Here is a 72,089-nt window from a genome sequence, read left to right as displayed (position 1 = left end):
TCATTTGGATAATATACTCTCCTCTTATTAAAATGGGGGGAAATTACAAAATATAAGGAAAAAACTGTCTAAATATTTGGTTAAATGTTATCAAAGACTTAGTTCTGCTAAATAGGCATTTCCTACTAGTCGCATGAATTTGATAATAATAGAGGGGTATGTCCACATCTTAAACCACTGGGAAGATTACTATTGGGATGACAGAGTAGACATTTCACAACCTTCTTTTACTGGAACTCCATGAGAATCAGGATTTCAGTCACTGTCAGATTACAGGGATCTAGTGAGAACAATTAATATTCAATAAATTGATGTATCTTACTAATACCAGCTCCACAAAATCTACTTATTTCTACTCATATGGCCACTAGCATCATTTAGGTCATCTTTATCTCTTACATGGATTATTGCAATAGTCTAACTGGTGTCCCTGAACTTAGCCTCTCTCTGATCTAACCCATTCTTGGTATAGATGCCAAAATTAAATTCCTAAAGAACAGGCATATGTCATTCCACTGCTGAATACGTTTGAATGGTTCCCAATTATCACTAGGGTCAAAATCAAACTCCTCTGTTTTCTCTTTAAAGCCCTTCATGTTGGTTTCATTAGCCCTCCTCTTCATGAATTCTATATTCCTGAACTTTCTACTCTTTACCTATTGTCAATAAGGTGGTACCATTCTAGATTTCTTTCATCATATCCCAAAAAGTTTTCATGCTGGAAGATAACTTTACCCATGGATGTCATAGTTCAGAAGTACTCTTTACCCAAAGCCCCTCTCTATGATGGAAGGGTGCAGGTCCTCCTAGAAATTTTATTAGGGAAGTTGCCCAGGCCAGTCATCTCTTAGTTTCCCAACAATCTTTGGTATTCTGAACATCTCCATCATTCCCCCAGCATTTGGGCTTGGGACCCCTCTTCAACCAACTTCTCTCAGATTTATTTCTCTCCCTTCTTTCTCTTTCTATCTGTCTATATATCTCTCTTTTTTTGTTTCTGTCTCTCATTAATTGACTAGGTACAGTCAAATGGTATTTTGCTAAGGTTTTTGTTTGTGGATTTTTGAGAAAAAACTGTGTTCTGAAGAGAGAGATGCAGTATCACTTTGAATGACCAATGCCTGCTACATTTTAGATAGGTGGAGAGTATATAATATTACCATTTGGGTTTGGACTAGATGGGTAGACATTTTTCCTTCCTTTCGTGTAGTGCTTGGCACATTGTAGGTGCTCAATAAATGCAAGTTGACTAACTTTTCTCATGATTCTCTGGGGGTACCTATATAATTGAATAAGAAAAAATCACATTTTGAAAGAATGGTAAAGATAGAGAGAATATTCTTCCTACTGTTCATTTGAAATTATTCTAAGGAAATACTAAAATGCTATTTTTTTTCTTTCCATGATCTGTGGTCTTATTGATGGTGCTACATTCTTCAGTGATTCAATTCACAGTTCACTCATTCTTCAACAGTTGCAACTTTTAGCAATTTGTGGTTGCGCAGTCATTTTTTTAGTCAAATCTGACTCTTTGTGACCCCATTTGGGGTTTTCTTGGTAGAGATTCTGAAGAAGTTTGCCATTTCCTTCTCTAGCTCATTTTACAGATGAGGAAATTGGAGCAAACAAGCCTAAGTGACTTGCCCAAGGTCATACAGCTAGTAAGAGTTTAAGGCCAGATTTGAACTCAGGAATATGAGTCTTCCTGACTTTAGACCCAGCACTATCCACTATTCCACTATTTCACCTAGGTGCTCCAACTTTTGGCATGCCTTACCATAATTTCTCCATAACATTTCAGGCTAAAAGGTGGAATTTCAGTCTTCAATTGTATACCTTTACATAATGGGTACTGCTGAAGGAATTAGGCTGTACATTTCTTTTTTACTACTTTTTGTTATACTTGACTGTCATACTCCCTCATTAATTGTTCATATTTTTGATGCTATCCTAGACACTGCTCCCCCTGAGCTGGTCTTTACTCACCATATGCTATACTCTATGTCCTTAATACCCATGACCTCTATGTTACCAATTCTGAAAATTAATTCCTATAATTAGAACTTGACACATCCCTACATTGTTGGGCCTTATTGGTTGAGAAAACAAGAACCAATTCTGTTTGGAAAAAACTATGCATGCTTTGAGACTCAAGAACCATTCAAGGCATACTTGTTGAAACATATCATACATCTAATTTAATATTAGGATCCCAGAGAGATAATAGCACTTCACATCATTTCCCCCAAAGACACATATTTCAATTTATTTTCCTTGTCTGTCAATGTTCAGAGAATTGGAAGATATTGACATTTTCCTGTGGTTACCCAGGGAGTGGCTAGAGAAGGAAAATAGAAATTAGGAGGAATTGCAAGCCCCATTTCCCTTCTTTTCATTCACTAAAACTCAGAGAATTTCTTTTAAAAAAACCCAATTAACTTAAATTCAACATAGAGCAACTTAAGTATAAGCACAAAGAATCCTTCATGACTATTGTATTGTTATAACCATTTTTTGTCCTTTGATGTTTTCCATTTGTTCTATTCAAGTATATATGTCTAGATATGAGGCTGCTTTCATTCACCATTTTTAGGATAAAATACAGAGATCAATAGAGTGGTAGACAAACAAATAGATGAATGAATATATCTAAGTGTGTGAATAAATAAATGTATACATGTACATGTATACTTATAAGTATACCATATTAAATCATAAGTGATCATATTAGTTAATCCAGTTCTTTTGAATTTACTCTACACAAAGAGATATAGGGTCATAGTGTCATAGATTTCATTTAGAAAGAATTTTAGAGGCCATCCTCTTATTTTACTAATGAGGAAACTGAGACACTCTTTTGCATATGCTTGGCACATATTCAGAGGTTAATAAATGCATATGCACTGATTGATTTAAGTGACTTGCCTTCAGAGTTACATAGCTAATAAGTTTCTGAGAGAGATCTTAATTCAGATTTTGCTGTTTCCAATTCTAATCTCTAGCCACTAGAACCATAATGTCTCTAGAGCTATCTATGGTTCCTTTTTCTTAAGATTGACATAATTTTCCTATTTCTAAGAAATTGGCAAATTTTATCTTTTTGCACTTGGCATTATGTTGTTCAATAACTTAATCAATAAATATTTATTAAGTACTTACTATATTCCAGAGTGTTGGGAATACAAATACAAAAAGAAAGCCTTTTCCTGACCTCAAAGAACTTATAATCTTATAGAGGGAAGACAAAAAGAAGCTAAAAGATGGAGGGTATATATGTAGAGGTGATGAAGGAACCTAAATTGGTATTATAGTCGAGCAGTCAAAAAATCTGAGGTAATATGACCAAGTAAGAAGTGAAATATGTTCATTAAAAAATATGACTTGGGTGAAGGCATAGAATGCATATTTGTCAAGTGTCCAAGTGACACAAAACTATGAAGGATACATATATTCTGATTAACAAAGTCAAGGTCTAAAACAGTCTTGGCAGGCTAAAATGGTTGCCCAAGGCTAGCAAAGTAAATTGTAATAAGAATCAATCTAAAAATCATATGGTTAAATTGAAATAATCATGCTACCAGTATAAAATAGAGAAGGCATGATTAGATAACAATTTGTGGGAAAACATATTGAAATTTTAATGGATAGTAGATTTATTAGTGTTCCATGATTGCCTGTAAAACTAGCATCATCTTATGATTATACATTGAACTATATAAAAAGACATCTAAAATAGCTACCTCATTCTTTATAGATAAAATAACTCAGACTCAGCAAGATTAAGTATCTGGTCCAAGATCTCATAATTACTAAGCAGTTGTTCCAAGTTTCAAACCTAGGTCTTTAATCCAGCAGTCTTTCCATTCTAGCAATACTGAACTATATCATTAAAAGTTATAATTTGAATAATATAGAAAATGAAAGTCCTGACTTTCTCTGCCTCTGTTCTAGTCCTACATTCTACATTTCAGAAAAGATGCTACTGCTCCCAAGCTTCCTATGAAGTCACCTGAATGTAGGACAAAAAGTGTGTTTGAATCATTCTAGACCCATGGTGTTAAACCTATGGCATGTGTGCCAGAAGAGGCACTCAGAACCTGTCTGTGGGGACACCTGTTGTTGCCCCAGAACAGAGTTCACAAGAATTCATTACTAGAAAGCCAGAGGGACACAGGACTGAACTGCTCCTCTCTCCATCTCTGTGTGCCTAAGGACATTACCCACCCCTCTAAAGGCTCGCCATCACTGGCCTAGACCAACAGTGGTCCATGTGTGAGACAGTTGACCAAATCTTTGAAACATTACTCATTAATATCTATCCATAAATGTCAAAAGAGCTTTGATGTTTTCAAGATAAATGTTTGCTTCATATGGTTCTATTTCTGTACCTTTTCAGACATATACGTTTGAGTTATATCATTTAGTGGGTTGAAAACAAGAACATTTTTAAATTTTTAATTGTAATTTTTCACTCATTTTTTAAAATCCTTACCTTATGTCTTAGAATCAACACTGGGTATTGGTTCTGAGGCAGAAGAGTGGTAAGGGCTAAGCAATGGGGGTTAAATGACTTGTCCAGGGTCACATAGCTAGGAAGTGTCTGAGGTCACATTTGAACCCAGGACCTCCCATCTTTGAGCCTGACTCTTAATCCACTGAGCCACCCCGCTGCTCCCCTTTCACTCATTTTAATATGGAATGCTTCATGAATTTGTGTGCTATCATTGCATAGGCAATATCATTCCAATTTTAGTACATGTGCTGCTGAAGCAAACACCAATTTTTTAACAAGATATCAACATGGCTAATATGAAATATTCTTTCCATGATTTCATATGTTTAATGGATATTGTACTTCTTGCAACTTGGATGGCAGGTAGAGAGCTGGCAATGGGTAGGGGAGGGAGTGAAGGGAAGGGAAAATTTTGGAATCGGAAGTAAAACATTTTTTAAAATTCAATAATTTGGTTCAAGACAATATGGCAGAGTAAGAATCACTTAAAGTCCACCAACTATTTTCTAAATGATCATAGAAATAAAAAAATGTCTTAAAATAAATACTAGAGTGGCAGAAATAAACAGAAAAAGTGATGAAACAGTGTCCTGGTCCAGAACAATAGGGAGAGAAAGCAAGGAGATATCTCACTGAGGTAAGAGGAAGAAGTACTGAATAAGCCTCAGTGGAATGCAGGTAGGATATAGTACAAGCAGCAGGGGGGAAAGCATAGCCAGCTCAGTCTACACTTGGCAGAATAGTAGTGAAACCCAACATAATACAGAATAAGCAAGAGTGGGAGGAAGGTGGCCCTTCATAACATAGCCCAGCTGAAACTGAAGATGGATGTTACCCAGTGTTGGCAGCAGTGAAAAGAGCTTAGCCCAATAAGGTCCAGCTTCAATGGGATTAGACAGAACCTAACTAGAATCAGCTGAATTAAATATCTACAAATTTTACACATAGTAGGCCAATCAGGCTGCCTCTGCAGAGTGCTCAATCTGAGACCAAGATAGCTGAGTCAATTCCAGCCACAGTAGAAGAATGGAATAGTACTCCTTCCTTACCAAGAACAGAGCCGTTCCAGCATAGAGACAAAATAAAGGGGGAAAAATAATCTCAAAATGAACAAAAGACAAAGAAAATGCCTGATACTAGAAAAAACGTTTCAAGAAGAGAGATGACCAAAATGCAGCTTAGACAAGGACAGCAATACAAAAATGGAAACATGAAGTTTCAATGAAAAAAGTGGAAGGATATCAAGCCCAAAATGAACTCCTGGATGATCTCCAAAAAGGGATAGAAAAATAAATAACAAAATATTTGAAGAAAATCTAGAAGAGAAAAACAATAGAAGAAATCAACAACTTAGAACATAAAATTGCTGAAGAAAATGGTTCACTAAAAAAGGAAATACAATGCCTCATATAGGAAAATAATTCCTTACGAAAGGAAGTACAAAGCCTCAAAGAATAAAATGGCTCCTTAAAAATTTGAATTGGACAAATGGAAACCAATAACTTCATGAGACACCTGGAAACAATTAAATAAATTCAAAAGAATTTTTAAAATAGATAAAGATTTGAATTCTCTCATTGGAAAAAAAAAACAACTGCCCTGGAAAATAGATCCAAGAGTCATAATCTAACAATCATTGCATAAAAACCACAATCATCAAAAGAACTTGGATTTCATATTGAAAGGAATTCTCATGGAACATTATCCTAATATTCTTGAATGAGAGGGGAAAATAGAAATTGAAAGACTACTGGTCATCAACTAAGAGAAATTTCAAGGACTGTTATAACCAAATTTCAGAATTCTTAAACCTAGGAGAAAATACTACAAGCAGCCAGAAAAAAATATAATTCAAATATTACAGAACTACAATCAAGGTTACATAGGGCTCTACACTGTAGCATCAGAAGGCATGAAATAATATTCTGCAAGGCAAAGGTTCTAGGCCTACAACTAAAAATCCCTGAGAATTACTTGATTTAATTTATCAATAATGCAAGAGTCCAGGACAACTTCAAGAGACTCGTGACAAAAAAAAAAAGAATGTGTATATTGACAATATCTCAAGGCAAATTAAAACATACCATTCTTTATTTCCTCCATGAATTTTTCTCTTGAGTAAGCAATATGTATCTTCTTTCACAACATGACAAACATGGAAATATAGATTATATGATAATATGTGTATAATCTATATCATCCCTCCCTCTTGGTGGTGGCCAAATTACTAATTGCAGGCACTTCCCTTCTGGCTCCCTCCTCTTCCCTACCCTGAGCCATTGTCACTCTGGATGAGTTAATGTTATCTGCTTGACAGCCAGTGGTAGATAAGCAGTATTGAAACCATATACCTCCAGACCTTGCGTTCTTAGAAGGTTCTGTACCAAAGGAAAATCTCAAAAAGGAACATGATTACATTTTAAGGCACAGGCTTGCCTAGAAAGGCCATGTGCTCACAACTTGTGAAAACAATAGGAATGGTGAATCCAGGCTTATACACCTCGGAGAGTTACCTTCACATTTGAAAGTGGAGAGAAAAGAGCAGTAGGTTTCACTTCTATTATGTTCTGGTTCAGCAAATAAAGTGGGGGGGGGGATACACATCACAGAGAGGAGTCTTACACAGGTAAAAGTAGACAAAGGATATATGGACATTCTCTTTTCCACAAAGATCCTGAGGAGAGATTGAGAATGTCTATATGTGTTCCAAGATGCCAGTAGGGAGAGTGGGGAGAGGGAAGAACCCGGGAAAAGGGCCTATTACATATGTGAGACATTATGATGCATATATGCTTCTGAGAATCACAAAAAGACAATACACTGTATAATTAGTACATGTTGTGAGATACTGTATGCTTAGTATATGGAGAGAAGAAAATGTTAATGGTCATGAAAACTATTTTCAAATATTTAAAGTGTTGTCATATAGAACCAGGATTAGGTGTTTTCTTCTTGCACCTTAAAAGCAGAAATAGGTGGGACAGATAAATGGCTCAGTGGATTGAGAGACAGGCCCAGAGACTGTTAGTCTTGGGTTCAAATCTGATCTCAAACACCTTCTAACCATGTGACACTGGGCAAGTAACTTAAACCTCAGTGCAATAGCCCTACTGATCTTCTTTCTTAGAACCAATTCACAGTATTGATTCTAAGATGGAAGGTAAGGGTTTTTAAAAAGAGCAGAATAAAAGAGAGAATTTTCAGAGGAAAATTCAGGCTTTAGGTTAAGAGATAGATATTAATAATTAAAGTGGTGCAGGAGTAGCCTGATCTACTAGAGTCTAAGTTGAGTTACTGTGTGCCAGGATTTCATAGTAGAAATCCCTGTTTTGGCTTAGATTTGGACTAAATGAGCTTTGAGGTCTTTTCCTGTCCATAGATTCTTTGATTCTAATGCCTCTAAAGGGACTGGAAATATTCTAGTCTATTTTTTTTGGATTAATATAATTTAATGACTAATTAGTACCTTATCTTGGATAGGTAGCTTATCTTTATGTATCACCCTGCTCCTTTAAGTAACATTATATTGATATTCTTCAAATTGTATCCCATCATTAAAGAGAATTTTCAATGACTGGTTTGCAGTTTTAAGTGTATTCAAGTCTATGTTCTTTTCTTTCTGTCTTTTTGATGTCACTCTTTTATTCTAGGTATAAATGTAAACTTTTATGATTTACCTATTTTAATCTTTCAGTATATGTCTACTTTATTTCTTTGACCTGCTTGCATTATTATCTATATTTCTTCTAATTTTTCAATGTCTTGTTGTATGCTATTTCATATATATATATATATATGTAGATATACTACATATATGTTTATATGTGTATATATATATACATATATATATGGAGAGAGAGAGAGAGAAAACCAATTCTATCATTCATCTTCTGCTGCTATTCTGCATGATTTTAACTCCACAAATATGTCACAACTTTGGCAGCTTCATCTCTGCCCCCCCCTATAAAGTTTTCTTTTGTATATTTTTCCCTTATAAGATTCTAAGTTCTTTGAGGACAGGGACTCTATTTCTTTTGGGATGTGTTGGGTGCTTAGAGAGGACCAATACCTTTGTTATATAAAGGAGGGTGTACTGAGTCCTTCTCAGGGCTACTCATCTATCTTTGATATCTATCTGCCACCTAACTCTCACTTATTGCTCTTAGAAGTTACAGCATGTGCAGTAGCCACACCCTGGTAAGACTATGTTGAGAGATGGGCTAAATCTGAAGGTAACCTCAAAACCATGCATGTTTTTTTTATTACTGAACATTTATTAAGCACCCACAGAGTGCTGAACATTGTTCAAAATATATACAAGATTCAAGTGCATGCTCTTTTGGAGCAAAACTGTCTCATCCTTTGCATCCACTTTGCATGGTGTGACACTGTTGATACACTGTCATAAAATGACCAGTTCCTCAGTATTGTATTTGCTTAAAAACCAAGCCTCAAACCCACGCATGAGTTATGCAAATGTCTATTCTAAGGGTGTTAAGGCTTTCCCTGGCAGGTGTGGGTTGGGCTTGGAAGATGCCAAGATAATTCAATGCATTCCAATCCATTGCCAGGGAACTTGATTTTTATACTGCTATTGGACTTTGATAACTGGAAGAAAGAATAAGGTAGAAAACTTTGTGCAACTCTGTCTCACTTAAATCTAACTTATGCACCAGTCAAAATATCATCCTTGTGATGTAATGGATCCACTTTGATAATGAAGGGCAAACAACATTTGTATACGCAGAACTTAGCCCAGGCACAATATATGTTTCTTGACTATAACTATGGCTACTCATTCTTCTAATGTTATATCTGTCCTTTTTTCTGTCTTTCTCTGAAAAGTAAATCTTCATCAGTGTGTGGAAGTCCTCTGGCAATGCTTGGAATCTGGGAGTTTTATTTTCTTCCCTGCTAAGGGAGAGATATGGTTAATATGTAAATACTGTCTAAAGGGAAGAATTTTTGGCTACATTGGAAGAAAAAAGGGAGGCTATTAAGGTGAAGGGAGAAAAATCATAAGGAGAGGTAAAAGGTGGCAATACTTTCTTCAAAAGGAAGAGCAGTGGCTATGGAAACCAGCAGCAGTGACAATGGTGACAGCACTGGCAGTTTTCCTTCTCAAATTTTTACCTCCTTGAAAGCCCAACCACAAGGATTAAGACTGTATTTTTATTACAGGTCATCTTTGGTTGCTAAAGTCCTGGAAGAAATGAAAAGACAGGGGTGAAATAAAATAGATAAAGGGGAACTGGTACTCATTTTCTCTTTCCCTGTCTTATTGTAGATGAATGTGGCTGGTACCAATTTCTAAGTTCATTTTAAAAAATTCACCTCTGGACTTCATCTGACTTTTAAATCTTATTTCTTATAAACAACTGTTTTTGGCTGTATCCGTGCAAGTTCTTGTGCCCTTTGGTTTGATATATGAGGGTACAGAACAATCCTAGGAGCTGAGTCTAAGATGACTAGGACCATAATCTGAGCTATTTATAAGTTTTATAATTACATTTCAAAGAGAAGAATTATTAGGAACTTAAAGTTTTTAAAATCTGTGCCATCAGATCATGAGCTTAATATAGTGACCTCTACAGTTACAGATACAGTTTAAGATTTCAGGGTAACTATATCCCACAAGAAAACTTCACTTACTACTTACTACAATGTCTATAATTTTTTGAGTAATGGTCTACAGGAAGAGCAGGCAAATATATATATATATATATATATATATATATACATATATATATATATATATATATATATATATATATATATATATATATATATAGTAGTCTCTCAGTGACCGAGAATGACTATTGTCTTTGTGCAGTTTCATCTACAGTGTACCCTCATGTGGCTTTGGAGTCCCAAAGCTGAGGCGCAGAGTTTGTGGCATATGGAGCATGGGATGTGAGTTGTTACGGGAGGTGCGGTTGTGGCCTGGTGTCGGCGTTCACGGCAAGACGTCGATGTCGCTCATCTTCAAAGGTTGTGGCAGCATGGTTAATGTGGGTTCGCCAGCTGCTTCTGACAGAGGCAGCGAGTTCTAGTTGCTTTGGTGTAATGCCAGCCCACTTCAAGTTGGACTTTAGCTGATCCTTGAATCTTTCCTTTGGTCGGCCTTGTTTCCTGAGTCCAGCTGACAGTTCACCATAGAATACCTGTCTTAGTATTCTCTGTGGGTCCATGCGGATGACGTGTCCAGACCATCATAGCTGGGTTTTGAGGACCATGACTTCAATGCTGGTGGAGTTGGCTCTGTCGAGGACTTCCTGGTTGGTGATTTGGTCCTGCCATCAGATCCTCATGATTGACCGGAGGGAGCGTTGGTGGAATTGCTCCAGATGTTTCAGGTGCTTCCTGTACAGTGTCCATGTCTCACAACTGTACAGGAGCGAGCTGAGGACCACTGCGTTATACACTTTGAGCTTCGTCGCAGTGCTTATACCTCTGTGTTGGAGGACTTTGGAGCACAGCCGCCCGAGTGCCTGGCTGGCCTTTTGGATCCTGACATTGATCTCATGGTCTAGGGACCCGTCATTGGCGATGGTGCTGCCCAGGTACTTGAAAGTGTTGATGTTAGAAAGCTGCGTGTGGTCGATTGTAATGCAAGGCTGGTTCATTGGCCTCCCCGGTGCAGGTTGGAACAGCACCTCTGTTTTGCTGAGGCTGATAGTCAGGCCAAACAGTTTTGTTGCGGTGGAGAACCTGTCCACAATGGTTTGGAGATGATTTTCTTGGTGGGCCATGAGAGCACAGTCATCTGCAAAGAGAGCTTCCATGATGAGTCTCTCTGTTGTCTTTGTTTTTGCAGTCAGGCGGTGAAGGTCAAATAGTGAGCCATCCAGTCGGTAGTTGATGTAGACGCCCAGGTCTAGATCCATCACAGCATGTTGTAATACTTGGGTGAAGGATAGGTTGAATAGTACTGGAGTGAGGATACAGCCTTGTTTCACACCATTGGAGATGTTGAAGCGATTGGAAGTCTCTCCACCAGATAGGACTTCCCCTGTCATGTCGACATAAAAGAGCTGGATCAGTTTGACAAATTTTGCTGGGCAACCAAGCTTGCTGAGGATCACCCACAATGCGTCCCTGTTCACTGTGTCGAACGCCTTTGTCAGGTCTATGAAGACAATGTAGAGACTCAGGTTCTGCTCAAGGCATTTTTCCTGCATTTGCCTCACCATGAAGACCATGTCGATGGTGCTGTGATCTGGTCGGAAGGCACATTGTGATTCAGGCAGGTTCTGCTCTGAAACAGATGACAGGAGTCTGTTGAGTATAACACGGGCGAGGATATTTCCAGCAGTGGAGAGTAGTGAGATGCCTCTGTAGTTGTCACAGGCTGCTCTTGAGCCTTTGTTCTTGTACAGGGCTATGATGGAGGCATCTCTGAGTTCTGGGGGCATGTCTTCCTCTTCCCATATGCTGGTCAGCACTAGGTGGAATTCCTGGAGCGCCTTTCCATTTAAGGCCTTGTACACCTCGGTTGGGATCCCGTCTTTACCGGGTGCCTTGCCTGCACTCATTTGTTTGATGGCTTTTTGGACTTCCTCTATTGAAGGAGGGACATCAGGTTGTTCAGTGGTGCGGTTTTGGGGGATCTGGTCAAGGGTGCTTTGGTCGACTGAAGAGGGTCGGTTGAGAAGCTGACTGAAGTGTTCTTTCCACCTGTTGTTGATGCCTTTTTTATCTTTTATGAGAGTGTCACCATCAGAGGATAGCAAGGGAGTGGTGGTGGGTTTTAATGGCCCATAGACAATCTTGAGGACACTGAAAAATTGTTTGTAGTTTTTCGTATCAGCAAAACGCTGGATTTCTTCTGCCTTTTTTTCTCACCATCTGTCTTGCATCTTCCTGATCTCACGCTGTGCCGTGGCTTGGAGAGACTTGAATCTGTCCTTTTTAGGAGCAGAGTTTGGTTTATTTTGCCACTCCATATAGGCATTGTTCTTCTTGTTCAATAGGTCTTCAATAGCAGTGTTGTTCTTGTCAAACCAGTCCTGGTGGTTGAGTTGTTTTGGGCCTAGACTGCCTTTGATGTTTCCTTCACTGCATCTCTGAACTGGTTCCATTTCTCAGTTGAGCTTCCAGTGAGTGGTCCCTTGGCAGACAGCTTGTTGTCCAGGCAGGACTGGAATGTTTGCAAATAAGATGGATCTCTAAGAAGCATTATGTTGTAAAATGCGCGAACTATCTGGGTGCGTTTTGGATGGCGAGGCGCAATGCACATTTGAAGAGTCGCTCTAACCAATCGGTGGGCTGTCCAGCATTTAGCTCCTCTCATGACTCTGGTGATCTTTACATCCTGGATATCTCACCAGCATACAATGATGTAGTCAATGAGATGCCACTGTTTTGATCTTGGGTGCATCCACGTTGTTTTATATTTGTTCGCCATTCTGAACACAGTGTTCATGATGGTGAGTTCAAACTCTGAGCATTTGCTGAGTAGCTGTAGGCCATTGTTGTTCATTTTGTCCACGCCGTGTTTGCCGAGCACTCCTTTCCATCTTTCATGGTCCTGGCCAACACGGGCATTGAAGTCTCCCAGTAGTATCAGCTTGTCATTTGTGGGCACTGAGTGCAGGAAGGCACTTAGGTCAGAGTAGAACTGCTCAATGGTCTCCTCTGTGCTGGTCAGTGTTGGGGCATATGCGCTGATGATTGTGGCATACCGGTCTTTGCTGAGAGGCAAACGGATCTTCATGAGCCTCTCGCTGATGCCCACAGACAAGTCTGGCAGCTGTTTGAACAAACTGGTCTTGATGGCCAGGCCAACACCGTGGATTCTGTCTTCATTTGAGGCTCTACCTTTCCAGAAGAAGGTGTATACAGTGGTGGGTTCGCTGAGTGATCCCTCTTCTGGTAAGTGTGTTTCGCTTAAGGCTGCGATGTCGATATTCTACCGTGCCAGTTCTTTACCGATTAGAGCTGTTCTTCTCTCAGGTCTTGGGGTATTCTCTCTATCAAGTAATGTCCTGATGTTCCATGCTCCTAGTAGGAGTTTCTTTGTATTTTTTCTTTGATTTCGACTGATGACCCACTAACCGCGGTGTGCTGACCGGGTGTTTGTAGGGCAGGCAATGTTTGGGACACCTTTTCTAGTCCCCTCCCTTGATTAGGGTGAGCAGTGCTGTCCTAGAGAGGGCTGCCCAGTCACCCAGGATGCTGCCGAACGTCCCTGCTGCCCTACAGGGTCCAGCGACCACTGGTCTGTGGGCCATCTACGTGCAAGATCGTGACTACAACCGCCAGTGGTCACCTCCACCTGTTGCGTCGTCACTCCCCCATCGCCGCAGGTCTTGATGAGGGTGGACAGGGTTAGGATAGATGAGTGTGCACAAAGATACTTGTGTGTGAAAGAGATTTAAGTGGAAAAGTCGATGCACAGAGACAGTCCCACTCTCTTGGCTTTGGAAGCCTGGGTCCAGTGGCACGAAAAACAATTGTTATGTCTGGAGACTTCCTCAGCTGCATTGGATGGCCATGTTGTCCTTTGTGCTCCAACAGGCCCTAAACACTCCACAGTGCTTCGCTGCATCGCCCTCTCAGCCATTGAACCTTCTTATTGGTTTCTTCTGTCTGTTCAGCCAAAGCAGTCTTCACATGCTGGGTGAGCAAAGCCCTGGTTCACCATGGGTCGACGACCCGATGGCTACCCTCACAAGGTTTAGCAGGCCTGCCAAAGCCGTTGCCTGGGTTGTGGCTGCTGCCTTATGCTAGCAGCTACTGGGAGCCACAAGTGAGAGCTGGGTGTCAGGTGGGGGTCAGATGCTGGAGAGCTGCCCTAAGAGGGCACGACAAGCCCTCCATACCAGAGATACTACTCCTCCCTGAGCACCCCATACACCCCATATTTGTATAATTCTCTCCTTCCCCAATGGATGGACACCTTCTCTACTTTGCACAGCACAATTGAAGATGGTAGTAAAAGATAAACAGGAGAGGCAGTTGTGGCAGAGGTATGGCAAGTTCATGGTCAAAGAGGGAAGAAAGATCAGTAATGGCAATGGCTATTTTGTCCCTTTCCAGGCCTGGCTCTTAATTATATTAACCCTGCTCCATGATGGTCTAGTTAATGCAGGAGTGACCAGAAATCCCTGCCTGTTACCTGACAACTGACATCAAGATTCAGAGTTCTTGTGGAATGTTTGCATTTGTTTTTGTTGACTGGTCCCACTGAAAGTTTATAGACATTTGTTCCCTGGAAGAGGAGGGTAGAGACTCATCTGTGGGGAGAGAAACATTCATGCTATGGGTTTCCTTCAATTCCTGCCTCCAGATCGATCATATGTCCTGTGAGACTGAGATGGTTTAGGAGATCTGTGAGCTCACAGCTGCTCAGTAGATTTTTTATTGCTATAGTCTGCAATACGTCCTTATTGCTATGTACTATTTATTTATGTATTGATTTTATAATGAGAATAAACATTGCATAGAGCATACAGGCGTGTGTATGTGCTTCAATGGAGAGCCAATTCTATTATGCTAAGGTCAAAGCACTGTCTGAAATACAGCAAATTCGAAAGAAGGAGACAAACTTCTGCCAGTATATGGAGCCTGAGAGATGAGCTCTAATTGGACAGAATCATAAATCCACACACTTCTTGACAATGAGTTGGGACAGTCCCAAAGAGAGAGGCCAACTTAGGAAGAGAAAGTTGCTGACTCTCTGGAAACAGTAGAAAACAAAATCTTGAGTACTTTTTGCCTAGCAAGGAATTGAAGAACTTTCAGGGTGGGTGTGGTGGAGACTGTTTAGCTTTTCCCTTATATCCTCTGCACTTAGCAAAATGTCTGGCACATAGCAAGTTCTTAATAAATACCTACTGATTGATAAATTGAACAGTACAAATTCAGCTTCTGATCCAAAAAGTGGCTATCAATTCAGAGTAGGGTTTAAATTTAAAGTATTCCAGAGAGAGTTCACCTGAAGACAGACTTTACCTACTTTTTGATTTCTGCATGAACCACCAATATATGTCACCATTAAGGTACTTTTGAAGCAATGGAAATTAATGAGGATTTAGAACTAATTTCTATTACCTCTAGTAATCTCTGTGTGGGATATTTTCAATAAATGAATTAACAAGTTTATATTGAGCAAATTTGATGATCTCTGGTTTGTGCTAGCAGCTTTAGGCACATACAATAATTGTAAAGAGTCTGCTGGTTATTTCCAATAGGATTCCCTATGGACAAAAGGGTGCTGGTCTCAATGGTTAAAATTTCAGTGCAAGCATCTTTGTATCTGTCTCCCTCATGATACAGATATTTTATGTATATATCTATACACACACACACACACACACAGACTCCAGTTTGTAGCTGAAAGGAAGAGTTGAGGGTAATTAGCCATTTAATTCCACTTCTCTACTGCATCATACAGGGTATATATATATGAATTTATATGCATGGATATCTGTATTGTGTGCATGCATGTATAGAAAGGCATTTTTTAGAGCAAAGCAATGGTGAAATAATAAGGAATAGTTTTTACATATTACCATGATACCCAGAGGCCTCCTAATCTAAGGGACTTTGGACTCACATTGACCTAGATTAATCCTTTGGTTCTGTCTGCACCTTAGAATAAAACTCCAGGGAAATTTCTGAAACACAACTTAAATATGATTTATACAAAAGACATCTCTCTCAAAACAGGAAGTAAGATCTCCTTCAACAGAGTTACTGTATAATCTAGATATTGTATATTGGATTAAAGTTTTATTTCTTCCACTATACAAAATGCATAAAAGAGAAAGGACTCCCTAGTATGAATGAACATATACAGCATCATAAAAACCTCAACACATTTCATGGATTCTACTCCTGCCAAAAGTCAATGATCCCTTAACGGAGTACTGAATGAGTGTTTTGCTTAAACCTAGCACATATAGTTTCCTAACTGGAAAAGCAAATTTCAAGGAGGGTTTAAAAAATCCAGATTCCCTGAAACCTTGTTACATGACTTCTGGACCTCAGCCTCAACACAAACCTGGATGTAGTCCTCTTCTCTGAGAAGCTTACGCTTAAGTCAATCTTTCTCTGACTGACCAATACCCAAATTTCCACCTCCAGCTTTTTTTATCTACAAAGTTATCCCTGAGACTTCAAATGTTGATTCCTTAGGAGTATAAACCCTGACTTGCTCTTGTAAAAGGAAACAGGAAGCAGAAGACCTCAGCCAGAAAGTACAAGAGCTAGTAACTCCAATCTCAGCCTCATCTGGTAAAGAACAATTTTTTCCAACCATTGTCTTTTGTTGTGAATTGACTCATCAGGTAATGATGGAGGGCAGGTTGGGGAAAAATTCCCTTCCCTTCTTTGCTGGAAGGAAAAGAAGAGAAGAAGAGAACATTTAGTAAGGGGGTGGGGGAATAAGGAGAATATGACAAGAGTCCTTCCTTCCTTGTCCCATCCCCTAGTTGCCAATCATCTTCAATAAATTCCTAATCACTGAAGACCAATCACAAGAGTTCACTCTATCACTTCTCACATCTGAAAAATGGGGAAAACAATAGCAACTCATTCATAAGTTTGTGGCATGGATCCAATGAACTAGTGCCATAAATTTTTTTTCCTACATTAAAGTGTTTAATATATGTAACATTTATCTTAACATTATATTACATAAATATGACCTTTTATTATTAAGCATTCATTATGAATTTATTATGTGCCAGAGGTATTATGCATATAAATATAAAACTTTGATACATATCTGTGTAGAGAACTTTTGAGTGTGGAGAAATCCCTCCATTGATGCAGATCTCTATCCCTACATAAATCAGTGTGAGAGAGTTTCCTGGAAGAACTAAGAAACTAATTAACTTCCCCACAGTCATACAACTAATAGGGACAAGAAGTAGGAATTGAACTTGTCTTTCGGACTCCTATGTCAGTCTCCTATTTACCATTTTGTAATTTTTTTCTCATTGAAATAATGCTATGAATTTTAATATTGATAATGTGACATGATCTTGTGTTTACAAATATATATATATATATATATATATATATAGGGTGACATAAAAAGACTATATATAGTGCCTTCTGTTTTATAAAGCACAATCACAATCACAATAGTATAGGCATTTGCATATATTATCTTATTTCCTGTATATTTGTGTCTCTGTGAATATATATTATCTATGGACAAATATACATGTGAATTAAAATGCATATGAATTCCAATAATGGATGTGATTATGCTTTCTGTGTCTCTATTCATATACTCATATAGGTTTATATTTCTCAGGATTGTTTTAAACTCCTTTCCTTAAAAGAAATCAGAGAAGTGATATTTAAGAATAGATATAAACCATGGATGATAAAGTTCTTTTACATTACTTGAGTATGTTAAATGGATTGTACAGCAATATCATGGTGGCAATTCTATGTTTAAGGTTGAAAAAATCATTTCCATTTTAAAATCGCTTTTTCTGTTCCCTGTAACTTTTCTTTTTCAAAAAAGACTTTTCTGCTGATGTTTTTTCATGCTTCATATCTATCTCAGCAACATATTGTAAAGTTTCATAAAAAAATACATTTGTCCATTTATAAATTACCTGTATGTGAAAGGTGGTATTTTTGAGGTTGGTGAAGTTTTTGAAAATAATTTATTTTAAAATTCCATCATTTAGAAATAGCTTGGTCCTTACCTTAAGCAGAGCCTTTATCTTACTTGAAAAAATATATTTTAAAAGCACAAATCCGTGGCCTTTTGAGTGATTTACTACCCAGGAAAAACAATTTCTCTTTCAAGAGGATATCCTAGTGAGGCATTCACAAGTGGTTATATTCAGAAGGACTAAAATATATCTAGCAATCAGTGATACAATGGAGGTACCATTGAAGTGCTAGGTTGCTATAACTTCTATAACTTCTTTGCTTTGGTAATGGTCCCCAATATATGGGCCACTGACTCCTGTGGGGTCATGAGGTTTTTTCTAGGGCTCTGAAAATATGTAAATAACTAAACAATTTTCTATAGATTAACACATCGTATACACATAACATATTACTATTTTTCAAATGTATGGAGAAGCCATTGCCATTAATGAAATGTACATTTGTTAATAAATAAGCTGCTTAATAGTAGCTTTTTCTAATTAATTTTTCAGACAGTGGAAAATACTAGTGACTACTATAATATGGGGAGTCCATAGCATTTTTTTTATTTCTAGAAAGGAAACTTAAAATAAAAAATGCTGCAGACAGCTGCTTTCATGGATTTCTGTATATCTTTTTACTTCCTGCTTGTATTGTGTCGCCCAATCAAGTCATAAATAAGCATAAGCTGGCCAAAGCTGGGCATAGAAATGAATTAGATGAATCACTCTCTACTGTTAAGAAGATTTCAGGGCCCAATACTCACTTTTGTCACTTAATATTTATAATATATTCTATGACTAATATAATACAAACAAGTACAATCCAGATAGTTCCAGGTGTTGTTCTAAGACAAATCTGACAATTAATTTTCAAATTCCTGTGTTCTTATAACATTAATTGTGCTTCATTGTTTTGTGAGAGTAGGAATGTAGATATTAAAAAAATCTAAAAATAAGAGTTAAAATGAGAAAGTTTCTGAACAGTCTAATAGGAAAATACATTCATAATACTTAATTAAAAGCTCTATTGATATTCTTTTTTCCTTTCCTTTCTATCCTTAGATATATAACTAGTTTCAATGACTGGAAAATCTCACAGGGATTTTCTCTAACCATCAAATGCCAAGGTCACCTCAGGAACATACTTCATGCCTAGTCCACTTCCTTTGCAACATGGGTTTTTGCCTCTATTCATGAAAGAAAGCATAACCTTCTCACTTTTCAATTGCCTAGTAGTGGGTTAAGGAAGAAAAACTATCCAAGAACAAATTATCCAAACAAATTGAAAAAACAATGCACCAATTACCCAGATCTTGAAAGACACTTTCTCTAAGCTTTGGCCAGTTAGTGGGAAAATTTAAGCTAACTCAAGGCCCCAGAGGATTTCAAGCTAAATCTTTAGTCAAGAAACAAACAAATCCAACAACTTAATCTGGAAATGGAAAGTGGTCATAGGTATATCAAAATTATAGCAAGGAAGAACTATTATATCCTAGCTGATGAAATAAATCATCAAAGGACATATACACACATAATACCCATATGGGGTTGTTCTTCAGTCATTTTTTATTGTATCTGATTCTTTTGGGGTTTTCTTGACAGAGATATTAGAGTGTTTTGTCATGTCCTCCAGATACACACACATACACACACACACAAACAAAGATATACTTGTACACATATGTATGTGGATGTGTATATATCCATGCATTTCTTTAAAAGGTCTGCAGTGATAGTTTTCTCTATATTGGGGGGAAACGTAACAATGAGGAGAGTGGTAATTTTGGAGTCACAGGAAATGAATTCAAATCCTGGTTCTGCTACTTGTCACTTAGGTGACCTTTGGGACGTCTTTTTCCTTTCTGAGCCTCAATCTTCTCTCCTATGGAATGAGGAAGTTGGATTACTTGACCGTTATGATTCCTTCCAGCTCTTGATCTAGATTTGTATACCCAGTAGTAGCAAGAAGGAAGACAAACACTGTCTTTTTTTTTTTTTTTATAAAAACCCTTACCTTCCATCTTGGAGTCAATACTGTGTATTGGCTCCAAGGCAGAAGAGTGGTAAGGGCTAGGCAATGGGGGTCAAGTGACTTGCCCAGGGTCACACAGCTGGGAAGTGGCTGAAGCCAGATTTGAACCTAGGACCTCCCGTCTCTAGGACTGGTTCTCAATCCACTGTGCTACCCAGCTGCCCCCCAAACACTGTCTTCTAAAACGAGTTGTTAGTAATGTACCATGCTCAAAGAGAGAGTGTTATCTGACATGTATTTGTCTAGATAAAGGAAGCAAAGGAAATCTACCAGGATGGTACAAAGACTAGACATTTTATTTAAATCAGGGACACTCATATTACTGTCTGCAAAGTTGCAAAAGTAAATACCTATTTCTATATAATTTGTTTCTTTTAAAATCCTATGCAATTAAAATTCAATTCTGAGTTTTTTAACTCAGTGGTTTTATCAGACTGCCAAAGGAGTACATATCACTAAAAAGATGAAAATTCCTGGGTTAAGGAGATTGAAAATGTTTAATTGGGACAAGGTAAGGTTTGGAAGTAACACCATAGCTGTCTTCAAACATTTGAGAGTTGGCATGTAGAAAAGTGATTGGAATTTTTCTGCTTAATCTCAGAGAGCAAAATCAGATAGACCAGATACAGATCATAAAGGCAGATTTGGAATCAAGATGAGGAGAAACTTCCTATTAATTATTATTATCCTAACTTGGAATGAGTGACCCAAGAATAACAGGATTGAAAGATTATTATATTAAAATGAAGATTGGAAGCCATCCATCCAACCTATATCAGAAAAAAATTAATCTTTATTCCTATAATATTCTTTAAATGGAATATGTGCCTCCTTTGGAATTCTTCAGATTATCAATGTCTTTTCCATCCTTTCTAAACTTTGTTCCTCAGAACCGTAAGTATTACTTGAGATATGAACCAGATAAGAAATGATGAGGAATTAAGTTGGGAAGGGAAATGTAGAGGAGGTCTTAATCATATATGAACTGAACTTTATAGATAACTTTTAGATGTCATCAAAGTTCAAATGTTTATGATTCTATAAAAAGGTTGAACATGTCATAATGTGTGAATGAGAAAGTATACATGAAAAATAGGATCATATACATATATATGTATATATATGCTTTACAATGTTAAGCTATCATTCAAGAATGATGGGAATTTAGTTTCTCTATACCTATATCAACATATAATATTCCAGAAATAATTGCATTTCTCTTGGATTGTAAGGTGGAATTAGAAACACAAGAACCACTACCTGAACTTACACTGGAACCACATCCCTGGCGTTATAGGAAGCTTCTAATAGAAAGGGGCTGGAAGCTACTTTCCTCCTCCTTTAACCTGGCACAATTGCTTCCTATAAACATCCTTTTTCCCCTAATAACAGTCAGACTGTTTAGACAGAAAGTCTGGCCAGGGTAAAAGCTAATAAAACAAATAAAAGAAAGGTGGGAGAGTCAACTGAACCTGGGTTCCTATTGCTCACAAGTATTCTACCAGTCTTTAAGGCTAACCTTTGGCAGTAGCTCATCTCTGTCCACTTCATTCTGAATGCCAACTGTTACATTTAAGAAACCAGAATTTGGCTTCGATATCTACTTTCTGAGTTAAATCATTCAGGGTTACATAGCAATGATTTGTATACCATCAATACGTTTTTTTTTTTTTGATTGAGGTCAGGGAGCTACTAGGAATAAATATGTCACATCTTTTATGAACACATTTTATATGATTTGATTATAGAGTTAACACATTTCAAGTGTTGATTATGGTGCCTAAATAAAGTTAATTTATTACCTTCATCAAGATCCAAGGAATTCAGACCATATTTGCTTCCTTACACCCCCTGCAGTGTTCTGTCGGTGTGTAACTATTCCCTAGAATTTCTCCTTTTCTCTTCTTGCTGTTCTTTGGGTGTTTAACAGTTCCCTCAGGGCATTGCCAATTATTTATGACATACTTGTCCATGTAAGATCTAGTCGGAAAACCTGTTCCTATGGAAACTGCTGTTTTCAAACAGGCTTGCACCAACTTCAAAACAATATTATCAATGTACAATAGTGGGGACATCTTTAAATGGAGACACACTCTAATGATTCAGACAACCCCAAAGAACATGCAAAACTAAGAACAAAATGATGCTTATGCTACCATTGGACCAAATAGAGAGAGCAATGCCAATTAGGAAGTAGAGAATAATTTTGTCATGACACATATAAGAAATCCAGATAGAAAGTAGATTATACTTTGAAAATAAAGCTTCAAGATATATCCTCAGAAAAGGCATTACACATTTGTAACAGAATTAGCAGATGCAGGTAGAAAAATATATATTAACTTATTATTATTGTTATTTAATTTTTCTGTTTAAATATACACTCTAGCCTAAAATCTCTCCTAAAATCCTTCATCTATAATTCTTGCTGCTGAAAACACAGCCTCTGAAACTATATTTTTATAATCAGGGTATTTATTAGCTCATTACCCATTCCTGGTTGGTTTCTTTTGTCCCACTGTTTATTCATTTTGACACCAAGAGAAATAAAACACAATAGAAGTGCTGAGTTAGACTGCTCACAAAGAATTTGGTTAATCAGGTTACTAAGGCAGAAATCATTCTATACCCTAGACTGAGAATTTTTCCTTTTGTTTGTTGGAAGACACTCATTTCCCTCTGCTGCATTTAGAACCAAATTTCACTAGTTGCCATGGCAATATTTTTGAAGTCAGTATCTCTCTAATGTTCTGTCATGACCTAATATGATATAACTTGGATTTGCTCTAGATTTCATTTGTCCATCAGTCTTACCAAAGAACACTGAATGGGGTGGGGAGAGAAGAGACAGCTGCATTTTATGATTTCACAAAATGATTACAATTTACTTTAGAGTGGCATGAGAAATTAAAGCACAAAAGTGCTTTTAAAAATAAACTTTATTATATAGGAAAGCATTCTAAATTTTGGCTCGTGTTAATTAAATCTGCAGGCATGAACATACTTATGTCATGGTTTTACACTTCATAAATAGATAGACTAACTGAGATGGATATGAACATGAGGAAAACTCAAGGATGTCTAATTTGAAGATGAAATACAAGATTTCCTGCTGTGTGGGGTTAAGTTTTGGAAAAAGAAAAAGGAAAAAAAAAACAACTAGTTTGTTCACTCCAGGACCTGATTCATGGTTTGTATGTCTTGTGATTAGTCATTCTGCTCTAATTTGTACCTTTCCTGTGGGCTGCAACAGAAGTGCTGTTTCTCTTGGGAGAAAAATGAGCTAAAATGGAAGATATTGCCAAGGGAAGTTTTTACATCTAATATTGAGAAGTCAGAGAGGCAACATTAGCATTCAGACCAGATTCAAAGCTTCTGGCCTGACTGGCCAAAAGGCAATGGTTAGGTCTTGAATTATGATGAAGGACCAAACGTGACCAGAATGGCTTTTGGCTTTGACGCAATTGCTGCATCACTATTAACCTAAAATATTACTTATGTAGTATCCCAAATATCCTTCCATTTCACCATGTGTGAGGCATCATTCTAGGTGTTTAGAAGAGAGTATAGAGATGATCTCAAATTCCAGTTTTTAACTTGGTATTTTCTTATCCTTTTTTTCTCTCTCAGTTATTGAAATTCTTTGTCCTTCTTGAATCTTAAAAAAATCCTTTAAAATTGTTAAAGAGCAAATATATTCTTCTTATGCACACACAATTTTCCCAATTAGGATAGAAAGCTACTGATCACAAAAATTGTTTGTTTTTTCTTCTAATAAACAATATTTAGCACAGTTCCTGGCACATAGTGCTTAATAAGTGTTTGTGGATTATTAAAAATACACAATTCTTCCTCTCCAAGTAATTTTCTGAATCCCTACCTCTATTCAAAAGTCTCTATACACTGATGTAGAATCATGGGTCTTTGGGAAGTAAAAAGTCCCTTTCATTTTCCAGATCAGATAGCTGAGGTCTGGAGATATTAAATGATGTCATTAAGATCAGTGAATTGAAAAACACTCAATTAAAAAATATATATATATACTTTCTCTTTTAACAATCTCATTCATTCTCTTGATTCAGATAAATATAGTGCCATGAATATTATATAAAATATACTTAAATATATAAATAAAAGAAATATGTATGAAAATCACCTTCATAGTGTGGGTACACATATACACATATAAATTCATATATGTTTCTTTTTTCTGAGCTACAAATCCATATCCACACCTGCATCATGTATCTCTATGCCTAGATGCTGCTCAGGCACTTCAAAATATACTTAAAAATATCTTTCTCTCTGAACGACTTCTTTCTTTGTCACCCAATTTTCATCTGTGGCATGATCTAGTATTAGTAATCTCTTGGATTATTTGCTTTTTGGGTAATATTAACTACCCAAACATTATGTGAAATATAACTCACTAATCTTGTTCCTGTTATATTGCTTTCACTTTCCCAGTCCTAACCCTTCTCTTAAACTTCTGTCAAATTAGTAGCATTCTCTCTATCTCCACTGTCTACTTTCTTAGTGAAGGTTTTAATTACCACCACCATTATGCCTCTATTATGATACTCTTCTTATCATTCTTTCCATTTTGACCCTCTCCCTTTATTCTTTTCCAAACCAATTTAATACTACTGAGAGGATGAATGAATGAAAAAAATCAAGATCCTCCTAACTTCTAGAGATAGAAATATTAAATATAATGAACAAATACAAATGCTACAAGTAGAATAGTTGCTTCTCCAAAATATCATACATTCTGATAGAAAGGAGTATTGGCCAGGTACAGTGTTTTGATCTGAGAAGTCACAAAAATATGAAGTATTCTTGCTTATGCATTTTTTCTGGTTATATACCATGACTAAAAAACAAAATGAATGTTTCTCTGTTGTCCATTAAATAACTTTTTTTTAAATAAAAAAGCATTTAGTAAGCATTTACAAGGCACAAAGCATTGTGCTAGGCTCTGAGATACAAAAAGAAAAGTACAACATTCCTTGCTCTGAAGGAGCTCACATTCGAACAGGAACTGCTTTACATTCAAATTTTCTATAATCTCTGACCACTTTCCCCTCACCTACTATCATCTTATTTTCCTACATGTTCTAGGTAAACTTGAAAAGTTTGTGTTTCTTGGCCATTCTCTGTACTCTTCTATCTTCCTTCCAGTTTTTTTAAGTTGTCCTTTATGTAAAGAATATTGTCTCTCTCTTTCCCTTTGAATCTGTTAGATCCCAATTTATCTTTTAAACCCTAACAAATGCTACCTCTTCCAGGAAACCTTACTTATTTAACACTTTGTCTTATAGTCTCAAATGCACTTATTATGCAATATTATTTACTAGAGTTTTCTGTGTAGATGTCTTATCTCCCACTTACTTATAAGATCTTCAAAAGTAGAAATTACTTTGCCTCTCCTCCCGTGTATAGGAAAGTATTCTAATATATTGAGTGTTTAATATGTATGGACATCTTTGAACAAAAGCAAAATAAGATTTTAAAAATGAATTAAAGACACATATTGTCCAGAATAAAAATCCAATTGGATGAACTACTTTTTGACTTAATTCATTGGTATAGATGTTTCGGGGAGTCACTACAAATTGTAAATGAGTTAAGGACAATCAATATTAGATAAAAGGAAGAGAGAAAGCTTAATTGCATTTAGGAAATTACAGATTTCCTTTAGTGATTGCAGATGTCTACCTGAAACTAAGGTTCACCAGTATGTTCTCTTTCCATTGTGTGACTGTGAAACTTATAGTATGTCAGTTTTTGAAGTGTAATATCAGCATCACCAAGAGGACAAAGGAAAGAAGAGTGTTGAGTAGGAGCTGACTGCAGGCCATGATATATTATAGAGGATTACAAAGCTGAAATAAAAATCGCATTTAAGAAACATCTAAAAGAAAAATAAGATAGAATAGTTATATGATGAGAAATGAGAATAGTTGAGGTGTTTTGATAGTATTCTTGAGGCATCAAGAAAAGGCAAAAAAGGTTCCTAGAAGAATAGTCGACCTTCCTGTAAACTTGAAGGAGAAAATGGATGAATGGCACAGAACAAGAGTTGCCTAAGAAGGCATGGTTGATATTATGTGTAAAATAAGATTTGGGGTTTGATAAGTTACAGGAGTCTGAATCCTGTCAGGCTGGTTGCCTGCCTTAGATGGAATCTTGAGCTAAGACCTGGCTTATGAATTCTGGGAGTTGAAAATTCTGTTGAGTCCAACTGCCTTTCTGTCTGTCTGTTGGTGTTTCCTGCCCAAAGAGGTGGCTAAAACCTTGGCTCTTGGAAGTTCCCTGAACTGGAGTGACAGCTGTGGAAAGAGGAGGAAATTGAAAGTTTTGGGAAGAGCTGTGAAAGGAAGATCTACAGTTAAGAGAAGAAAATCTGGATTTTGCTCCTCTGTGGTTACAGAGCTTAGCAGGCTGGGCTTGGCCTTTTCAAGCCAGAAACCACTAGGCCAAAACCCTGACTATCTGGAAGTTGGAAACCTAACTAAACAACTACAAGAAAGCAGTGCTGAAAAATATATAATAATAATAACTTGAAATAGACTTAGAGAGTTAGAAATTGGGTAAGTTAGTAATAAGGAGAGAGAGCAGGACTGGTTTTTACTGGATGGAAGTGAATCCCATGAGGGACTTTAAGTTGGGTGGTTGGAGGTAATGACCCATTAGTTTTTAGTGATCTTTCCTGCTTTTACCTTTCCATTAAACCCGTTTAATCCTTATAGTCTTAATAAACAGAGGTTTTGTTTTTAACAACTGCCTCCACAGTTGTGTCAATCTAAATCCCTTGAGAAGGTCTCACTGTTAAAAGGCTCACTGTTAAAAGTTCTTCCCAGCCTACATTCAACTTTTGTTACTAAATTAGGCCAACTGGCCCTTCTTACTAACAAATAGATACAATCCCAAAATATCAACAACAGAGAGTTGTGAAGTATTTTGTTGCTTGGAGCACCCATATCATTGAGATAGATAAAAAGATCCATGAGAATATGTATATATCTATGCATGTAAAATGATGTATCTATTACTAATGATACAAATAGAATCAATACCTCTAATGATTCCCATTAGTGGTAGGAGGTGAGATTTGAACCCAGGTTTTTAGAGTCATATTCTACTGATCTCCCCCCCCCCCCCCACTATTGTGTCTTTGCCTATTTGTACTTCACTCTTTTTGAAAATTTGCTTCTATAGTAGCATTCATTAGGTGCTCAGAGGTTGTGTATTCTTCCTTTTCCTAATGAGGGTCAGTCAGAATAGTGTCTTCTTTCTTTGATATTTCCTCTGTGATGTCTTATATGCTCATAAAAGGAACATAAGAGGCAATGTCAAATTGAAAAACTTTTATTAAGTACTTATGTAACAGACATTGGGATTCAAATATAAGCAGAAAGATATTCTCTGCACTTAAGGAACATGCATTTTCTGGGGGAAAACAACACATAAGACTTTTGGACCTCATTTCCTCATCTATAATATGAGAGAGCTAAATTATATATCATTTAATAATTTTTCCAGTTCTAAATCTGCTGTGTTCTGTTCTTTGGTGAGTGATAGGTAAGGAGGTGATACTTTGGGCACTGTTGTAGAGAATTATCTTCAGGTCTAGGGGAAAAGAATAAGCATTCAGATATTGCCTTCTTTGTTGATTAATGCTATTTACAAATGAGACCAGATAAACAAACCAACAATAGCAAAAGAGCCTTCTTCAATATCCTTGGTTATATTCTTATGAATTCGATGTGAGATATTTTTGACTTGCTGCTGGGTTGTGTGTGTGTATGAGAGAGAGAGAGAGAGAGAGAGAGAGAGAGAGAGAGAGAGAGAGAGAGAGAGAGAGAGAGAGAGAAATGCTGCTTGCTCTATCAGAGTAGAGCCATGATGGCAAACTATAGCCTACGTGCCAAAAAGAGCTTCACATTTCCCTCTGCCCAGCAACCCAATGAGAGAGCTTTTTCCCTCCCCTGTCTGGGGTAAGGTGCTGGGTGTTGAGGAGTGGCCCCTGGTTTCTGGGGCAGGGGAACAGAGTGGGCATGGTACTCCATCTATAAAAGGTTTGCTATCATTGGTATAGACGTTTAGCAGCAATTTTTAGATTTTGGGGGGGTAAAGTTCTATTAGGAATTTAGGCAAATTCATTTAGGGCACATGCCTAATAGTGGCTACATATCATGATGATATGCTTTTTTTTTTTAATCCTTACCTTCAGTCAGAATCAATACTAAGTGATGTTTCCAAGGCAGAAGAGCTGTCAGTGCTAGACAATTGGGGTTGTGACTTGCCCGGGGTCATGCAGCTAGGAAGTTTCTGAGGCCAGATTTATCCCAGGATCTCTCATCTCCAAGACTGGTTCTCTATACTGAACCATCTAGATGCCTCAACGATTTGTTTTCTTAAAGCATAATGATATAACTTGTTGCACCATTGTGGTACATTTGAATAGCTATCATGGCCAATTAATGATTGGGGAGGCAGCTCTCAGTGGAAGTCTTTATGCACAGCATGGTTTGTGAGTTCTGGGAGGAGTATATATTTGACAGTGACTGTGGGGATATAGGAGGCATTTGATACCATGCTGTTTCCTTTTTAGTGGGGATACAAGAAGTTTAGTAAAGTAAGCAGAGAATGTAGATGCCATGGAATATAAATTGTGTGAAACACTAGAAACTCTAAAATATTTCCAGATTCCCAAAGAAAGAACGGTGAGTCAAACTCTTGTGTAAAGATTCTTAAATGCACTATTAACAGAGAGGCAGCATGATCTAATGAAAAGATGATAAAACTCAAAGTCAGAGGGCTTGAGTTCAAAACCCAGTTCTGCCACTTGCAACCTGTGTGACCCTGATCAAGTCATTTCACTTTTATGGAACAGTTTCCTCTTTGGTAAGATGATTCAATCTATTAGATATCCAAGAGCCTTTTTAACTCCAAATCTATTACTCTACAATCCTATAAGAATTGGTGAACTAAGAAACTTAAAGAAATGATTGCTTGAACCACCCATGGTATATGACAAGCTCTTAGGCCAATAGACTTAAAGATAATAACAGTACAGACATCAGGTTACTATAGAAATTCTGTAGTTTTTCCACTAGTGCCCAAACTGACATAGATTACCCTTGTTATACTTGTCATCAGAGAGTGTCCTTTAACAGAAAATGCATATGATGTATTCTTTGTACATAGCCACAACACAGCAGGTGATGTATTTGAATGTAACCTTTGTTCCTGGTTCAGCATTTGCACCTTGGAATGCTATGTATGAATTCTATGTGCCAAGATTTATGTGCTTACTATATTGTTGGACATTTTAATTTCTGAATTAAGTAATGCATTGGTAAAATGTGCATGGAAGCCAACTGTGTGCAAATGAATGGGAAGTCTGACAGATTACAAATTGAAACCATGAATCAGTTATTTCAAGAACTGCAAATTTTACCTTGAGGGAGAGTATAAAGTGGATCAGGGTTTTGTTTTGATGGCCAGAATGCCATAAGAGGATTCAGTGCTTATACCTCTTTTTGTTTTGTTGGCTTCTTGAGGATTACAGAAAAAACACAAGAGTACATGCAAGGCAAGGCATCATGAAAGGTAAAAACATAGTGTATGAGTATAAGTATGTTTATTCCCAAACTCAGAAAACAAAACATCCAAAAATAAAAACAAAGAAATGGAAGGCTTGTACCTTGGAGGTAGAGGTGGGGAGTGGGATCATGCTATTTATTCCTAAGTCAGGACAAGAGTAAAAGAAAATTACTCACCCAGAAAGGAGGCATGGAGAAGAATCTTCAGAGAATTTGATTGAGCATTATATCCTAGCAGTTCCCTGAAGAAGTTCCTCTTTGCTAATGGGGTGTTAAACATCTGTAATACCTGCTATTGGAGGATGAAGCTGGTAGTTCACTTATGCTTGATAAGTGGTTATGAGACAGTAGCATTAAAGCCATTTATGTGTTAGTATTGAGACTAGGAGGAGTACAGTGCTTCAAAAGAAGTCCCCTTTGACATTACCTGGCTAGAGTTGTGAATTAGATGAAAAAGACTGCTCAAAAACTTTAATACGTAATATGGCCTGTGATAACTGAATCTAAAATAATGGTTAGCTCATACAAAAAGCATAGAAAGAAGTAATGAGAGTTCTAAATATGTTGCAATGAAGAAAAAAGAGACAGTGGCTTTAGGAAAGTGAGAATTGTGCCCAGATGAAGCTAGCTGTGATGGTCAGTAATAGAGATGAGGTCTCATTTGGTGAAGGCTCTCAAGGCCTTGAGTACCCCAACTAGCAATAACTTCAGGCATCCATTTTTCCATCTTCCTAAGAGGAATGGATTAAGGGGCAAATTGCTGCCTGAAGAGGTGTTCCAGTAGTGATACAAGGAAAGTTTCTCTCTCCTGTCTTTGGAATATGACTGTTCCATTGCCCAATCTGGGAACTTATGTCCTTTCCATTGCCTCTCCCATATCAAAGGAATCCACAAGGGAATTGTTTTCCTTTGGTAATGAAAAACTTTGTGGACAGTTATATTTTGTTAGTATGACTTAACTAAAGACATTGTTGATTGATTTCTGGTGACTAGCCTGATTTTCAAATAGTTTGCATTAGATAGTGGTTCAAATCAAGAAAGTAATATCCTCAAGAACATTACTAGATGTAAAATGAAGAATTTTAACTATGTGACATTAATCAAATGTTTGCACAATCAAAACCAATGTAAGATTAGAAGGGAAATAATAAACAGAAAAAATTATAGCAAATTTCTCTAAAAAAATATAATTTCTCAAATATACAGACAACCAAGTCAAATTTATAAGAATGCAATTCATTCTCCAACTGACAAATAGTCAAAGGATATTAAGCAGTTTTCAGATGAAGAAATCAAAACTAATAATAATCTTATGAAAAAAATTTCTTAATCACTCTTGATTAGAGAAATGCACATGAAAACAATTCTAAGGTACCACCTTATTCCTATCAGCTTGGCCAATATGACAATAAAGGAAAAGGGTAATTATTGGAGGGGATATGGTAAAATTGGGACACTAATGCTTTGTTGGCTGAGTTGAAAACTGATCCAAATAATCTACAGGGCAATTTGGAACTATACCCAAAGAGCTATAAAAATGTGTACACCCTTTGATCCTATAAATACCACTACTATGTCTGTAGCCAAAAAGTATAAAAAACAAGTGAGGAGGAAGAACCTACTAGTAGAAAAATACTTAAGCAGCTTTTTTGTGTTGGCAAAGAATTGCAAATTGAGGAGATGCCCATCAATTTGGGGAATGACTGAAGAAATTGTGATCAATTGTGGTGGTGGAATACTTTATGCTGTAAGAAAGGTTGAACAGGATAATTTCAGAAAAAAAGTTGGAAAGATCTACATGAATGGATGCTGAATAAACTAAGCAGAATGATGAGAACATCTATACAGTAACATTAATATTGTATAATGATAAACTATGAAATAAATATATACTCTCAGCAATACAGTGATCCAGGACAACTCTGAAGGACTTATGGCAAAGAATGCTATCAATCTCCAGAGGAAGAATTGTTGGAGTAAGAATGCAGATAAAAACATTCTATTTTTTTCACTCTAGTTTATTTGTGCTTTTATTTTGGGGTTTTGGTTTTATATTAGTATTCTTTTACAGGAAAGTACATTATGGAAATATATATTTTATTGCTAATACGTGTATAACTCAAATCAAATTGCTTACCACCTCTGAGGAAGGGAGAGATGGAGACAATTTTTATTTTATAACTTCAGAAAACACATGCGCAAAATTGTTATTACATGTAATTGGAAAAATAAAATACCTTTAAAAAGAATATATTGTCCTAATAATTTAATTCTTAGGTGAGTGTGGCAAATTCTATGGCAGAGAGGTAGTTCCTCGTTACAAGTACATTGGTATTGAAAAGAAAGTAAGCCTTGTGGATGCAATTGAAACATCAAGAAGATAAATTTTATCTAGGTTCCAAAATTATGTTGACATTTGAATATTATAGAAATATATTCTCCAAAGACCTTTATTGAAGACACATGAGGAATCATCTTTATTTACTAAGAGGGAGAGAGTTTCCATCATTGTTAACCTCCCATTTGTCCTTATGCTTATAGAGTAAGTTATTGCTTCTGTGGAATGATGTGAAGGAAAGGCTCATGCAATCATAGTTTAGGAAGCTGAAGGGACATTAGAATTCTAATCCAATGCTCACATTTTACAGATAAGAAACTGAGACTCAGAGAATTAAGGTCCCATAGGTAGTAAGTATCAGATTTGGAGTTTAATAAGACATCTACAATAAATAGCAAATATCTGTCTCCATCTCCTGTTTATGGTGCTTCTAGATTAGCTCAGGGCTTTCAGATCCATTAATTTTGAATCTGGACCAGTTATTTGGAGCTTCTGTTCTGACACACATTCCTCCTCAGAGATGGCAATCATTCACAATGATGAGGAGGGTGGAAAATGACCCACTTCTTCATTTAGGTGCAGATAAATTAATGCTCAGAAAATGGAGAAGGGGAAGAGGTAGGAGGAAATAGAGCTCAGGGTATCATCAGCAATAACAAGGGTGCATTTTCTTGAAAGGCAGAGTAATGCAGTGGAAAAGACACAGGACCTGGACTCAGGAGGCAGAAATTCATTCCCAGGTTATATGACCAAGACAAGTGATTTATCTTGATCTCTGCTTCCCTACCTGTAAAATGGGGATGACAGTATCTGGAAATCTCTCTCACAGTGCTGTTGTGGACCAAAGAAAGCAATAGATGCACAAGGGTACAAAAGACAAGATGAAATTCCTAACTTCAAAGAATTTATATTCTATACAAATTATATTTAAGTCACATGTTAGCTATTATTATTTTCATCTCTTTTTCACCTAAAGAAAATGAAAAGTAAATCTCCTCAGGGAAAAAAAATGCATGATCTTTTCTCAAGAAGACTATACTCCCTGTTGAAAGGCAAATACCGTCCAGAGAGATAACCCATGAAGTGCTAATCAAACATTTCTACCTTTTGGGGTGTAAATTTTTTTAACCCTTTTCAGTAGAATATATATTATAAAAGTGAGAAAGTACCTTAGAAATGTTAAGTACCTATGTGAGGAAGGAATACTCTAAAGGCAAAGATTATTGATGAAAGATTTCACTTACTTCCTCATTAACAGCATATTTGAGAGAAGAGGTGGGACAGCTTAGTGAAATGTCACAGGCCCTTAGTTTAAATACAGACTCTTACTCAGGTGACCTAGGATAAGTCACTTAACTGCTATGGTTCTCAGTTTCCCAGTCTCTGTTTCTCTCGCTCCAAGCACACACACACACACACACACACACACACGTGTGTGTGTGTGTGTGTGTGTGTGTGTGTGTGTGTGTGTGTGTGTGTGTGTGTATGAGTGTAGGATGGTCCAACTCAGTCAGTGCAGTTTTATGCTTTAAACTGTTATGATTAAAATTCTCTGGAGACTATATTAATTTATATTATTTATTAGATAGACTAGAGATAGTCATATAATCTCCTGGATCTACCTAAGTAAACTGATTTTGCCTCATTTGTCTCTGATAGCCAAACGCTTCCAAACCATGAAGTTTCCAGAAGCCAGAGCCAAAAGCCCCAAACCCACTCCACCCCACCCCCAAAGCCCATCTCACCTTTTCAGTACAGTCTCTTATAAAGTCATTGACAAGACTCCTTCTGGCTCTCTGTGGACAGACTTGACCTTGGGCCAGGCTTGACTTGATGCCAGTGTTCTGGATGTCAGGAGTTGGGGACAAGAGGCAAGAATTTTCCAGTACTCTAAGGAGACAGGAGGCCTCTGGAATCCTATATAGTATGCATGTGTGCCCAATCAAAGGATGGGGCTGATAACTATCAAAGTGGGTTTCCAAAGGAAAAGTGGGATACAATTAATATTAAATGCACACAAACTTTTAAGCTTAAAACTGCACTAAGAATTTTGAGATACCTACTGTATGTAAGTATGTACTTCCTTCCTTCCTTCCTTCCTTCCTTCCTTCCTTCCTTCCTTCCTTCCTTCCTTCCTTCCTTCCTTCCTTCCTTCCTTCCTTCCTTCCTTCCTTCCTTCCTTCCTTCCTTCTTTCCTTCCTTCCTTCCTTCATTTTTTCCTTTTCTCTTTTTTTTTTAACATCAAAATCTAGGTAAACATTCCAACAGTCCAACAGTCCAACTTTAGTTCAGCCTTTGGAAATACAGTTCTATATGTACATTCTCATACTAAATACATTCATCAGTAGGGGATTGTTTCTGAGTTAGAATTTTTGGTCCTGCTACTCAGGAGGCTGTCAGTAAGAGCTATGGTGAATCAAAAAAAAAAATCTAATCTTACAGTTTCAACCAATCCCATGGAGCCCAGACAGACAGGTCTATAGCAAGTACACTCTTGCTGTGGCAAAATTAAAGATGTAAAAAATATCTCTTGGATGAAAGTGGAACTGTTATAAATACCTTGTAATGAGATTTGAATATAACATTTCAAGATTGTTTTGAATTCCATTGTGAGCAAATGCGTACTCCAAAACAGGAAGAAAGGAAATTAGCTGTTCTGAGGTAGCACATTTTCCTTTGTGGCAAGCACTTACAAAAGGGGGATTGGGCTTCTTTAATTTTCAAATAGAATCCTTATTTCTTTAGGGTGGAGAAGCACAAAACTGAATACTAAATGGTAGTACAAATGTCAGAACAAAATTGCCTACCTGTGAATCCTTTAGTGTTTTAATCCTTTCAAATTGCAAGATTCTGGGCTTAGAGTGAGTCAGGATATTATATTCTCATCTCTTCAGTTTCAGCTCTTAGCATGAAATTATGACATTTGTTTTGCAAAATTATGGTCTTATCCTCTACATTTTTTGCTCAGTAGCAGAAATAATATATTGAATATTTGGATTTGCCTAATACTATGGTAATTTTAATTGTCTTTCTTCTGTGGCCTTCACTGAGCTTCTTCTACCATCCATTCCTAAAAAATGGAATATTTCATTTATGGGAAAAATAATAATGTCTCAATATAGTTGCTAACATACAAACAGGGAATCTATTTGGCAGAACGGATTTCTTTATGGAGAAACTGATATTTAACAAACAAATTAATTTAAGAGATTTTGCCCCACTTAGATGGAGAATATTCCAGGTATTTGTGTTGTGTGTGTGAAATTTCTTGTTGAGTAAACTAACCCATATTAAACTCAATTGTGGTTTGTTCTCCTTTACTCTCCATTTCTTACAAATTAGGATAGATTATGTAACCAAGCATGCCAAGAAGTCTTCCAAATTGAAATTGACAGACACAGTCTGAGTCACACTGTGATAATGTGTGTATTTTAAGTGAGACATATAAAAAATAAAAAGGCATTTTAAGCCAGAACCATATTAATGAAGCTTATGCAAAAAAGTTATGTGGCCATTACCCCAAACTAAATTGCAGAATATTCAATTTTGTTCTTCCCACATAACTCCAACTAACACAAGGACTACTTTCCTAGGAGTCATGGAAAGGTGACAACGGTTTCTATCTCTCCCTCCAAGATTCTCTGCATGATTTCATAAGACTTCTGCACAGTTTGAACAGCGGGAACAATTTCACAGAAACAGAGCCAGTAGACATAAATGTGCTGTGGTATCAAATTCTTTCTCTCAGATCTCTAGGAAAAAGATGCAGGAGCCAGTTCTCATGCTTTGCTTCCACCCTCTCCCCACCCCAGAATTTCTGACTTGTGTAAACATATCTATCCTTCCAGAGGAAAAAAAGAAAGATTAGGGGGAGTGTCCAGTACTCATAGATCTTAAGAAGGTGTTGCATTTCCAGGAGTAAAGTTTAGTATTCCCTCTTCAGTTCATAAGCTCATAGAATTTCTTCTTGAAAATTAAATAAATATGTATGTAATGTTGAATAAGGAAATAAAATAAAAAACAGCAGAGTGGGAATAATGAAATCTAGAAAGAAGCAACTGACTGGAGTGGCTGAATAACTGATAACATGAGCTGATGTGAATTATTATATGACTGTTTACTTTTGGGAAATTGATCCAAGACATCAGGGGATAGGATCTCTAACTTCCTTAAACAATCTCATGAAAAAGAAAATAAAAAAAACAAAACATGTTTGCCAAGTGTTTAAGTGAAATTAAGCTACTAGAGTTTTACTCCAAGGTAAAGGATTTTGAGGTATTCTTTTCTCTTCCTACCCTGCCTATTACAATCCCTGTGGCTGTATCCTCACTTTGGAATCATGTCCTTCCCTTCACTGGCTCAGAAAATTCCTTGTGCCCCAAGATTCTTTATCTTTCTTCCATAGAAGACCCCAGAAGTCAACATCACACTCCCAATCACAAATGCACTGCTCCCAAGTAGCAAAATTGTTAGTTATGGCTCTGATGTTCACCAACACCCCATACTCCTATTCTTCCCAACTTCTCTATTTTGGGGCCTGCCTCATTTTGGTTCACGTTTTAGAGCATATTAAAATCTATCACTCAATAAATCATATGGGCCATAGCCCACTGAAAGTTGACATCTGTGGGTAGGAAACTCCACAAAGATTGTTTGCTTTTCATAAGGAAAAATATGAGACAAGTTAAATTGCTTCAATGAGTAACATATAGCTACTTAGAGTATATAGAAATGCTGTTGATTTTCTAAATCCCAGATCTTCAAGAATTTTAAAAGTTGAATTTTAGGAACTCAGTTTGACCTTTTTGTATATTTTCCATTAGCCACACTGAGATAGCAGTGTTCTTAGTCTAGGGGCATGCTAGAATTTAGCCATCACTTCTTTGGCTGCCCTTTAACTTCAGACTATTTTGTTATTTTTCTCCCTAAAGTAGAAGAAGCAGGGGAAGGAAAGGAACTAGAACATATTTGCTTACTGCCCTCCCTACTTCAAGCCCTTAAAGATTCAAGGGATATGAGAGGGAAAGGAAAGAGAAACATGAACTAATTTTTTGTGGTATGAACAGAAATAAGCAAACATTACTAGAACTAGGTTATTTGTACTAGTTGATGGGGAGCATATCTCAAATAAAAGTTTGAGAGTTACTTCAAGTTGTTTAACTTCATAAAGAAATGCTTTCATATTTTCTAAGAAACTTTTATTTGCTACTTTCCTGCTTACAGAGTATTCGCAAGGTTCATCCTGCCAAAGAAAATTTGTTGTCATAAATAATTTTATATCTTTATTGCATTCTTCCTGATATGACTTGCCTTTTACTATGATCTTTTCTATCCCTTCTTTTCTACTACATTTTCTAGTTCAATTTCTATGTTGAAACTAGTGTTTTGGCTCACCTTCCTGCCCCTCTCTTTTTGTTTTTTCTCATTCTTTGGATTTTTTCTTTTTTTTTTTTTAAATAATACTTACCTTCCTCCAAGGCAGAAGAGTGGTAAGGGCTAGGCAGTGGGGGTTAAGTGACTTGCCCAGGGCCACACAGCTGGGGAGTGTCTGAGGCCAGATTTGAACCTAGGACCTCCTGTCTCTAAGCCTGGTTCTCAATCCACTGAGCTACCTGGCTTCCCATTCAATGGATGTTTTCTCTTGATTTGATCTTGCAATTTCATCTAACTTAATAATTCACTATGTAGAAATTCCCTCCATCACTGCATAATATAAACTCATCTATAACTTTTAGTTCCAGAGTGTTTGTTGAGTGGACAAATGAGAGGTTAAGTACTTACCGATGGTCAAGTATATATAATATTATTAGATTATTCTACATTATTATATTTTGGCTACATTTCTAATAATTTTAATAGGTAGATACAAATAAAGAACTCATTAAAAGATTTTGTACATAAGTTGGTGTAGGCATTTCCCAAAGCTTTCATATACTTGTAATTGATAAAGTTATGCCCATATTTAGGCTAACATTAAGAAGATTGATCTTTTCCAACATTTTGTTTAATTTAGATTTTTATTTCAGTTTATGATCTCTATTGAATTTAATCTTTTATGATATTTTAATGGAAACATCATAGCCCAGTTTTAATTTTAAAACCATACAATTATGAACCCTAAAAATTTCCCAGACCCTACTTCATAAAGTTGGGTTAAGACCATTCCCCATTGGGACCATTCCCCATTTGGGCAGTGAAGGTACTTAGATCAGGAATGTGAGAACTCTGCTTAGATCAGGAATATGAGACCTCTACTCCACCCCTACTTAAGTCTGCCCTAGGGGAAGATAAAGTTGTAAACTCTTTGCTGAACAATGAAAAGTAATTAAACCCATACTTTAGAAAGACAAAAAGTTCTTTAAGCCATGCCTATTTTAGGACTAATACAAAAAGGGGCTAAGTACCTATAAAGGTCAAGCAACTTGTGAATTTACAAGGAACAAAGAGGTGAAAAACTTACTCAGAGCTTTCCTGGTGTGAATTACTCAAAATTTTACAGCTTCTTAGGTGTGAACTAAGAATGGTCTGTCCTTTGAAAAACGTCTACTGTGATTGGTAGATGGAAGAACTTAGGGGAGGTGACATAGGAGAAAATTCCCTATATAAGGAGATGACAGTCTCCTATAAAGAACAGTCTCTTGAATACAGTCTCTAAGGAGGCTGTTGGGAGAGAGCTCTAGAAACAGGCTCTTGGGACAGTCTCCTGAGGACAGTCAGAAGAATCTCTCTCTAGAGAAGGATGGCTGGATGAACTGGTGTCACTAGAATCCTTGCTTGGACAGATCTTGTGGTGAGTGATTAAGGACTGACTGATCTTTTCTCTTAGGGCTTAGGCCTGGGTTGGCCAGGACTGGCCAGGGCCAGCTTATCCCTTTCTCATTATTCCCTCTTTTTCTCTCTTTCTCTCTTTCTTTAATTCCTCATTGTATTTATGAATTAAAATCTCTATAAAACCCAGCTGAATTGGGTATATATTCATAATTGGGAATATTTCCCTGGTGGCCACCTTATATTTGATTTGAAACAAGACACTGTAGTGAAAACATATTTTCTGCAGTCACAATTTACTCATCCACTCTTATCTACAACAATTTAATTCTTCCACTATTTTAATCACTACAGTTTATGGCCTCAACTATTTTAATTATTACACAATATAACCTTTCAATGCAAATTTGTCCCAGAATATTAAAAAAAATGGACATACAAGATCCCTACTTAAGAAGATAACTAGAAGAAACAAGATAATAACAGGCCTGCAGTCAGGAAGATGTATCTTCTTGAGTTCTACTCTGGCCTTAGATATTTACTAGTTGTGTGACCCTGGACAAGTTACTTAACCCCATTTGCCTCAATTTCATCATCTTTAAAATGGGCTGGGGAAGGAAATGGTGAGCACTCCAGTATCTTTGCCAATAAAACACCAAATGAAATCACAAAGTCATACATCACTGAAACAATTGAACAATAACTTAAGAAGCTTCCATTTAATGAAGAAAGAAACAAAGAAATGATATTTGTCTTAGAACAAGAACAAAACAAAATCTTTTGATGCTACCATACTATTGAAACTGTTTTCTTAAAGATTTTCATCTAAATATCAAGTCACGGGTTTTTGTCTCATCCATTTTCTTGCCTAATCTCTGCAATATATGACACTGTTGACAACCTTCTTTTCCTTAAGATGTCCTTACTTAGCTCCTCTGACATTATACTATTCTCCTCCTCTCTTGAGTCTTCCATTGTCTAAAAATTTCCTTTATTTCTTCTTTATTTGTGGAAAGAAGTAATTAGCGAGGAACTTCCTATATTAAGTCCAAGTAACATTTACTCACATAGTCTGGGATAGTTCATTCTTATTGAAAATGTTATTGAGACTAGACTAAGACATTTAAAAGAAAAAAGAGCAAGAAACAAAATAACTATTTGATGAGACTTTACAAATAGCTGGAAAAAGATGGAACATGAAAGAAAATGGAGGAAGGGAAAGATATATCCAATTGAATTCAGAATTTCAAAGAGCAGAAAGGAGACATAAAAAGACTTTCTTAAATGGGCAATGTAAAGACATCAAAGAAAATAATAAAATTTGAAAGGTGAGATTTCTTCAAGAAAATTTGAGATATCAAGGGAATATTTCAAGCAAAAATGGATACAATAAAAGACAAAAATTGAAGGTACTTAACATAATTATAAGAGTTAAAGGAGCAGAGGCAAGAATATACAAAAGAAATATTCAAGAAAGATCTTAACATCACCAATAATCACGCAACAATGTGGTTACTGGTCTAGAGCCATGTGTTCTGGAAAATGAAGTCAAATAGCTCTTAGGAAGAAGTATTAATAATAAGGCTAGAAAAGATGACATTATTCCAGTTAAGCTATTTTTTGTCATTTAGAATTTTTATTATATTTTTCTTTTAAAGTTTACATATAGGTAAAATTTTTAATAATTGTTTTCTGACATGTGTTCTATATACTTTCCCATCCTTTCTCTTCTCCTCCCTTCCTAAGATAGCAGGTAATACAATATTTAATACACATGTGTTGTCATGTAATACATACATCCATGGTTGGCGTGTTGTGAAAAAAGATATATATTGCTTGTATGAGAAAAAAAAACCTGAAAGAAATGGTATATTCAGTCTGCCTTCAGACTCCATCAGTTCCTTTGATGGTGGTGGATAGCCTGTTTCATCATAAGTCTTTTGGAGTTTTCTTGTATTCTTTCATTGCTGACAAAAGTTGTCATTCATAGTTGATCATTGTACATTATTGCTATTATCGTGCATGATGTCTTCTGTTCTGCTCATTTTACTTTGCATCACTTCATATAAGCAAAGCAATTTAAAATTCTAAAAGATGATGCCATTAAAGTGCTTCATTTATTATGCCAATAAGATTGGAAAACTAAACTATCCATTGGATTGGAAAAGATCCATTTATGTTCTGGTTCTAAAAAAGGGGAAAGCCAAAGAATGTTCAAATTACCAAACAACTGCACTCATTTCACATGCCAGGTAGGTTATGCTTAAGATTCTGCAGGCTAAATTTCAGCAGCATGTGAACAGAGAAGTACCAGAAGAGCAATTTGGTTTTTGAAGAAATAGAAGAACAGAGAACAAATTGCCAACATTCTCCACATTATGAAGAAAAAAATAGGAATTCCAGAAAATCATCTATTTTTCATTGATTACTCTAAAGGCTTTGACAGTGTGGATCACAAAAAAAAATTGGTAAGTGTTCAAAGAGATAAGAGTACCAGATTATCTTGTCTCCTGAGGAACCTGTAAATTGGCCAAGAAGCAAAAATTAGAATTGAATATTTGATCAATTTAAGATTAGAAAATAAGTACCATAAGGCTTTAGATTTTTCACCTTCTTTAAGTTCATGTGAAATGCCAGTATGGCCAAATGAAAAGTCAGAATTAAGGCTGCTGGGAGAAATATCAACAGTCTTAGATATTAAGCTGACAACAACCTGATAGTCGAAAGTAAAAAAGAATTAAGAAACTTCTTGATGGTTTCAAGGCAAAAGAGTGGTAAAGGCTAGGAAATTAGGGTTAAATGACTTGCCCAAGGTCACACAACTAGAAAGTTTATGAGGTCAGATTTGAATCCAAGACCTTCAATCTCCAGGCCTGGCTCTTTATCTACTGTGTCACCAAGCTGCCCCTCCTGTAACTTTTTGACAAATAGAAGGAGAAGAAATGGAAACTATGTCACTTTTTATATTCTTGGGCTCAAAGGTCACTGCACATGGTGATTTTGGCCATAAAAGATACGTGCTTCTTGCAAAGAAAGCTATGGCAATTCCTAACAAAATATTAAAAAACAATGACATTACCTTGTCAAAAACTCTGTATGGTCACCACCATGGTTTTTTCCATAGCAATGTTTATCTGTAAGAATTGAACTGCAAGGGGAGCTGAATGCCATAGAATCAAAACATTTGAGTTGTGATGTTAGAGGATACTTCTGAGATAGTGAGATAGTGAGATGATCCTAAGACCAAATAAGGCAATACTTGAAAAATTAATTCAGATTTCACTGGAGGGTCAAATACTAAAGCTGAAGCTTAAATATTTTGACCACATAATGAGTAGACAGGCCTTATTACAAAAGAGCATGATGTTGGGAAAAATTGAAGGTAAAAGAAAAATGGTATTTCAGAGGATGAGGTGAAAAGAGAGTGTCTTGGAAGCAATGAGCATGAGCCTGGACAGGCTTCAGGCAATAGAGGAAGATATAAGCATTTGGCATGCTATCATCTATGGGATCACAAAGAGTTGGAAATGCCTGAATGACTGAAATGACGCAGAAATCCCTCTGTTGTATTGGTATAGGGACTCCTAGCATTGAAATTCAAATGAAAGTTGGCAACTCACCTTTAATTTATACTTCGTTTCATGGAGGCCAAATAAATTTGATGACTTGCCCATGGGCTCTTGGTTTGAGTGACAGAGATGGATCCTTTCTTCCCATTGTTTTGACTCTATTTTGACTCTATTTTGAAATTATCTTTTTCCTTTATAGACTGTCTAACTCCAATCCTTGTACTTTTAGTGCCTAGCATATTAGGTGATTACTGAATGCTTGTTGAGTGAGAGAATGAATGAAAAGTGAATGAATGAATGAATGAACCTAGGTCTTTATTACTTCAAGGCTGGATTTCTATACATCATGCTATTCTCCCTCTTGCAGAAAACAATGTTAAGAAATATATAAAAAGAAAGTAACAAACTCAAGAATCAAGCACTATTATAAGTTTCTATTGAATTAAATCTTCATGTTAGCTACTAAATGTACATCTCTATATTTGGATTCTTTTTCTTTTACAACAAATATTTCTCCTCTGAGACCTTCTCACATGAGAGAATATTGCCTTAATCCTTTGCATCATCCTCTATGTCTCAATTAATTAATTTTCACCCACAGAATACCAGAAAATCTGTTTCAACTGTATTAACACAGAAATTTTCTCTCTTATAAAAATTTATTCTGGATGGGGAATAGCAAAGGCAAAAATTATATGCATAAACTATGACCTTTGCTCGAAAGAAATGGTCCTCTTCCCTATTTTTTCCAGATTACATATAGATACAATTTTAGCAACCATTTTCTGACATCTTGTGATTGTGTTTTCTACTTTCTTTCAACCATTCCTATTCCCAGAGATGACAGGTGATATGATACAAGTTGTACATGTGCCGTCATGCAATACATAATTCCATGTTCCTTAAGATATGAAAAAGGTAAGACTGCTTATACTGGTGAAAAATCATTGAAAAAATAAAGTGAAGAATGGTATGTTTTAACCTCTATTCAGACACCATCAGTTCCTTTTTGATGGTGGATAGCCTTGTTTATTATGAGGCCCTTGTACTTGTCTTGGATTCTTGCATTGCTGATAATAGTTAAATTAATGTTTCTTTTTCAAGAGCAAAATTTTTCACATGGTAATACACTGTGTTTCAGAAGTAGAGAGTAAAGTGGGTGTTATCTGAATGTGCCACAGCACAATGATAACAAAATATAAAATAATAGGGCCAGAAGGGACTCACCTCATCATTGAGTTCTTGATTTCTTTCTGGAAAAAATAGCTTTAATATTCCATTCTTTAATACATTTCAAGAGATAGAAATTCAATGAACTGTACTGGTGAAGTTTAAAATACATTGTAATGCTGAACAGAATTTTAAATCTCAGCCAAGAGTAGCTCCTCATTTGGGTTCTGTTAATCACTGTCCAGGTTACCAGTTGCTCCTTAGAGCTATCCTTGAACTGGCAAGGATAATTCTTCAATGGTCATTTCCAAAGGCCTTCATGACACCACTTGTCCAAGATGTGTGCATAATACAGTATGGAAGAACATAATATTGTCGGGAATACCTGGCATCTGGTGTGAACTCTCAAAATCTGGCAGCCATGGGGCCTCTGGGTTAATTTATCTTAATGGAGGGGACTGAATTAAAGAGTCCCTAAATGTTTCAGGCTTAATTCATGGGAATTAGGAGTGTCAAGATCTCTTTAATAGACTGTTTTAAGTTTGGGGGCAGATAAAGGAGCTCAGAAATAGTTTTTTCTTCATGCATAAAGCACTATTTGGTATTCAAGATATCCAACATGTACTGATTTTTTTCTTCAGAAAGTATTTATGATGCAGTTTGGAACTTCTTTTGTTGTCTTTGCGTCTTTGACAGCTATATTTCTGCTCAAGTCAGTTGTCAGGTTCCCATTCTACTGTTTGCCTCTCGTTGTCCTAACTGACCTCAGGGTCAAGAAGACCTGGGTTTAAATTCTAACAGATACTGATCATGTTACCATATAATGTCTCAGTGCTCATTGTAAATCTCCATGATTGTAAGTTACAGCATAGCTGCCCATTTGCATTGGAAGTGGTACCTTCCTCACCAAGTACAGATAAATATTTTTTTTAAGTAGATGATGACTTGTTTGAAAGCTGGGGCTATTTATATTTTGTCTTTCGGTTTCTTGTATCCCTAGAATATACCACTGTGGCTGGCACATAGTAGGCCATTAATAAATTTTGTTTAGTTTGAATTCTATTGAAGTTCACAACTAATACAAATACTTTGGGGATTTCTCACTTCACAGAAATTCCATTTCATATTATTCAATTTGACAAATAACTCTCAATTACTCACTATATTTGAGGTACTGGAAAAATAATGGGTTATATATAATGGCAGATTATGTTTTATAAAGTTCTTTAATCTTTCTTAACTTATTTCATTTTGCTCCTACAAGAACTCTGTGAAGAAGATATGCTGTGGGTTATTAGATGTATTTTTATGGATGGGATAGTAATATCAGAGATGTTAAAAAAAATTTTACCTAAGCTCACACAGCCAAGAAATGTTGAGCTTAGGCTTGAATCTATGTTTCTGAGTTTTCTAATTCTAAATACAGTAAAAATTTTAAAATGTCAAACTATTTTAACATCATTGTACACATAAGCCAGCGATCATGACAAGGGGTTTTTAGCTTAAATATGCCTAACCTTCCTTCTGCAAATATTCACGATATATCAAAATTAAATAGCAAAAATAAGATTTTAATATTATTCTAACAAAAGCAGGTAAATCCACCTTCTGAGCTTCTGAATAGATTTAATGAATATTGCCAACCTAATGTATTTTATAATTAGGTATGCAGATTAATAACTGAGAGAAAAATTGTATGCTTTTCAATAATATAGAGAAATTAACAAAATTTGAACTGCAAATGATTAAAGCTGAAAAGTCAAATGCAACATTTGAAAATGTAAACAAAAAGCAAAATAGATCCCCAGAAAAAGGCTGACAATATACCAAGGACTAGCAGAGAAATGATTAACTTTTTTGGGTCATGACTTTCTCTAACAAATTTGATGAAACCTATGGGCATAAATGCATATTTTAAAAAATAACATCACAAATGAAATAAATTATGTTGAAAGAAAGGTATAACTTTTTCCCAATCAAATTTATGGCCTCCTCAAAATCTATCACTGGTCCCTTTAGAGGTCTGTGGAGCCCGAGTTAAGCACTCTTGGACTCATCCTAATATTCTTTTAAATCAAATCACTGAGCTATGATGATTTAAAACCATTCAAATTAAAAATGCCATCAGTTTAGTACCTACTTTGTTCAGTAGACTCCTCTGGACCAAAAATGAAAAACAACACAATCCTACCTTCAAAGAGTTCATAAGCAAGTAGTGGAAAAATATGGACACAAATAAATCAGATCTGCAATAGCAGAGCAGTTGCCAATTTACTTTGTCAGAGGGAGTTTCCTTGCCAGATGCCCCTATCCTGATGAAATCACATATTTTGATAACCTCTTCCCAGGTGGCTTTCCCTTCTCCCCACAAAAACATCCACTTCTCCTCAAAAGAGCTCATCCTGACAATCTACACAGTTAAAACCAAGTGGATAAAGACTACCTTTTGATAGATGACCCATTTAGCTGGTCTATCACTTCATATGCCTTGGACAGACCCTGTAGATGGATTATAAACTGTGCCTAGAATTGCCTAGGAGAACAAGTAACACAGCTTTTTGGTAAATTGTGTTCTACTTTAAATTATCCTAAGTTTTTCCTGAAGTAAAAACTCATTTTTCTTAAGAACAATATTCTTCCAGTGACACTGTATGGCTGTGAATCATAGAACAGCACAGTTTCTGAAGGAAAAAAAAAATTGATGCAGACCCAAAGGTCAATGGAGAGTCATAAACTGAGTTTAAGAAATGATAATTTGTGGATAAGTGATTTAAAATATATCACTCAGAAGAGAATATATGAATGGAAATGAAGGTGATCCAGTCATGTTACAAGAACAAGGAATAATGCATGGATAGTTTACTTCGCAGTGTGTCCCAGGTCATTATAAAAGACCTTTAACATGTGAGTGGATCATGAATGGAATATTAATAGAAGGATATTGACAAGATGAGAAGTCATGAATAAAGACCTATCACTCCACAAAGTTAAAATTATGGAATCTTCACAATTTGTGTCATCTAGTTTTTAAAATGATTTGAAGTATGCTTATCAAAAAATGAAATATTGCTTATGACTTTTCCATTTTATTCATTTGCCATTTTATTTAGATCACTGGTATTTCACTTTCTCCCTGTTTTTCTTATTCAGAAAAATTTCAGAGGAAACAATTTTAAAATGACCAGTATTCCTCTATATGTGTTCCATATTTGATTTTAAATTAGTTTAACTTCTCTTAAAAAGTGAAAGTAAAGGAGGGCATCTGGGTGGCTCATTGGATTGAGAGCGAGGCCCAGAGATGGGAGATCCTGGGTTCAAATATGGCCTTAGATACTTCTGGTCTGTGTGACCCTGGGCAAGTCACTTGACCCCCATTGCCTAGCCCTTACCACTCTACCGCCTTAGAATCAATATTGATTCTAAGACAAAAGGTAAGGATTTTTTAAAAAGTATAATTTTACTTAACCATTGCTAACACATCTCCCCAGGCACAATGCTTTCTTTCTATTTAGCATCTTATTGCCAGACAGAACTAATTCAATGTTATCAGTCAACTAAGCTTACTTTGGTTCAAATGTTCTAATATACTTTAAATGGGTAGGTCTTAGAGACTATCCAATTTTACAAAGTGTTGTGGAATGAGTCCTACGTTTCTCACCATTTTTAAAGTGTAATAAGATAAATATGCACCCCCAGTATGGTAATAGACTACAGGTCACAATTAACAGTAATTATGTAAGCTCATCACACTAGGATTTTTTGTCTTAGGGTCCCAGAATTAGAGTTAAAAGTTCTTTTAATATCATTCCTAATCATTGATTTTACAGAGGAAGAAACAGATGACTAGAGGTTTAGTGACTAACATATCACATAGAAAGAGCAGGAATTTTAAAGTAGGTTCTCCAGTTCCAGTTCTAAACTCAAGGCTCTATCTAATTACACACACACACACACACACACACACACACACACACATGCACGTGTATTGGGGGACAGGGTTTGATCCATATGAAAAACATAATGACAGGCTGTGTTCAAAGAAAGGTCTAATGTACTGTAGTAATTAATAGTGATAAGTAAAAATACATAATAATAAGATTTTTCTTACATTATTTAATTTGGATATACTAAAATTCTTTAAATTGAAAAAAAATTTTCAAATTCATTCTGAATACAACCTGCAAGTTAACTTCAAAATCAGTTTTTGAAAACTGTGTTATGATATAAGCTTGACAACAGGTTTGTAATATTTCAGGGGATAGTGAATAATCAGAAATATTATCTTTGCTTGAAAATTTTTAATATGTTGCTGTTCTACATTAACACTTTCCCTTATGATTGAATGTTTTCTGCTGCAGACCTTTAAATGGTGTTTTCAAGCCTCAAGCATGAAAAGAACTTTGGAGGACGCTTGTATTCTTCTGTGGCAATGCAACATCCTACTATTCTTTGGAGAATAATTAAGCCTGTTGTCTCCTAAGCCTGGCATGCATATCTTCTCCATTACTACCTCTTAAAATTACTAGGTTTTTCCCCAAAATTCAGTTCAAGTTCAGACATATATGAAGACAGGGAACCAGGAAGATGGAAAGTTGCCTATCTAGGTAATAAGCATCACTTTTGGAATTCTAGGTAAATTTACATTTCTTCTGCACTTACCATCACCTCAGTAAAATACATAATCACAACAGCATCTGATCCTTCTTGCATAAAATCAAGATAGGGGCTATGTGTCCCAAATGGTAGCTGAATTTACAATACACACAACTACACTTTTTCAGTTCATGCCTAACTCATTTTCCTACCCCCAATCTTTTTCCCACTGTGACAAAGTGCTGTCAGAAAAATTTTCAGTCCACACTTTTTTGATCACGTCACTTCCCTGATTACAAAAAGTCCAATACCTAAAAAACCCCTAAAAATAAAGTTCAAATTTCTTTGCCATTGCCGTTTATCTTTTTCAAACTATTTATCTATGACTATTTCCCTAGACAGTCATCGAACACTACTTAAATTGTTATGCTTGTTTACCCATGAACAAATGCATGCATTTGCTTTGTGGCTTTGCTTGTATCATTTTTCCTGGTTAGGACACCCTGCCCTTAAAACAATAACAGCAGACATTTACATGGAACTTTAAGATATTACTTACTTTGCCATTGTCAGTTATTACAAATCTATCTATCCTTAAAAGCCCACATCAGACGCTACCTTCTCGATGAAACCTTCCCAGTAAACAGAATCAGAATTTTTCTTCAATTATGAAAACATATGCACATATTTACATATATGCATATATATGTGTTCATATATTTCTATGCACATATACGCCACACTGACAATTGCTTTTCAGTATTTATGTTTTCCCCCTAGAGCAGTTAAGCTTTTTAGGAGCAAGAGACATGGTTAATACAGTTTTGTGCTCCTTCCCCCATTCCTGTCCAAAGGTCTTTGGAACCTAGCATATTATACACATAATTGAATATAATGAATAAATGATCATCAGAGGAGTTGAAAATTGTTATATGCCAGGGTTGGCACTACAACATTGAACTTGGATTCAAAGAGTCCAACTGACAGTCTCTGTCCATTATAGTATCCATCAATTAGTTTGTTAGTTCTATCAGTGTTACCATGGACAAGTTGCTCTCATGACTTTCATTTCTTAATTTTAAAAATAAAAGGACTGGACTAACTGTCCTTTAACTGTAGAGTCTAGGGATGTCTCTATACATTAAGAGGTAAAAGAGTTATAATTCTTGAGGAAAAGGTTTAACCAATATTAGAAACAAGTGGAGGAAAATATAAACGTAATACAAATTTCAATATGCATGGATTAAACAATATGACAAAATGAGAAGAGTGATTGCTTAGATAGAAAAGACGTAATTTACTGTTAACAAAAAAGACAGCAGAGAACAAAGTAATATACAAAATAAAATTTATAGACTTAGAAAAAAATGAATCATCAAATAAGTAAAAAACAAATGAGCAAACAAACCAGGACTTGTGGATATAATATGAAAGCATAGAGACATTAAAAATATAAAAAGGGATAAATGATAAAATTATATTAAGTTAAAATGAATCATAGATAACAAAATAAATATAAATATTAAAATTACATAAATTAAATTCCTTAGCATCTAAATACATTTAGTAAAAATTAGCTAAATTAAAAGAATACATATACTATACATAAAATAGAATAGTTCCAGGAGATTCCAAAATCTCTCACTCAGTGTCAGATAAGTATAACAAAAACATAAACAAATGGAAAAATGAAGAATTTAATAAATTGTTAAAGAAATTAGAGCTAAAAACTTATCTGTTGTATCTCCTAAATGGAAATACTAAAGCATATTATACATATTTCTGAGTAGTACCCTGAACTTTTATAAAAATTGAGCATTATTAGAACATAGATATATTGAAAACAAATGTAAAAGTCAGAAATCGCAAACATATCTTTTATAGACCATAGTACCACAAAATAGAAATCAGTTCAGTGTACACAAAGACAGTCAAATAGAGATATAAGAATAAAATCCTAATTAATTAATTAATGAGTCATTTTTCAATAAATATGTGTAAGAAAATTACAATGATGAAACATGCCAACATTCTGGAAAGGGTAATTAATAATTAGGGAGAGTAATATTGTCTCAAAAATTATGCTCTAAGGGAAAAAAAGAGATTTAATTAACCCAATACATAAAAATAAGAATGGTTTAATGAATTGAATATATTTTTAAAAACCAGAATGGCTATAAGTGAATCTAAAATAAGTCATTAATACTTAATATTAAATTAATGCCAAATAGAAGAAAATTTATCAAAATAATAAAATTAAAAATCTGATTTATTGAAAAGAATAAAAATTAATAAACCTTCAGCCAATCTGCACAAAAAGGCAGAAAATCTAATCAATTAAATAATGAAATAAGAAGAAATAAAATAATTATCAGAACATTCTATAGATTTTCCTACATATTCTAATAGAGTCTTCTATTCTGAGTCACAGGGATTTTTTATCAAACATGTAAGAATAATAAGTTCTAATACTGTCTAAATTATTATATATTATATAAAAAATTGAGTAGTAAAGAACCTTTGCAGGTTTATTTAGAAAAAATCTTTAAGATGTATATTTTTGATAGACAAATCTTTCAGATTAGGACAAATGTGGTCCTAATATCTAAACCAGGAAAGGAAACAGCAGAGGAGGAATATAATCCAAATCCATTAATGAATAGTTTCAAAATTTAATCATATCAAACAGATTCTATTGATAGGTTCAAGAAATCATTCAAAATAACTAAGCTGAATTAATTCCAAGGATGCAAAGAGAGTTAAACTCTATGAATATAAATCAATATAATTTATCAGACACAAAATCTAATTATTGCAAAAAACACAATCATCTCAAGAGACTAAACAAAGGTCCCACTCATTTTACCTAAAAAGCCCTATAAAATCTAGTGGTAAAAAGACTTTAAAGAATATCATAAAAAGTTTACCAAAACAAGTATTATGAGCAATCAATATACACCAGACCTTTTTGCAGTGATTTCAGGAGTAAGGCAATTACGGGAATTTTCCTCACTATTTTTTTTATATAATTTTGAAAATGCTGGCAATAGCAATATAATAAGTAAAAATTAATTGTGTAAAAAGGGTATGGAGAAGAGAAAACTATATCTATTTGAATAATAATATCATGGCCTACTTTGACAATCCTAGCACATCAACATCCTAAATGAGACAATTATTAGGTTTAGCAATGTTGCTGCCTGCAAAATAAAACCTCAGTCAATATTTCTATATAATAAGAGCAAATTCAAAGAAACATTGACATAAAAGCACATCCTGCCAAATAACTAAAAATAATTAAATATTTGTATAGAAATCTAACAAATATATACAATATTGCTAAGGATTCAGTTAAAAAATACTCCTCAAATAAATAAAGAACAACCTACATTATTGAAAAAATATTGAGTCCTCATAGGACTGGTCCAGACAAATATAATAAAAATGACATTACTACTCATTTTAATTCATAGTTTAATCCTATGCCAACTTAATTATCCAAAAGATATTTTATATAAATTGATAAAATAACATCATTCATTTGGAAAAATAAAAGATGTACAATATCAAGGGAAATAATAAAAAAGATTTAGGGAAGGCGGAGATGGCATTGCCAGAGTTCATTTCATATAATAAAATAAGTCATCAAAACCATCTGGTATTGATTAAAAATAGAGAGGTAGATCAATCAAATATATTAACCATGGAAGAAACAAAACAATGAAATTCAATAAATCAATGTTTTATAAACTGGAAATCATAAATTAATTAGGAAAGAATTATCTATTTAAAAAAACTGCTGAGAAAAGAGGAAAGCAATCTGAAAAAAAAAAGGCTTAGGCTAACATCTTGGCAGCTAGATGGCACATTAGATAGAACACTGGGCCTAAAGTCAGAGTGTTTAGATTTTGCCTCAGACACTACCTGTGTGTCTCTGGGCAAGTCACTTATTGTAGTCTGCCTAAGCTCCCCATCTATAAGATGAAGAGGAGAAGGAAACAGCAAAAGTATTCTGATATCTTTGATATCTGATATCTTTGCCAATTCCAAATGGTAAGACAATTCCAAATGGTATGACAAAGAGTTGGACACGACTGAAAGGGACCAAACAACAATAAATAGCCCTTCAGTCATATTTTGCTGGTAGGTGGTGCAGTGGATAGAGCACTGGACCTGGTACCAGGAAGTTTGGAGTTCAAATCCAATCTCAGACACTTACTAGCTATGTGACCTTGAGCAAGTCCCTTAACCTTGTTTACCTTGGTTTCATCCTGTATGAGATTATCTTTGTCAAGAAAACTCCAATAAAGAGTTGGACACAACTGAAGTAAGTGAAAAAAATTATATATTCTATAATGTGTTCTAAATGGATTTGTATCCTTAATATTAAAGATTTGTCTTATAAAAATTAATTAGTAGAAAAGCAGATTATAAATCTGCAACTGGTTTGAGTAGAAGAGTAGGAGAATTATTCTTAACCAAACAAAAAATTGTGGCAATTTTAGAAGTTAAAAAAAGTAATCTTAAATAAATCTGAAATGCTTCTGCACAGTCAAAATTAATTCACCAAAGATGGAAAAGAATGGGGGAAATATTGCTGTATCGGTGCTTTGGTTAAGGGTTTGGCAATGAAAATATTTAAACAATGAGCACACATGTATAGGCAAAAGCATTTATATAGCTAGATATAGATAAGATATGTACATATATGCCATGTATTTGTGTATATATATATACATATATATATATATATATATAGATAGATAGATATGTTCTTATCAAAAGCCATTCTCCACTATATAAATGGTCAAAGAACATGAACTTACAACTGTCAAAATAATTGTAAACTATTAACAACCATCTGAAAATAATCCTCCACATCATTAATAATGAGAGAAATGTAAATTAAAACAACCCTGTTGCTTTACATGACATTGCAAATTGACCAGGATGTCAAAAGGATACAAATAATGTTGGCGAGGTTGTGGGAAAGTGTGTACACTAATGATCGGTTGTAGATCTAGAGGCAGTACTACTATTTTGTAGTTTGGAACTGTACAAATAAAATTAAATATCCATAATCTTTGACCCAGAGATTCTATTATGATGTTAAAATTGCAAGGTCTTTGATTTTTAAAAGGCCCCTTAAACACCAAAATATTTATAGAAGCACTTTTTGTGATATTGTAAGATAATTTTAGTGTTTTGACTTGAATCTAAATTGTAATGGTCACCAGGGATGATTTCCAAATAAGAAAATATCTAAGTCAGCTTGAAATTATGGAGATATTAATTAATATAGAGAGAAGGAATTAAGGAGAGAGAGAGAGAGAGAGAGAGAGAGAGAGAGAGAGAGAGAGAGAGAGAGAGAGAGAGAGAGAGAGAGAGAGAGAGAGAGAATTAATTTAAACTGCTCTGGCTCAGGCTGAGCCAGGCAGTAGTTAAAGACCTTGGCCAAAGTGGCCTCCCTGAGCTTAAGGGTAAGGGAGTCAGTCTTATCACTCACCACAAAACCATCTCTAAGCTGGGTTCTGTGAATTTCAAAACTATTCCACACTAATCGGACCATTCTTTAGAAGATCTGATTTAGCTATTTCCTGATCAATAAAAAATAGAGATATTTGTAATAACAGAATCAGGTCTTGGAAACCCACATTCTCCACCCTACTCAGTGTAACAAGATTAGGAAGGGCTGCATCAAAATCAAGATTTAATTATTTGAGAAAATGGCTTTCAACAGACATGTGAAAAAAAAGGACAGACCTCTGGGTGGACCTAAGTCAAGCTTGAGCCACCATTGGCACATGTGAGATGCAGGAAGTGAAGTGGAGAACAGCCTCTGGAGTTCTTGGGACTTCCTGTGAAGAGGGCTAGAGTTCAGTTCAATCCTGGAGCTTGAGGTTGGAGGAGCCCCGCAGACTGCTTTCCTTCAGTTTGGTCATGTGAGTGATAAGGACTGACCCCTTTCCTTGCCTTGGCTCTCCAAGGCCTTAATGCCCGCATTGGCTCAGCCTGAGCCAGAGTGGTTCTGAGTTCAACTCCTTTCCTTTTCTCCCTTTCCTTCTCTCCCTCTTTCCTTCTCTCCCTCTCTCTCTCTCCCTCTAATATTTTCTTCATCCTGTTGTAATTAAATCACCATAAAGATTTTGCAGCTGACTTGGGTATTTTATTATTTGGGATTTCCCTAGGCAACCATTTAAATTTGGATTTTTTTCAGTCTCAACTATAATTTTAACTATTACAGTTCCAGTCCTCCACTGAACTCAATCTCCTGAACTGAGTTCAGAATAATCTCTTGAACTGATTTTTATCCTTCTTTTAAAGAGAATTTTCTCTTATGTCACCTCCCCTAAATTTTTATGTCTACCAATCACAGTAGATGCTTTTTTTTCCAGGACTACCCATTATTGGTTCTCATCACTCTTTACTTCTCACCTTCTCTGCTTAGATTATATCTTTTGAGTACTTCACACTTTTTTGTTAAGCTTGCCTTTTGTGAGTTACTTGGCCTTTTTGTGATTAATTTAACCTTTACAGGTACTTAACACCTTTTTGTATTAGATCTAAAAATAGACCTAGCTTAAGGTTCTAGCTTCACTATAAGGTATGAGTTAAGTACCTTCATTGTTTAATCAGGAGTTTATAACTTTATCTTCCCCAAAAGTATGTCTAATTAGAGTGGAGTAATTTTAAAAGTTCCCAAAACATTCCTGATTCTTGATAGACTATGTATCTCCATTATTACAATAAGGAAATAGCTAAAATCAAATTTTCTAAAGTACAGTCTGAGTAGTTTTTAAGATTCACAATAGTAAAGAACTATAAACAAAGTTTATAGTTAGAATTAGAGGCCTTTTGGACAGAGATTCTTATCCTGAAATCTATAAACATAAAAAATTCATAACTGTATTTCAACATAGTCAATTATTTTCTTATTAAATTTATGCATTTTAAAAACATTAGTCTGAAGAGACTTTAAACATTTGACAATGCAATTACCTTACTTCCCCAAATCCTAAGCTTGTCTTTTTTTTTTAACCCTTACCTTCTGTCCTGGAGTCAATACTGTGTATTGGCTCCAAGGCAGAAGAGTGGTAAGGGCTAGGCAATGGGGGTTAAGTGACTTGTCCAGGGTCACACAGCTGGGAAGTGTCTGAGTCCAGATTTGAACCTAGGACCTCCCGTCTCTAGGTCTGGCTCTCAATCCACTCAGCTACCCAGGTGCCCCCAAGCTTGTCTTTTTAAAATGACTTTAATAAGTCACTTTATCTCTCTGAACCTCAGTTTATCACTATAATTGTGAAGGTAGATTAGATACTTAAGACCCCATAAGTTTTAAATACTACCTACATTTTTCCTAAAATCTTTCTTTAGAATTAATTTTTTTGAATATACTTGTTACTTCAGTAAAAAAAAGTTTTTGGTGCAGCCTGATGAAAATTGATTTCTTGTATTCCTCAAACCTGAAAGGGTAACCTCATATTTATGCCTTTTAAAAAAGTAAATTGAAAGTACTCATTATAATTTTCAGCCCAGGAAATGAGATTATACTTATTCTGCAGTTATGTTTTGTTTCTTTAATTGGTCTCCCTTATTAGAGAGTCAATATATTTTTTGGATTAGAATCATTTCTGCTCCAATCAGCAAGAATTAATGAAGTATTTAGCAGTATATTTTCTCATATGTAAGCTTTGTTCCAGTTTACTAGCCCCTGTAGGCTTAGCTAATTACTTAAGTAATTGTTATTCATTCAGAAAGTGCTTCTTTCTTGAATCATGGTTTTTCTCTCTAATTCCTAGTGAAAGAACCCACTAGTGACACAAGGATTTGCATCAGATAGGGGTCATTACACTAAAGACTAAAGGGGCTCTGTGGCTTCATGCTATAAGAGCAGGGCTATTTAAATAGAGATTTCATCTCTTTTAAACATGAAACAAATTTATTGGATTCTGGGCCTTCACCATACATTAAGCATGTCATATTAAAAGGAGTGCTTTCGAGAAGGATAAGTAAGCCAAGGACTGTCTGTCTTCATCACCGAGGGCTGGTTTCTTAACATGAGATAAATTCCAGAGCTCTAAGAATGTGATAGAATGCTTTTAAACAAACGAGGGAACACTTCTATCTCATTAAATTTACAACACTCAATAAAGATCAATAATATGCCCATAGCATTTTCAGTTGATAAGGATTTAAATAAGTTGTTATCTTCTTACTATTTTTTCTTTTATTTTTGCTTCCTTTCAGAATTTATATTTTGAAAATATAATGAGACATCAGGGTGTATATAGTGGAGAGAGAGCCCACCTAAGAAAAAAGGAAGTCTTGAATTCTAGTCCTGCCTCATATACACACACATATACACACACACACATTAAAAAAAAAAAAAAACATACAAACCCATTTTGTGACATTCAGTCACCCTGGTTATACTCAAAGAGTATAACTCATAGAGCCAGGTGGTGCTAATATGTTTCAAACATGCCAAAATGTATTGATATAAAGAGATTCCTCATTTAAAGTTACTTAAAATGATGAAATCTGGACCAAAAATAAAAATGAGAACCTCCTTACATATTTAAACAATTGTAAGTGAATAAATAAAAAAAATAAATTTACAATGTAAATTGTAAATGGGCTTAACATGATTCAAAAGATCTCTTATAGAAGTCAATTAGGGTGACTTTCTACTTGCTGACACCCTTTCAGTGAATATTTCTATCAGACAGGTAGGCAGCCTACATTTTAAAAAATGGTATGTGAGGTCAAAAGTTCATCATAAAAGGTCTCAAAATCCAATTTAACATAATTCAATGACAATTTATAAATCATCTACTAGGTGTGTGGCACAATGTTGGGTTGGAACTGGACATGTGAAGTTTTTTTTTTTTGTTTGTCTGTTTTTTTAATGACTGTTGAGACCTAGGTTTGATCTTATAAAAGCTTTTGGATTCTTAATGATCGGTTAATTCCATGATGTATTAAGCTAGAGAAATTGACTCATGTATCTTCAAACTCTTAATAGATCGATTTGACCATTTACAGTAAAAGCTTTGCCTTTCTCATAAGCCCTTCTACATAGGTTCTCATTCTAACCCAGAGTGGTCTTGTCACCTTCACAGAGCTGAGGAAGGAGGCTGCCTCTTCTTCATGGTTAGATTGCTTTTCAATCACATTGTTTTTCACAGTATGATAACTAGCCTTGAGTCAAAGAAGACTATTGTTCCAGTGAACCAGAAACTTTGTGGGAAAAGGAATGGAAATAAATTATTCCCCTCATTGTTCTAGCACAACTCCTTATAGGAGTAGTGCGCTTCTTCCCTACAACAGTGATACTGGCCAATGAAGCTCTGACAAGGGCTTGCAGAGAAATATGTTGTCTCCACACAAGCTGTCAAAAATTTCCACTTGTCCCTTTTCATAAAACATTTTCTCAGGCTTGCTTACCTCAGTCGGCTACCAGGATATGTCACCTGGCCTTGGGACTTGTGCAGGATATTGAGAATCACATTTAACTTCATATTGTTCAGGAATCTCTCTTTTGTCTTTTCTCCACCACTCAAATGAATTTAAGACAGGCTCCAGAATACTTCTAATGTATGAGATTTTGATTAGGTCTTCTGAGATTAAAAATGAATAAATACTCAAAGTATTTATTATATAAGATTTAATAATAATAATGTTAGTCAGAAAGGGGTTAATTCATCCAATTGAGCAGAGCACAGGGCCAGAGATCCAGACCTGCCACACTTTACCAAAAACCCAAACTCCAAAAAAACCCAACTGCATGGGTCTCAGCCAAATTTATTTTCCAAACCTTCATAGTAAAATGAGGACATAACTTAAAAGGATGGTGGATAAATGTAGTTCAGGTGTAGCAAATTTCTATTTGAACAGTATCCTTGATAGGATGGTAGCTGAGAAATTCTATCATTGCTTTTCCATAGCTGGTATGATAGAACAAACATTATAGGAAGAGGGTGAGTGGGTTTATTGGCTCTTCATCTCTGATACCCTATGTAATATTTGTTGGGAAAGGAAATAGTATTGGAAAAATGGGGGATAATGGGAGATTTGTATAGGGTTAAGGAGGAGTTAAGGGGAGAGGGAACACTGCTTTGTGAAGCAATGGAGGGAGATGCCCCCTGCTGAGAGGGAGCAGCAGGGGTCCAATGAGGTCTGTTTGTCTTTGAATGACTGAATTGAAGTTCAACTCCCTCTATGACCAGAAAAGATAGTCCACTTATCTGACTGTAAATTCAAATAATATAAAGTTTAATAACCAGTTGGGATTGTAGTTCTTTCCTCAGCTTCAGAGTTGAAGCCAGGCCAGAGGCTGGCAGAGGGTTTTCCAACTCCTCTCTACTGTATATCAGTCCAGTTTTGTCTAATTTAGAATTTTAGAAGTAGACAGAAAGCAAACAAGAACAGTTCTAACTTTCAGAAGTGATTGGGCCTGAATCTTCGGGCTGAACCAAGAAGAGGCACACCACACCAGACTGGGCTGAACAAACTCCTCTCTCCTCCAACACCAGGAAGCAACTCCCAACCCCGCAGGAAGGAATTGCTAGTAACAAGGCCCAACTGCCACTCCCAGTTGGCCCCTTCCCCCACAAACTGTCAGTCTTGTTTCCTTTCCACACCTACTTCAGGTAGCAAGGCTCCTTTCAATACATAGTAGTCTATAAATAATCTCCTGAGAAAGATTAGCTCTCTAATTCTCACACTATATTTCATATTATTTTTTGCAATGCCTTGTTTTCAGCTCTCTTATTTTTTCTTAGTTTGATTTATAAATAAGGTCATTTTAAGAGAACATTCTCTTCAACTTAGAATGTCCAATAAAAAGCTTTAATATTTCTTGTCTAACCACTTTCCAACCCTTTTCCAGTATATACCCAGCCAAATTGCCTTATTGCCTACTACTTTTGATTTTCCATATCCAACATTTTCCTCCTTTAATGCCTTGCTTCCAGTTTATGAATACATTTGCATTAAGGTATAAATGAATGATACAAGCTTTGAGTGTTTTTCAATAATTTATACTTTAGAAAAAAGGTTTTTGGAAATGGAACTTTGAAATCTAAGGAACTAGTCTTGAGTGGTAGATTTTTAGACAGTAAGGCAGGCAAATTGAAGAAATATATTTGTGTTTGGTCATTTAGCCTTTCTCCTCAATTACAAAATGAGACTAATAAAACCTCTTGTCCCTTCTTTATAGGGTTGTTTTGAGAATCTGATATGAAAATGGATGTGAAAAGGATGGATGAATGAAATATTATTATTGTTATTATTTAGAATGAGCCTGTAATTTCTTCATAAAGGCAACCTGATGTTGAAACTCCCTAAACCAAAGTAAGTTAGCACTTAATTTTGCTATCTACAGTCTTGATAGTTTCCTAAAATATGAAGAAATTAAATGATTTTAGTAGCTCATATTTATTTTGGATTTGGGACATAAAAGGACATGGCATAGTGAACAGAAAATAGATTTTGCAATGAGAAAGATGTTCATCTAAAGAATCATCCTCATCATGGCATCATTATCATTGCCATCATTGCCACCATTCTACTTGGAGTAACAAAATGTCCATATATCAGTAGATAAAAAGACATATGGTGTAGATACATGATAACTTTGTAGCAGAAAGCTCTAGTAGTTGTGTGGATGGAGAGAAGACTGAGAAAAACCTCCTTCTAGAAAATTGTTCTTGAGCTGAGTCTTAAAGGAAGTCAAGGGTTCTGAGAAGGGGGAATATTCTAGGAACAGGGGTCAGTGCAAATGTAAAGGTATACAGATAGAAAATGGAGTACCATTTTTAAAGAACAGAATATAGGTCAGAATGACTGGGGCATCTTTTTCTGAAGTTTAAGTATTGAGAGTACACTTAAGGTTTGTACCATTCATTTATATCTTAATGTGAATTTGTTTCTAAGCTGAGAGTAAGATATTAAGGGATAAAGATTTTGGATAGAGAGAGCATCATGAGTAGTAGACAATGGGACAATTAGCTGGATGTTTCTGGACAAGCTTCATGAGGTGGTTACACAAGTTTTACTGAGCCTTTTTAAAATTGGACATTGTATATCAGAGGGAGAATTTTTAAGAAGATTGGAAAAGGAGAATGGAACCTAGATGTGAGGAGATATGAATTCCAAACAGGAGGTTTTATGTTTAATCCATTATAATTTATTGGATAGGGAAGCTACAGACCTGTGCTTTAGAAATTGCACTATAGCAATTGTGGAAGATTGAGTGGGATGGAGAAAGACTTATGGCAAGAAAAGCAAATGAGGAGACAAACTGCAGTGTTCCAGTAAAAAGGGAACATGAGTGGTTGTGTAAGTTGAAGGAAGGGAATGCATTTGAAGGATTCTGTGGAAATATAAAAAGCAACATTTGGCAACTGACTGAATGTGGGATGAGTGAGAATGAGAAATAAAAAATAATATCAAGCCAATGAACCTGATTTCCTGGAAGGATGATGGTACAAGGGGAAGTTTGGAAAAGGATTGGGTAATAAGTTTTGTTTTGAACATTTTAAGTTTGAAGTGCCTGTGAATATGCAGTTGAAAAAACACTGAAGAGTGTATTTAGATCTCTGTCTCTTCTCCCTCAGGTGAATTTGTGACAGGGACCGATTTTTTTTTCTAATTTTTAGGATTCATATTCCTTCATTAAGGTAGAGGCATTGAATGCCATGATGAGGATAACAAATGCATCTGAAATAGTAAGGCATAGGGTAAAATGGAATGATTAAATATGATAATTTTATAATGGGACTTTATAGTTCTTGAAACCTGGAGGTGAAACCTTAATAGATGATGAGCAAGACAAAGGACTAAGTCAACATTTGTGTAGCTCAGGCAGAGAGGAGAATAAATCATGAGAGTCAGATAGACTGAAGAATGGAGAAATTAGAATATATGAAGAAATTTCAACATGTTGAAGTCTATAGGAGAGAAAATTTGGGTTGAAGAGAGGTACTGTGAATTAGACACTGACCTCTGTGAGAATTTATTTTTCATCAATTATATTAATTCCTATATATTATGGAGAATTGCTGTGTATAACTGTCTGGGGATCTTGGTCAGAGATACCATCTAGTCTACTGCTTCTTGAATTTTCTTTGTCTTTCCCAAGGAATGTCTTCTTTTAACAGAATTTAGTTAATAAATAATGGAGATGAGGTTTCTTTTCCTGTGGATGTGACCTGTCCTCCTGGGAAGATGGGGAGGGGTAGATATGTTGATTAACTACTTCTTAATTAGCTATCAACAATTAAAGATGTTTTGGGATGGTCAGCAGGACTGAATAATGAACTCCTAAAATCTATTATATGGCTGGTCTTAACCAATAAAGCATATAGAAACTTATTTTCTTAAGTAATAATCTGTCTCCTAAAATAATTTTAATTGTAACAGTTTTGGAAACAATGAAGGAATTAATTAATCCTTCTTTTCATTACCAAAAAAGATTTCACTTCAATACTGGGCCCAGATAAGAGCTTTTCTCCCATGGAAAGATTCCTTTTCTGATGAGTAAAAGGGCATGAGAAGTTGATCTCTGTTCTTGATGATGAACTCTTCTATGGACAAGAATATCTTGTATGTACACGTTTAAAGCAAATCTTTTGTATGTGTGTATGTTTTAATTGTATCATTTTGTAATGTCCTCTATGTTAGTATCATGAACCTCAAAGTTGATTACCTTAGAATGAGATAGATGGGCGGAGGTGAGTTCCTGAGAAATGGGGAGGCGATTCAGAAACTGGGAGTGGCCAATGTGCCCTGAACCTCCTGACTGGAGTGGTTAGGGCCATATGGAAATCACTGTGCAAGATTTAACTTTCAAGAAAGTCTTGAGAAACAGGGAAGACCCTTTTAATTAATTAGGTTAGTCACAAATTTGTGCAACTTGTGTTTTTTCAGAGTTTGTGTGTCTTGTTTTTAATGTGTATTTTTTGTGAGATGAGTTAAAAAATTGAAAGAGGGAAGAAATCAAGTTTCAAGTAGCTGGGGTGTCTGGGGAAAGTTGACTTTAAAGTAAAAAAAAAGTTTTCTCTTCTTCCAGCCATACCTGGCTAGAACAAAAGACTTCAAGTGGAATTTTTAAAAGCTTTTCTTTGGGTTTAAACTATCAAGGTCTTCCCAGGTGAGCTTGATTTTGAAAAAAAAATGACTATGGCCTGGGTCCAGGAAAACTCTAAGTTTGTAAAACACTGCAACGACACTTTTGTTACCCCAGACCTATCAGTTTTGATATATAGATTGCTGGAACTTACGTCTAATTTTTCCAAGAAATCCTTATCTTATAGAAAGTTTGAACCATATGCTATTTATTTAGTATTTTAAAGGCCTGGTATTGTATTCTAACAGCTGACATAAACTCTGTAATTAGTGCAACTGAGAATTTGTTCCAACATTGTTTTTATTTTTAAAATAGATAAAATGTTTAAGCTAGCAATGTTGAATATATTGCTAATTTGGCATTTACCATAATTGGAAAATTATAAAGTAGCTTATTTTTTTATACTGCCTGTCTAATTTTTTAAAAAATGTTTTTTTCTTTGTAATAATATATAGGAAAATATTTCTTTTGTATTTTGTTTGTTCTGTAATAGGCATATTATTTTTCTCTCTCTTTTGTATTTCCATATAGTGGCCAATATCTGGATATTATAAATAATATAAAAATTAGAGACTTAAATGGGTTAGTAAAATATTTCCTATTCATAAAAAATTTCTAAATTATGATATGAGAAATTATAGCAAGAGATTTCAATGTAAATGCAGATAAAATGTTGTGTTAGCATTTATAAAAACTAGATTTTATTCGGTTAATAGCTATTTTCAGTTTATGAAATTCTAGTGATCTATTCAGGATAAGTCAAACTTATGCTGTTTTGAAGTAAAAGCAAAGTGTTGGATCAAATTGTCTAAGTTTGCAGAATTGTTAGCCTAACATGAATGTGATGATTCATGATATTGGGCGACATTGGAATGGATTGGGTCGGATCCAGCTTGGAATTTTAGCAATTGAGCCCAACTGCCTAGAAATCTTCAATCTGTCACAGGTGAAATAGGAATAGAAATCAATGTAATCCAGATTTCAAGAGCTTGGAAGGGTAATGTGAAGTTGCTTTTTTCATTTTCGGCCTCCCAGACAGAGCACCTTTTCCTAGGAAAGCTGGTGATTCAGAAGTCCACCTGAGCTGAAATGTACTTTTTATTTTGTGTTTGGATCTCCTCTTTCCCGAATAGGTATTAAGGGTGAACAAAGAGAAGAAAATTTCTTTTTGGTGGAGGTGTTATCCATAGCTGAGAGGAAGGAGAATCAAGTCCCTTTGTGTCTGCTCAGGGATTCTTCCCTTACAGGTATTTCCAGCTTGGAAAATCCAGGTGGAGTTCCTTTGTTTAAAAGCCTCTGAGACAAGCCAGTTTGAAATGTGACAAAGCAATTCAGTAGAAAATCATTTGAATATTTGGTAATAGATCTGTTTCATATTTAAATTCTTAATTATTATTTATGATAAGATACAATTTGGTAAACTATTGCAAAGATAAAATTTTTTTTAAAGTTTCTTTAATTTGGACATTATTAAATTATTAACTAAGCTCTTGTAAGAAATCATCTATTTGGAAAAATTGTGATTTTATATTCTAATGCAACATTCTGAATTTTAATTCTAATTATGATTCTAAATTCTAATTTTGAAGCATTAAGTTTTATCCCAAAGTTATGCTATTTGACTATCTATGAAAACTGTAAATTAACGTGTTAAAGTTATTGCATAAATATTATATAAAGTATCATTTATTTTAGAGTAGAAAATTGAAGTGATCTATTTAAATCTCCTTGTTTGTTTAAAATACATAACATTAGTTCAAATTCTTATCTCCCTTTTTCTATTATAACTATTCCTTGATTAGATGGAGAGTAAGTATGTGGGGGTCATCAAGAATTCATTTATTTTATAGAACAGTTTAATTGGGAAATATAAACTGTTTTCTCTATATTGGGAAATGTTTTAAATATGAGATATTGATTATTTTTTAAAATGTTCTCTTATGTTCTAATATTTGAGAATGTTGTTTGTTAGATTAGATTTGAAAAAGAGAAAATTCCTTTCAGATTTTTGTTAGACCAGCTTATCAGATCTTATTGGCTTTTGAATTTGTATTACCAGACTTAAAGAACTGAGTTTTAAGTGATTTTTATGTTAGATGATTTGGAAAATCATGCAGTTGTATTTGTCAATAACTCAAATATAATAAAGCTGCATTTTAAAAATCTATTTTTCATCTTGAAAGTCTAAATTGTAATTATTTTTATGACAGATCAGTAGTATACCCTGATTGATACTGAGGCATGAAGAAAATAGCAATAATCTGACCCTACACTCTAAATGATGATGATTTTGCATTTGAAGAAAGGCTTTAGCATGCTTAATATGGTAAGTTTTAAGATTTAAGAGTCTAATCTTTACCAATTGCCATCACTTATTCTTTAAAGGGTACTGCCAGGTGGCAGCTAAGTGGCTCAGTGGATTGAAAGCCAGGCCTAGAGACTAGAGGTCCCAGGTTCAAATCTGTTCTCAGATACTTCCTAGCTTTGTGACCCTGGGTAAGTCACTTAACCCCCATTGCCTAGCCCTTACTATTCTTCTGCCTTGGAACAAATACACAGTATTGATTACAAGACAGAAAGTAAGGGTTTTTAATAAAAGGATACTGTCAATCTGTTCCCACAGTTTGAGGACTATCAATAGGACTTTGTTGAGGGAACAGTTTCTCCCATTATGAAAAGGGCTGTTTAAATCCTGTATCAGGCTTTGGCACCCTAAAAATGGAAGTGAAATGTTGTATGGACCTTTGCTATGACTCTTACCTGAAGCTAAACAAAGCATTCTGTCCTGGAAGGACCTGTTTTGATGCTATGTGTATTTTGTCCCTGACTTTTCCTCTCATATCAAAATCCTCTTAATCAGGGAATTAGAAGAGTGAAATATATCAAGACTACATTAAATCTTTTTTGATTTCAAGATGAAATATATGTTATTGGTGTGTAACATCAAAAATATTTGAACTTAAAATTGTAATTCTTTTTATACCTCTTAATATAATCAAGTAGACAAGTTTTGTCTTTGCTGTCATTATTTAAAATCTTTCTTCTATTAAAAGTAGTACAATTAATTAATGATCTGTGAATATCAAAACTGGTATATAATTCCATTGTTATATCAGGTTATACCAGCAGCAGTTTTTTGTTATTGTTATTGTTTATTTGTTTTGGATTAGAAAACTTATGTGCCATCACTTAGAAAAACATAATTTATCCTCTATCTTTTATTTCTAAGTGACATCTTAACTGATTATTTGTTTTACTATTAATAGTTATATATGGGATGTATTCTCTAATGCAAGCAGATTGCACAAGAGTATGGAGAAGATCTCAGTGCATTATTCTATGTAAGTGTACTATGTAGTTTATTTGAACATGGTTAGAAACTGTTTGAATATGGTATGGATAATTTATGTAAAAATTTAAAATTAGCTTTTTAAGCTAATATGAAAATTCTAAGGTAATATTGTATTTGCCAATTTAAAATATTATAGCTCAAGTTAAAGTGCCTTTTAGTAGTTTATTTATAAAGAGGTGGAAAGTGTAAAGGTAGAGAAATGTAAGAAAAGGGTAGAGAAAAATGTCTAGCATCACACTAAATGTTGCTCCAGTGTCTGGCTCAGCCCTGGCAGGGCTTGTTAGCCTTCAGCCAGAGGACCTGGTGGTGCAAGGATTCCAGTTATGCATCATCCACCAGGAAAGGAAGGCCTCTCTAGAACTAATCTCTCCAAAAGCCAGGAAAGGAAGGCCAGCTACTTATCCAAGATGAAGTCCAAAGGAGAAGATCCAGGAACAGTCCTTCAGGAAACAGTCCAAGAGTCAAAATCAAGTTCCAAGCAGAAGGTCAAGTCCAAAGCCACCTCTAAAAGCCAAGTTACTAGGAGAAGCCAAAGATCCAGGTCGAAGACTTCCTGGACAGGAAGTTCAGATAGTCCTTTTTCCAGGTCCCTTCCTGTACCTTCCTCTCTTCACAGGGGCCAATCATAGCTTCCCAAAATTGCCTAGCAATGCTTGGGGAGCAGGGGGGTGGGGGGAAGTGTCTGTGGGATCCACCTCTCATCCTCTGAGGGTGTAAACTCTTATCAAAGGATTCACACATTCTGACTGAGTTAAAAAGGTGGAGCTCTCTAAATAAGTGACTTGTGAATTCTCTTACTTGGTGGCTAATGAAATGTTAAATGGGGGTTTCTTGATTAACTCAAAATAGATAAAGAGATTAAAGAATCCCCTTTCACATTTGTTTGATACAATGTAACATAATTTTCTTAGCTTTTTACAGATTCTACCCCAACTCTATTGTCATAATAGAAGAGCTAAACAACTTTTGGGTGAATTCATGTGATCCCATCTAATTTAGGAATAAAAGGAACATGTTGCAAAGAGTGCTATCTCATGCTCCTACTGAAGGATAAGATTCTTTGCAGAATCTCAGTCTCTTCAGAGGGGATTGAAAGAGATTGAGAATTTAAAAACTGGAGAAGATTAAAATAAATAATAATTAATAAATAACAAATAATGTTTTGTTTGAGGTAATTGAAATGAACATTTTTAAGGAAAAATAAGAATGATCAGATGATTGTGCATATATATATATATATATATAATAGAATGACAAACCTGTTTCTAATTCTTTCTAAGACACTGAGTATGATTTAATACCAAGTTGAAAAAAAAACTGGTATATGTTAACTTTGTGCCTTTTAATGTGTTATTGGCAGTTTTATAAAGCAGATATTTAGTTCAGGCAGAAGTAAAAAAATTAAAAGAAAAAAAATTTAGAAAATATAAAATCTTCAATGTTGAGGCCCATAATTAGATATCCTTTATAATTAATAAACTCAGAATACTAAGGTGTGATTTAATTCTCACTATCTTGCCTAACTATTATTAGTGAAAAATTTTAGCAACTGTGTTAAATTGTTTTGAGATTGTATCTATTTTCAAGCAATTTTAGGGAAAGAAGTTATCAATTATTCTGTATGAGGAAAAAGTTGATCTGCCAAAGGAACAGCTCTGAGGACCAGCATGACTCCAGATAGCGGAAGAATATGATAGCAATAGCAGAGGACTCACCAAAACACACTACTACATCATGGGACTATGAGTCCTTGGACATAATGGACTGGTAGTTGGAGTTTGTCACCTATCCCTTTCATGTCTCTCCCATGCATCATTATTTTGTTTGTAAGACTCTTGTGACAAAATGTGACAAAAGGCTAGCCATCAATGTGTTTTTTGATCTTTATTGACATGTTATAAAGTACCCAAACATCATAGTTAGACCCTCCATGTAATGTAAACTCATCATATTCAGGGTGCTTCATTGAGGAAACTGAGGATATTCTCTAAGAAGCAGAGTAGGGATTGTGAGAATTTATTTATCATATACTGTATTATTGACTATATATTAAGGATAATTACAATATATTCCTGTGTCTGGCATTTGGATCAGAAATACCATCTAGTTTGCTGCTTTTTAAAATTTTCTTTATTCACTGAGTATTCCAAGGAATGTCTTCCTTTTTAGCAGAATTTAATTACTAAATGAAAGACAAAGGGTTCTTTTCCTCCAGATATGAACTGTCCACGTCTAGGGATAAGGATGAGTGGATACATTGATAGTTCACCTCTTAATTAGCTATCACCAATTAAAGATGTCTTGGGATTGTCAAGGGAGGGGCTGAATAATGAGCTCCTAAAATTCTATTTATCAGACTGACTGACCCAGCTCCAGGGCATTATTAGGAGCAAAAAAGCCTTGGTCATTTTACCAGTTATGATGCTAATCTAACCAATAAAGTTTGTATAATCAATAAACATATTCTTATCCCAAATCAGTTTCTTGAGATAATTTTAATTGTAATACCTCAGTGGTAAAGGATGAGGAATATCCTGGAGGTTGGCATATTAATGTCATATGGATTGGGGACTGAATTTGGATAGAGTCAATTTCAAAGAACCAGAGAAGTTACTGAGTGAAGGGGGTAAGTGGAGAGCCTAGAACACTGATGGTGAACCTATGACACACATGCCAAAAAGGTCATACAGAGCCCTCTCTATGGGCGCACTTGCAGTTGCCCACCATAATTTGTTATTAGGAAGTGAGGGGGACTCTGGGTGGAGCTGCTCTCCTCCCATTTTCCATGTACCTGAGGACATAACTCACTTCACCTGCTCCTTTGCCCCAGCAGCCCAATGGGAGCACTTCTTCTCTCCCCCGTCTGGGATAAGGCACTGGGCGAGGAGTCTCACATGCTGCATGGGGGTGTGATGCAGGTGGCAGTCTGTTGAGTCTGTGATGAAGGTGATTCGCCTGGTGGGGTTGGAGAGGAGCTATATTTGAGGGGACCATAGGTCATAGTGTGGCACATAGCTGGAGGGGAGCAGATCACTCAAGCCACTATACTCCCTCTCTCCATGTGGGCCTCTCATCATCTGCTCCCCTATCCAGCAGTCCAATGGGGGTGCTTCTCTTCCCTGTCTGGGGTAAGAGAGGTGGGGAAGAACAAGGTGGGAATGGGTGGGGCATGGTACTCATTCTCTGGGGGTTGAGGTGCGACACATGGTGGGGGGTAGCAGTGCACAGCATTCTATTTCTAAAAAGGTTCACCATCACTTATCTAGAAGAAGCAATGAGAAGCAAGGAGTATTCTATTTCTTTAACTGAGGTAAATGTCAGGAAAAATGAGAGAAGGAACATTCAATAATATTTTTATAGCCAGGGAAATAATGTTTTCTAAGATAAAGCAGGTCTCAGTGAATGACAGAAGGTGAAAAGAACAGAAGAGAAGGTGTTATAATGTGAAAAGAAGTTTGTTTTAGAGTAGAAGTTGTAGGGCAGTACAATGAATGGTCAGTTGCAGTGGGATGTGCTGAAGGGATAGGATTGAAGTAAAAGAAATGAAGAAGAAGAAGGCAACAGAGGCTGATAGAAAGATTTTTTTCATTAGTTAAGGTTTCAGTTTTAGTGGGTTGAGAGAGGCAATAACATGTAAAAGATGCTAAGTACTGGAGAATGAGTACAGGGGATACATCCATGGGTGGAAAGAACTCTCTCATGAGAAATATAGGTCGTTAGAAATGTATGGCATCCTATGGGTCCTTGCCAGAGGTTATTAAGCCAAGATTTGCCAAAAATAACCCAATTTGGAACTTTCTGAAGAAGTAGAAAGAAGTGGCGAAATGGGAGTATAGGTTAGTGCTATATGTTATACTCAATTCTGATTGACGAACAGTTAGTGCCCTCCCATTGTAGTCTTTGAGTATTGCACACCTGAGAGAGAAAGAAAATGCTAGTACATGCATAGCTTTTAAATCATTAAGCTACTCGTTAATTCACTCAATAATTTATTCATACCTAGAATGTTTAGAAAAGATTGGTGGGACCATCTATCCTTAACCTTTGTATTATTTAAAGCTATAAATTCCATCAATCCTACTAAACTCTAATGCAGTCTCTTTCTAAAGATTTTGGAGGAAGGCCCTCACAATTTCCCTGGGCAGCATACTATTGTGAAATAGCCTTTATAGTTTGATTGTCTCTTCCTGCAGTTAATGAAAACTTGTAAATCTGTGTGATCTTAGACAAGTAACTCTTCCCTTGACTTTCCCACTAGAAGGATGTTAGGTGATTTTCTCATGGAATTTGGGCTAACCATATTTTTGAAAGTTATATTTTAGCACATAAATGATCCATTCTATCCACTGATCAGGGATATAAAGATATTAGTTTGCCAATAAAGTAGATTGTGTTAGAACTGTGACAAAACATAAAGTTTATTGGGCAGATTCCATGACTCAAACAAATCCCTTGACTTTTTTTCCTCAGGGAATTTAGAGCTGGAAGGGATCTTAGAGAGCATCTAGTTCAGTGACCTTATTTGACAGATCAGGAAACTGAGGCCTGGAGAAAGATAATTACTTGTCTAAATTTATATTGGTAGTAAATGGCAGAGTTAAGATTCAAACTCAGGCCATATGATGTCAAATACACTGCTATTTCCATAGCACTATGTGACTGTACATTCTTAGCTTTCATTTATCTTCCCATCTCAGTCAGTTCATCCCCTCACTTCTCTCATTTCCAGGACTCTAAAGTGAACCAAGTATATCCCAATATATAGTCTCCTACAATATCCTACAATATACATAGATAGATACATAGATGCATTCATATATATACATATATATACATATACATATATGTATATATACATGTATACATATACAAATATAGACATGCATATATATGCCATATTCCTCCCTGAACAACCCACATACCATCTAGATGTATGTATTTACATGTGTGTATATATGCACATGTGTATATGTGTACATTCATATATCTACATACACGTACATGTATATGTATGTGCATGTGCATGAACATTTATAATCTTGAAAGAGCAATCCTTAAATAGGTTGTGGTACAACGTGCATGGGTTTTTGACTGGGTTCACTTGCTCTTCTCAGCATCTTCTTCAACCACTGCTTCACTTAATAAATGCGATTGTGAAATGGTGCTTAATAAATGCTTATTGATGACTGGGTCCACATGATATGGTTACACTACTGTCCATGATTAGAAGTAAATCCCTGTCATTCTTTGATCTTGTTTTAAGCCAGCAGATGTTCTACTTAGAGTCCATGTCTCCTTGTATTTTATCTACAAATGCTACTACAGTATAGTAGACAAGTATGTTATAGGATTGGTCTGAGGCCTTTTTCTTCACATAATAATTGTTTAGTGGTGCTCACTTACCCCACTGAACTTCCATGTTCATAGCTGTAAAATGGAGAAAATCATAGTCATATTATTCACTTCAAAGGTTGTTCTGAGGAAAGATTTCAAAATTTAAAGTTCTTCATAAATTCAAGCTACTGTTTTTATTTCAATCATGAACACGACATTTAAAAAAGATAAGTTGTATTTTAAAGAAATGAATTATTAAAAGCATCATTAAAACTCCTTACAAAACTTTGCCCTATATAACTTCTACAAACCAATAGCAAAACATTACAGGGAAGAATGACAGAAGGAAACAAATAGCATTGCTTATGAAAAGCAGCAAATAGTAAAGAATCACACATTGAAAAAAATGCTCAGTATAAGATTCTGCTAAGCCATCCTATTTCAAGAGCATTTGTAGATAAAATACAAATCTATCTATCTATCTATCTATCTATCTATCTATCTATCTATCTATCTATCTATCTGTCTGTCTGTCTTATCTGTCTGTCTATCTATATATTTATGCTACATGAGTTGCTCAGAGAGGACTAGCACCAGTACCACTTATGTGAGGGCTTGCTAAGTGCTTTTCAAGGCTTATCATCTACCTTTGGTGTCTGCCTTCCACCTAACTCTGGCCAATGTCTTCAAAAAGCTGTAGCATGTACAGTGGCCATTCTCTCTCACAAAATTATTTTGAAAGGTGAGCAGTCTGAGAGTAACCAGCAGGCCTCAAATCTCTCTGTGAGCTGGGGAAATGCTTATGCCAAGCTTGTGAAGATTTCCCCTGGTACAATAGGTAGATGAGAATAATTTGTTCCAAGGTCCATGAAAGTGGCTGAAGTTGATGCTATGGAGTGCTTAGAGATTGCTCTGATATAAAAAATGCCAACTTCATCCATTTCATCCTGGGACATCACCAGTTGTCCTGACTTTTGTCTTGTCACTGGGCCTGGGTGACTTTGGAATAGAGCATGAGACTGATGACTTTGTTCAACTCTGCCTCATTTATAT

This window comes from Monodelphis domestica, chromosome 1 (genome assembly GCF_027887165.1).
Source record: "Monodelphis domestica isolate mMonDom1 chromosome 1, mMonDom1.pri, whole genome shotgun sequence".
NCBI lineage: Eukaryota > Metazoa > Chordata > Mammalia > Didelphimorphia > Didelphidae > Monodelphis > Monodelphis domestica.
Note: the sequence above shows the minus strand (reverse complement) of the source record.